Genomic DNA, 50644 nt, shown 5'->3' on the forward strand with positions numbered 1-50644 from the left:
TTCCCCTTCCCGGCAGCCCATAACACCCTCCAGGGCAGGGTATTTAAGGGTGATGCGCTTGAGACACTTCCTAGGCTTCTGAGCTGAGCTTAACTTTGAAGGAAAGGAAAGGAAGGAAGGAAGGAAATGAAGGAAAAGGAAGGACAGCAAGGAAAGAGAAAAGGAAAGAAAGGCAGGAATGACAGGCACAAAGGCAGGAAGGGAAGAAAGGAAGGAAAATAAAGGAGGAAAGGGAGGAAAAGAAGGAAAGGGACGGAAGAAAGGAAAGGAATTTTGCCATGGCACAGCTGGGCGCAGGTGCTGTAAGAAAACCACTGTGAGAGGCCACGGCAGTGCCTGCAGTGACCGGCACGGGGCTCAGGAGGTCACTCTGCCTTTGCACAGGACATTTCCGAAGGGAACCTGCCCGCAGGTGCTTCGGGAGGGACCGGGACACAAACCCCGGGCAGCCCCGAGCCCCGGGGAGCCCTGCCCAAGCTCAGCTGCGCCCAGAGCAGGGCCGAGCTCAGAGCAGGGCAGGGATCCTCTCTCCTCTGCCTCCCATCCCTGCCGCTCAGCCTTCCCGGGGATGCATCTCCCGGAGGGTTTCAGGGTGCGATGCCTCCTTGGCTCCTGTTCCCTCTTGCCTTCAACCACAGGCTCACTCCAGCTCTCCAGCCCGGTCACTCCTGCCCAGCTGCAGGGCACGGAGCAGATGGCAGCCCAGAAAAGTCAGGTGGCATTTGCCTTCTGCAAGCTCTCCTGCTTCCCCGTTTAGAGCAGAAAGAAATCCGATCAGTGCAATCCAATTGGGGCCGGGCCCTAAGTCTGGCGATGGGATTATGCAAATGCTGACATCAACAGCCCGGGGAGCGCCGGTGGGGCTGCGAGAGATCAGGGCCTTTGCAGCCGGGGCTTCAAAATAGCACCGTGCCGATTCTTGACCAAAGATTACACAATTGATAAGAGGAACGATTTTCCACGGGTTCTGCCAGCTCTGACACGAACGCACCTCCCGGCCCCAGGGCTCAGAAGCGGCTCCTGGGCTGCTCCAGCCCCGCCAGGGTCGCACCGGGGGCATCTGACTGCAGCGCTGGGCTCACTTCAGTTTGAACTCCTGCTCCCAGTTCCATTGAGAAACGCTGTTTTCTTACTCCTGCTCTCATGGGTTTTGCTGTCATCACACGAGGTCAAGCACGAGAGGCTCCTTCCCAACTCTGCACCAGCATCGTCATCCCTGCCTTATCTCTGTCCTACCCAGCTGCTCCAGCAGCTCCTCCCCTAAATTCAATATCTCACACTCACAGGCTACAGTTTCACTCAGGTGCTTGCACAGCTCTTCACCTAATTAACAAACAGATACTACAAAACCAAGGGGTTTAATAAATATTTCTTTATTCAATTCGTGTTTTACAAAACTTCTACCAGCATCTGTACAGGTGCTCCCCAGGGAGGGCTGCTGGCCTGGGGTCCCCAGACAGCCCCTGCAGAGCCTGGGCCGACCAGGGGAGCAGAATTGCAGAATTTGGAGCATTTCAGTGAAGCAGCAAAATGCAATTCTATGAACTAAACAGCTTCCCTAAATCCATGCAAGGAGCAGGTGTTACCTTGGTTGAGGTGATGAAATGTAAGGAATTCTTAGAGATTTGTACCCTCCAATGAAAACATTTTTTTCACAAGCTGGAAAATCAATGAATGTGAATGTTTTCATCCAGGCCCTCAAGTCAGAAGTCAGATTTTTCTCTCAGATCTTGAGCTGACAAACCATTGACCAGAGAGAGCTTTGTCCAGCTGCCTCAGGGCAGCAGAAAGCACAAGTCTAATCAGCCCTGATAAGTCAGCACAGCACAAACTGCTCAGTATTTACAGAGAACTCATAGAAAGGCTACTTCAAAGTGGAAATGTGCACAATCTGAGCTCTAGCACTGATTGTGTCTAATCCTGAGCACTTCCCCGTGGAATTTAAACACTGGGTAAACTGACAAGACCACAAACCAGCACACTAATCAGCTAATGGCAGCTACTGCAGTCCTAATTAAAGGCCACAAAAAAGGGGTTGTAAATCTTTTCATTGGTATGACCTGGCCCACTGATCCCATAGGAAAATTCAAATGGAACAGACAAGATCCTGTTATTTTCCTGGGGGGGTTTCTTCTTTCAAATGAACCAGTAAATCCAATAAAGGTGAACCAAGATATTGGTTCAACCCAAATTCTTTTGCCACACAAATCTATGTAGAAACATGGGTTAGAACAGCAGAGCTCAGCCTGCAACTTGTGTAAATTCTGTATCTGCAGTCTGGGGATAAATTAAGTCCAGTGTAAAACCACTGTACTGGAATTTTTGTCACTTTTCAAGGCCAGCTTGGACAGGGTTTGGAGAAACCTGTTGTGGCATCCCTGCCCAGGGCAGGGGGCTTGGAAATCGAGGAGTTTTAAGGTTCCTCCCAACCCAAACCATCCATGGTTTCTGATTCTGTGGTCCTGCCAACGGAGCAGCACAAATCCCCCCCTTGCAGAGACACTGCCAAGCACAACCCTGCTCTGCCCTCACCTCTGCTCCCACACTGAACCTCTCCCACTGCAGTGAAAATCCCCCAGCTCCTGGCCTCACCCACTCTTCCCAGGGCAGGAGAAGCTGTTCCAGTGAAGATTCCTCAGAGCCAGGGGCTCAAGGGAGCTGAGTCACACCTGGGCTGTTCTGTGCTCCCAGTGGGGCTGGGAGATGCCAGCGTTTGGAGCCAGCATCCCTCAGCTCCTCGGGCCTCTGGGCAGGCAGAAGGAGCAGCCTCTGGTCCCCAGGAGGGGGAGGAAGGAGCTGCTGCTCCTCCTGCCCAGCCCTGACATTGTTTCCCTCAGCTCTGTGCTGTCCTGGCCACTGCTCAGAGCCAATTCTCATTTCTGGTGGTTTTATGTTGGACACGAGCAGCAGTGAAGGCTGCAAAACACACACAGAGACCCCCTGAGCATCCCACAGCTGCCTGTGCTGCTCTGAGGTGCTGTGAGTGCAGGAGTGAGCCACGGCAGCACCAGTCTGCTCTGAGACAGCACCAGTCTGCTCTGAGACAGCACCAGTCTGCTCTGAGACAGCACCAGCTCCGTCCCCACTGCCCAGCCCCAAGCCCTGCTCAGGTATGCTGCAGGAAGCCACCAGAGTTTGTTCCTCGGGGTGTAACCAAAGAGCAGAGCTGGCAAACACAGGGCTGTGTACACAGCAAGACTTATTCATGGGCCAGAAATAGTCCCTGGGTACCAGCGGTGCTCAGCACGGGGTTTGACATCGAGATGACTCCTTAAACCACATCTGGATGCTGAGATGGAATTAAAAAGGAGAGTCGTTACCAGGCTAGGGGAAGGGTCACACCTGGCACTCAGCACCTCCATTCCAGCTGCCAGAGCCGCATTCTCTCAGAACAAAGCACTCTTTCTCCTCTGCTCCGTGATCCATCCCCCGGGGTTCACATCCATTTGCAGCATCTTCATCACCCACTTGTCCTTCCTGGCTCCGTCAATGAACTCATCAAGGGACAGCTGCCCTGTGGGGGAGAGCGGGGACGGCAGATGAGAGAGGAGGAGGAGGAGGAGGAGGCAGGGATCCACCCAGGGTCAGATGAAATGCCGATCAGATCGCAGGGGATCCCCCAGCTCTGCAGGGGCTGTGACCCAGCGTGTGGCCCCTGCCCCATCCCAACGGGACACTCACCCTCACTGGGCTCTCCCAGGCCCCTCCAGGACCCAGCCAGGTCCTGCAAGGCCCAGCCCGACTGGAACCAGGGTCCTCACCTGGCTCTTGGTGCTGGGACCTGCCCTGGGCCTGCTGGGGCTGTCAGAGGGTGGGATCTGAGTGACCAAAACCGCCCCAGCAGTGACTTCTCCGAGTTTTACATTAAAATAACAAGGAAAAGGATCTCACCCTGCTCTGCCAAGACACTTTGGGCTCTGTGGAACAGGGCAGAACCGAGCCCAGCTGCCCATGGCGAGAACACCAGGGAGCCAAGGGATCTCTGGCCAGCCCAGCTCAGGGGAGCTCTCAGCGGGCAGGAATGCAGCCTGGGCATCACTCACCATCCCCGTTCTCATCCACCAGCTGGAATATCCTGTCCACCACCTCCTCGGGCGTCAGCAGCGGGGTCCTGTCCTCCACGTCCGACCAGCACACCTTCTTCAGCCTGTAGATGGACTGAAGGGAGCTCCCAAATCAGGGACAGGCTGGGAGAGGAAAGCACTGAGCTCTCTGTCACCCCACAGCTGTGACGGTCTTTCTCAAAGGCTGGGGGTTTCACCTTTCTGGAAAGATCTGCCCCTCAGCAGCTCAGATCTGCAATGGAACCTGGTGCCTGCACATTAATTACCCCATTTGCTCTGTGGAGCTGCTGCCCTCCTGCTCTCCTCACACCCTCTGGGCACAGCTCAGGGCTCCTCTGCAGAGAGCAAAGTGAGAATGTCACTGGTGGGAGAAATCCCAGGCCGTGAGTGGGAGGTTTTGCTGACATCCAAAGCCAGGCACATCTGGACTAAGGCAGCCCTGGGGAAGCTGTGCCCAGGCTGCAGATCAAACCTGGCTCAGCTCACGTTCTGAGCCACAGTTTCTGCTCCCTTTGCCACGGGAAGGGGTCAGGCTGTATCTGCTCCTGCCATGGCACCACCTGTCCGTGGTTACCTCTGCTGCTCAGGTTGAAGGGTTTTGTCTCAAGCCTTCCCAGAGAGAGGATTAGCAGTGGCCTCACAGTTCTGGGCGCTTCTTGGCTGACCTCAAAACTGCAATGGGAGGTGGCCCAGACAGGCTGCCCTGCTTTCCCAGTGCCAGCTGCTCACCTTGCTGGCCAGAGGCCCTGCTGCCCCCAGCCAGGGGCACTGCACAGCCCTGAGGTGCTCAGGGGGGGAAGCAGGGCTCCTCAGGCTCACCTCAGGCAGGAGCACAGGCACCTGTGCCCGGCTGTCTGCTCAGCCCCACAGCATCCCCGGGACACGATTGCCACGAGCCCCACACAGCTGAGAGCGCTGGCACGGAGCAGGGATTGCTGCAAGAAGGGATTGGGCAATGCCCACCTACCTCCACGATCTCCAGCAGCTCGGGTTTGTCTATGCAGCCGTTGCCATCCTTGTCGTACACCTTGAACGTCCACCTCAGCTTGTGCTCCAGCTTCCCCCTCAGAACCAGGTTCAGGGCAGCCACATACTCCAGGAAATCAATGGTGTTGTCCTGCTCAACACAGAGGCAGCAGCTGGGTGACTCTTAGCTAGGGAGCTGATGGAAAAGTGCTTTGCAGCTCCCAGAAAACCTGCTCGGAGCTGCCAGGACAGGGCAGGGACAGGGGCTACTTGGCACTCTGGGGAAGGTTTGTGGCAGTGCAGGACCTGCAGCAGGCACAGCCACAGCCCTGCAGCCAGGCTGGGCTCCTCCTCCCCATCCTGCATGCTCCAGCAGCCCTCAGAGTCTCTGACCTGTTAGGAAAACCCCTGTAAATTAGGAATGGGACCTCATCTTTTATGGAGTTTGCTCTGCTACCTTTTCCCCACAGCTTTCATAATGGAATTTGGGACCTGAACCTTTATTTTTTTGCAGGAATTTGGTTTTTCACAACTTTGAATTCTCAGACAAGCCCGACCTGCCAACATCTTCCACGGCCTTTTAAATCCTTTCCCACAAACTGACTTTTGCTGCCACTTCAATGAGATTTTGGCCCTATTTTCCAAGGGAGCTTAAAGGAGATGAGTTGATCAGGGATGAACAGCCTGAGCCCCCTTTTCCTGCACTGATACAAGGAACAAACATCCCCACAGCTGGAACATGATCAGGAGCTTCAGGAAAAGAAAGGTTGAGCCATTTGGCAAGGGCTGCTCAGCCAAGGCAGCCGAGAACCCAAAGCATGCCAGGCTGCCCCTGCAGCAGGGCAGGGATGCAGGAACTGTGCTAAACCACAAATCCCACTTTCCCCAGGTGTCCCGTGACAAATACAGCAAAGAGAATCAAAATCAGAATGTCTGAATTGTTCAGCATTCCTCTGCTTTTGGATAGCAAGCTAAAATCAATATTTTATTAAAAACCCACCTGCTTGTACCTGCTACAGACACTTCCTGCAGCACAGAACAAGCCGGGGTAGGATTTTCCTGCACTGAAATTTCCCCTCTATCTCAACAGAGAAATATTTTTGCCAAGTGGGAGCCTTGGCTGTTTGAGGGTCTCAAAGTGTGGCTGTCTAAGTTTCAACTTTTTAATCCACCCTTAGTCCCTTAAGGGGACATTCTGACCTTAATTTAGGTGGAGATTTGAGGAGATAAATCCAGGCCAGGCTGTACTCCCCCTCCTGCCCTCGCTGGTGCCCTGTTACATAGATAACATTTAGAAATAAATGGCTGTAAAACCCTCTCAGCACTCACCCCATTCTTGTCAAAAGCCCTGAACATGTTCTCCACGTACTCTGCCGCTTCCTGGTTGTCCTGGACCCCGAAGAACCGCTTGAACTCGTGCATGAAGAGGGTCCCACTGGGGCATTCCACCACAAACTTCTTGTACCATTCCTGCAGCTCAGCAACATCGATCTCTCCTTGCTCCCCTTCAGCGTTGGTGAACTGCTGCCCCATTTTCCCCCGGAGAGCAGGATTAAAAACGGAAGGAACAGAAGAAGAACCTGCCAAAGTGCTTTGTTCTTTTTCTTCTCGCTGTCCTGTGCCTTCCTCTGATGTTAGTGCTGTGTCTTGCTGCGTCCCCTTCCCTTTTTTGTGCTTTATTTTCTGTTCCTCCTCCCTGCCCAGCTCCTGGCAGCTCCGTGCACTCCCCAGGAGATCTCAGAGTGGCTCCTGTGCCCCGGAGCACTGAGCACTGGGCACGGATAAAAATAACTAAAGATCATTAGGAGATTCCCACCCATGAGCCCCAGAGACCTTCAGATGTTCTGAGCTGTGCCCTATTTAGAAGCAAACTCCAGGGGCTCAGGGTCTTTCTACACATGAATACCTCCCTGTCAAAGAATTTGGGAGCAGAGGTTCCCTGTACACACAACACACAGCCCCGATCTCTGTCCTGCAGAGTTTTCTAGGGGAAAAAAGGGATTATAGGGGAAGGAATATTAATCTTTGCAGTGCTGGCTTGTGCTACCTGCCTGTGGGGGCTGCTCAGTGCTTCAGTGAGATGGGGCACAGGAAAAACAACAGCTACAGAGAGGGCATCCTGAGAAAACAAACGCTTCCACAGGAAAACCTGCTGGTGGATTCAGTTAATGGAATGCCTGCTGTAGGCTGTGAGACAATTGGTGAAGGCACACACACACACATTCCTCTTACTGTCACATCTCCATCTTTAAGATTTAGGCTAAAAAGGGCAGGAGTTGTTTATTTCCATATTTTTAGAGCATATTCTCCTTATTCCCTTCCCCTCTCCGTGTCCATGGAAATTCTCCTGCTTGCCCCTTCCCCCTGAAGCTCATTTATGGCCCTGATGACAAAGTGCAGCTCTTCCTGGGTCACTCCTTCTGTTCAGCCCCGCTCAGAGCCCTCCTCAGCACGCACAGAGCCCTCTCCTCTTCCTCAGCAGCCACCAGCTTCTCTGCACACCAGCCCCATTGTTCTGAACCCCACCATTATCTGTGTCAGTGGAAAGAATGACCTGAGCTATAAATGTGCCCAAGCCAGCCCAATATCTTCATTAAGAGGATTGGAGCAGCATTAATAGGAAACCATAGATTCTCTTATCCTACATGCCAAGGCCCAGATGGATTTAAGCTGCTCATTTTTTGGAACTTTTTTTGGTGTTGGTTAGGTAAGAAGAGCCTCTCTCATGGAAGAATACTGGTTAAGAACCCGGCTGAAATTTGAATTTGATATTGCAGAACAGTAGAGCAATTCATGCTGCACTGTCAGAATGGGGTTTGGTCTGAACCCACTCACACCTGCAAGTGACCCAGCAGAGGTACTGTGTGTGGATATATATTTATACATTTATATTTATATATATTTGTGTATACACACAGAGATTTGCAGGAATATAACACAAGCTTACACCCTTACATGTAAGGACACCCAGGCAAGGTTTGGTTTCACTTAAAAGAGGAGCAAAGAGAGGCCAGAGACAACACAGCAGAAGCCTGGAGGTGGGTGGGAAGGGCCAGGGAAGTTGCCAGAAAATTTAAGACTGTTCTATTTCAGTTAAAGCATTTTTATTTAATGGTATTCTTGTCTATCCTCGTGCCTAGAAGAAGGCAACACAATAATGAGCTCAGCCCTTCCTTTTGGGAGTGCTTCAGCCCCCGACTCGGAGCTGCCTCGTCCACAGCAGAGCAGCTGTGGGGCTGCCCACCAGAAAAATAACAATAAATCCATCCCCCCGTCTTCCCCTTCACTAGAGCTACTGGAAAGAAGTATTTGATAACCACAGTCATGTTTGTAGATGATTTTATATAATTGTTGGGATTATCTTGGCTGGTGAGGCCAGGAGAGCCCTGGGGCCACAAAGAGCCCCAGGCCACAGAGGGGCTGCCAGGACAGGGTGGGAAGGATTCATTCCTTTTTCCTGCAGCACAGCTGGGGAGTTTGGGATGTGCTGGGGTGAAGCCTCCACCATTTTGTGCTGCTCTCCTGCACGGAGCTGCCTGCTGGAATGTGAATGCTGAGAGCACACAGCAAGACTCCACATGCCCAGGACATTGTCTTGATTCATTGCATAATTTTGTTTTGCCTTATGGGAACTTGGTGATCTGTTCCCAGGAGAGAAAATGGTTCCTTTTTGTTTTGATGACTGCAATCTTCTCCAGCTGGGAACAAAGGGTGCAAGAGACCTGGAGTACAAAGCCCAGCAGCTGCTGTTGCAGGTATCATGACATACAATCGTGTTGATAAAATAGTGATATTAATTTGGCACTGAAATAAAGTAAATCCCATAGCTCCTGGTACGAAAATTCCTCTGCACACCCTCTGTGTGCTCTGCAGACTGCCCTAGAAGAGGCAGCAGGATGTCACTTCATAAGGTACAGTTTATCAGCCAAAAGATCTCTTCATTTATTTTGAAATTTATGCAGATAGAGGTACATACAGGCAGAGAGAAGTAAAAATGAAAAGAATAATTTCTAGAAACGCCAGAGTGCAGAGGCTGGGGCTGTTTTTGTGCCTGAAGGAGCAGGATCAACGCTCTGTGTGTGTCAGAGTGAACACTTTGGGTGATGAGTTACGGACAGGTAACACCTGGCTGCACATCCTGCCTCATGAGCTATCCCTGCATTATCTCCGCTGCAGCTCCAGAGCCGTGGAGTTTCCCAGCCAAGAGCATGGAAAAAGATGTGCGGCTGCTTTCCCGTCAGCTGCCTACCCCAACGTGCTGCCACACGCCTCAGCACGGGCTGGGAGAAACTCAAGAGGAAAAAAAACCACCAAACCCTGCAGAGGGCTGGGCAGACTCATTTGTTTGGCATCTGTGTCGGCGCTGGGGAGGCAGCAGGGGCTGTGCAGAGGCAGCAGGGCGCTGGCAGGCACAGCTGCCTGCCCTGACCACTGCAGGGACCCTGCAGGCGGGACTGGACCCTGCTCCCAGGCTGGAGCTCCCAAGCTCAGCAGTCCTCACCCAGCTGCTTTGCCACATTGCTCCATTTTTAAAATCCCCCAGCCCTGACCTGCCCCAGGACCCCTCCTGCCGCTTGGGCATCTGAGTGTCCTTCCAGGGCCTGGGAAGGGCAAACCCCTGGCCAGGCCCTGCCAGCCCTGCCGGGCAGCCGGGGCAGCAGCAGTGTGAGCAGCAGCAGTGTGAGCAGCAGCAGTGTGAGCAGCAGCAGTGTGAGCAGCAGCACTGGGGTCCCCCTGCACAGCTCCCCAGCAGCCCCCCAGGAGCACAGCCAGCCCCGAGCATCCTGCCCTCTCCCTGTGGGACAGAGGCGTGGACAGCAGGAATGCGGGAGCTTTTGTGCTGGCCTGCCTGAGGAGAGATCAAAGGTCCTGCAGAGCCTGCCCTGGAGCTCAGCCCGATGTCTGCCTGCGTCTCTTCCTGGCTGCTCCCAGAACTGTCCTACCACTGCACGCTTTATCCAGCAGGAACAACAGCGGTGTTTGACTCCGGGAGCAGCTGTGCCCTGATTTACATGTCAGGAACGCTCAGGTGCCACCAAGGGAGCCCATCTCACCCAGCACAGAGAGCACTGACTCGGAGTGTCACATCTGGTACTCTGCTCATTGCCAGGAAGATTTTCTCATGTGCTGACAAACTCCTGCATGTTTCCTCTGAGTGGAATTCCATGCTGAAGGAAGCCTGAAATATTTACCTTGCACTTGGTATCCAGCAAGGCAAACTTGCTCAGAAAAACAGTGAATTGTTTTGTCTCTGTGTGAATATCTCTAAGATTTTGTCCAGTCCCAGCCTCTTGGCTTGGGACTGAGCTGTGGGTGTAAGTCAGCCTTCCCAAAGCCAGGGCTCAGTATTTTCCATAGTGTTCATGGTGAGAAGGAGAAGGGAAATTCCCACTTTTTTTCTGGTTCATTGAAACTGAAAGGTGAAGCATTGTATGATCCTTGAAACCAAGATTCACCACTGAGTCACGGTTCTCCACCTAGGAGGAAAATAAATACGACGCGAGGCTGGAGGGCAGGAGCCTGCAGAGGGACCAGGGAGAAGCTGCTGAGCCCCTTCCCAGGGGTAGGTGTGACCCAGAGCAGGGATGGAGCTGGGGAAGAGGGACGTTTTTATGCTTTTCAGAGAAAAAACTGTGTGCCTGCGGCTTTCATCAGAGCTGACTTTAGGGTTTGGCTTCATCCTTTCCTATCGTTGCCTGGATATGGATTTATATGGATGGACGGATGTGGGACAAGAGCAAATGCACTTAGGTTGTGCTAGGGGAGGTATAGATTGGATATTTGGGAGAATTTCTTCACTGGAAGGATGGACAAGCATTGGAAGAGGCTGCCCGGGGAAGCAGGGAGCCAGCGGCCCTGGAAGTGTTCAGAACTCTGTGGATGTGGTGCTGAGGGACACGCTTTAGGGGTGGGCCCGGCAGTGCTGGGTTAATGTTTGGACTCGATGATCTTCGAGGTCTTTTCCAGCCTTAATCATGACGTGATTCCATGACTCAGCTGAGTATGCTCTGAACTGAGAAAAAGCCCAGGAACTTAATGCTTTCTTCCCAAAATATTCCATTTAAGAGGCAAAGATATCCCGCTTAAAAGCAAACTTCCTCTCCTAAACACTCCCTTTACCAGGGAAAAAACAATATCCCGTTGGGAAGTTTCCTAAAGATTCCGTTTGACAGGAGAAGGGCCGCGGCAGAAGGGCGGAGGTGCGGGGAGCTCCGCTCGGCCCGGCTCGGCGGAGCGGGGCGGAGCGGGGCGGGCGGCGCGGCTGCGCCGAGCGCACCTGGGCAGGTGAGGGGCGGGCCGGGCCAGGTGAGGCGGGGCAGGGGAGGAGCGGGCCGGGCCAGGTGAGGCGGGGCAGGGGAGGGGCGGGCCGGGCCAGGTGAGGCGGGGCGGGCGCTGGGCGAGCGCGGCCGCCGCTGCCCGAGCGCCGCTGCCCCACGCGCGGGCCCCGCGGGGCGGCCCCGAGCCCCCGCGGGACGGACCCGCCCCAGCCCCACGGACGGACGGACGGACAAACAGACGGACGGACGGACGGGGTGAGCTGCGCGGGGCGCGGGGATCGGACGGCATCGGCCCCAGAGCCGCCCGGCCCGGGAGCCGCCGGGCGCGGCCCCGTCCCGCGTGGGGCTCCCGGGCGGAGCGGGGCCGGTGCGGAGCGGGGCTCGGGGCACTGCGGGGCTCCGGAGGCTGCAGCGCCCGGCCCCGGGGCAAGGGCGGCGGTGCGGGGGCGCCGTGCGGGTCCGGGCGCAGCCGCGAGGGCAGAGCCCGCTGGAAATGCCCATTTAGCGCTCCTTGCCCCCGGCCCCGCGGGCAGCGCCGGGCTCGCCCCGGGCTACGCCTTCCTATCGGTGTAAAGCGAGGCCTAAAGTTAGGGCGAGGCTGGTGTGTTCCCCCCACCCCCTGCAGTCTTCGGATGGCAGCTGTTACACCCCAAATCCCCACAGTTTGTGTAACAACTCGTGCCCCTTCCAATTTCAGTGGCTGCCCGGCCGTGGCGAGGGCTGAGGTGACCAGATTGGGGAAACTGGGAATTCGAAGAGTTGATCATGTTCGAGTGTGCTGGGGAGATGTACAGAGGTGGGAGATGTACAGAGGTAGGAGATGTACAGAGCTCCGAAATGCGGGAGCCCCGGATTCCCGGTGCAGGGAGGTGATTCAGCGTCGGATGGCAATTCAGCCTGTTTGGAAGGTTTGCCTTTGAAAAAATGAATACGGGTCCATGAAATCCAGGATAATATAGTCAAATAAAGGTAATGAGCAAGGAGAGGGGTCTGGGGGTTTGCAGGAGTGTACCCTGAGAAAACCCTTCCATCTTTAGAGGCTTTAATGGATGAGGTGGAGCAGGAACACTGAGTATATTTGGATCTGCAGGTGAGGAGCGAAACCATCTGCGCAGCAAAGCTGAATTGGGCTGCAGGATGGTTTTCCTGGTGCTCTGTCTGCTGTTGGACTGTCTGGGACCTCACCAGGGCCCTGAGTGTCACCACAGCTGACCGGGGCTGTCCCTGACCTTGGTCACTCCTCTGCAGCCCTCCGGGGAGTGGCTGCAGGCTGTCTGCTCCTTCCTGACTTTGAGTGGCTCTTGTTGGGCTGAATTTCTCCAAGGAGAAATACTAATAATTAGGGTACAGGCAGTAATTACATCACTGACCAGAGATGCATTAGCAGCACAGGGATGTGCTAATTATCCCTACCCAGCACCCAAACTGAGTGGGAATAAAGGGAGCTGGACAGTCCCTGGGTTTGTGCACCGAGGAGCCTCTGCCTTGGCAGAGCCATAAATGTGCCCAGCCATTCCCCAGGTGTCTGGCATTAGTGGAACCCACCGGATCGAAGTTGAAGGCTGTGAGAGGCTGACTCACCGTCTGAGCCCAGCAATGGGATTCAAGTTGATTTGCTCTCAGTTATTGTGTCAACAAGTGATTGGTGATAAAAGGTCATAAAGCATTGTCGTGCTGAGCGCTGACAGACGCTGTCTGCGGGCCCAGGGACAATCCCTGCCGGCACCCACCTTGTCACCCGACTCCTCTGCTGTGAGAGGGACACAAATCTCCTGCTCTGGGGGTTTGAATTTACTCTGTGTCTTGCAAACGTGGGTGCACAGCACACGTTATTGGCAGGGACTGCTTGTAACCTTAAGGGAGATGTAATGTTAAAAGAGATGGTGGAAAGTAGCCGCGCTAAGGATTCTTCAAAATGTCACTTTTTTCTTTTCCCTTTTCAAGAGGAATCAGTACCTGATTTTGGTCTCAATTCCAAGTCCAGGATTAACCTGGACTTTGTGTCTTTGCAAGCACGCTTCTGAAGGTTTAATTCTGACAGCATTTTCAACATGGAGAACCAACACAGCAGAGTTTCAGGAACACTAAAATAATTTTGATGATTGCTTCCTGATGAGCTGATCCTTTGCAGCTCCTGGGAAGCAGTCTGGTAATGTGCCCACACATTTTCAAACTATTATTTAAAAATGGTTTGCAGTTGAAGCTGAACATTTTCTTTGCAGAAAAGATTAACAGATAAACTGAGTTGTGTTTGGATTAATTTTGTGTGAGCGCTTGCCTCTGAATGGGATCTGCAGGTATTTGAACAAATAAAACCTGTTCCTGGACTAGTTCTTGGATAGGATTTTTTTTTAATCTTCTCCATCTCTGCTACCAGACACATTTTGCAATTCCTCCAGCAATATTCAGGGCTTATGGCAAAGGTTTTACTTGTCCTGTAACTGCTTTATTAAGGGGAATATTTGTAATTTATCACCTCTGTTTCAGGATTTACAAAGGAATATGGGAGATGCAGCCTCCGAGCACACGCGTAGTGCAGAAATCCCCTCCCAAAACCTAAAGATACTGAATGTGGCCTCTTCTTAGAGAGAGACACACGTTTATTTTGTTTGTTTGGCTTTGTTCTACACAAGGAAAATATTGTTAGCTGGCTGCAATTGTATGAGCAGCACAGGGCTACTTAACAAAAACATTAAGTAAACAGCAGTCGATTTTTAGCAGCAGTGCAGGCAGACCTGCAGTTCATGTCCTTCTGGATAAACATCCTGGTTATTACAGGTCACTGCTGTTTGCCAGTGATTATGCTGCATTCAGGGCATTCATGGAAAAGTCATTTTACGACTTTCAGAGTCTGTGGCTGTGGTAGAACAGCCCCTGTGCCTCACCCTGGCCCCTGCACCTCGGCTAAAGCCTCCCAGTCGGGGTGAGCCTTCCTCCTCCTCGCTGAGAGTCTGACAGGACTGCAGGAGCAGAGATCAGATCAGCCCCTTCTGCAAGGTGTTCGTGGAGGCTTTGGAAACTCTGCTGCCTGTTCTTGCTGTGGCTTGTTGGTGCCTTTATCTCCTGTTCAGGGTTTTCAGCCCAGCTCTGCTCAGGGCTCGCGCTCCGTGTGCTGTTGAGCACAAGTAACACGGAATGTGTACCCTGGCACACTGACTGTGAGCTGCTGTCCCTGTAACAGCTCTGAGCCCCCTGGGAGGTGTGTGTGACTCTCCCCAGCAGAGGGGTCACCCAGCTGAACCCGAATTGGTGCTTTCAGGGGGCAGTGCCATAAGAACAACAGCAGTTCTACAGCACAGGGCCCTTTCTCGTTACATGAGTTCAGTTTCTTTGCAGCAGATGAGGCTCGAGTAACCTCCAGCAGTGGCTCTGCTGTCCCCCCTTGCAGAGCATGGCCCTCCACCCGCGCAGGGTGCGCCTGAAGCCGTGGCTGGTGGCCCAGGTGGACAGTGGGATGTACCCCGGGCTGATCTGGCTGAACCGCGAGGCCAAGCGCTTCCAGATCCCCTGGAAGCACGCGACCCGGCACAGCCCCCAGCACGAGGAGGAGAACACCATCTTCAAGGTGAGCTCGGGCATCCCACGGCTCTGGGACACAGACAGAGGGCTGGATTGTTGGCCCAGGAGCTGCACAGGCATCTCAGGAGCTGTTTGCAGGCACATTTTATTTGTCTGACCTCAGAAAAGCCACTTTGTGCACCTGGATGCCAAGCTTGGCGCTGCCTGGGATGGTGTTGAGTTCTTTAACCCTTTCCCACCACCAAAGGCCAGGTGCTGTGTGATCCTTGGTCTCTGGAAGATGCCTGCTGTTGGCTTCATCTGCTCGGGCTGGGATGTGGTCACTGGCTTGTTCTTGGCAGCAAACCACGAAATGCTGTTACATAAGTCTTAAGAGGTCCACCACAAGCTCATCACAAGCACTCATCGCTGCTGTCCCTAATATTCTTATCCCAAGGGATTCACTGTAACTCCCTGCACTCCTTTGAGGAATTTCTGACCTTTGTCTTGGAGGCATCTTGGACCAGTAATCAGATTTTGGGGTGAGAGAGGGAGAGGCCAGCCGGATGTCTGTGGCTGTCCTTCCACTCCATTTTAACTGAGTCCATTCCTCCTGCACAGGCTCCTTGTCAAAAATCACTTCTGGTGTTGAATCTGAGACCCACAAAAACTCTAACCCAGAATTGTGAACAGTCTTTTGGAATTTGGATTTACATCTTTTTTTCTCCACCTTCCTTCAATAGAAAATCTATTAAAGTAGGAATTTCCTTTTTTGTTATCACAAGAGCTCTAACTAAGACTTCTGCAAGAGAAGGATTTTACAGTGGATTTGTTTGGAGGTTTGGTTTCTGATAAAAGCTGCTCTGTGGGGAGGGCTGGACTGAGCTGGCTGTACTTTGTCCCCAGGCATGGGCTGTGGAAACGGGAAAGTACCAGGAAGGAGTGGACGAGCCAGACCCTGCAAAGTGGAAAGCCCAGCTGCGATGTGCACTTAACAAGAGCCGGGAGTTTAATCTGATGTACGATGGCACCAAGGAGGTGCCCATGAACCCAATTAAAATTTATGAAGTGTGCGACATCCCGCAGTCGCAGGGATCAATCATTAATCCAGGTGAGGGCCTTGCTGACACGGGCTGGCTCCCAGGCTGGCTCCTGGGCAGGCATTGCTCCAAGGGAGCTCCTTCCCTCTCTGCATTAACTCTGCAGCTGCCCTTGTGCAGCAGGAGCAGCTGCCAGGTGAAGCCTGTACTTAAACTGCAAGGACTTTGAGCTGTCCTTTAGTCCTAAAATTAAAAAAGCTGCACACAGCTGTATGTTTTCCTGCTAAACAGTCTAATATTGGCAATACAGTGTCTTACTTCATCGATACTTTAACCTTTGCTTTCTAGAATTATATATTAAACTGAACTTAGTGTGCTGTATGGATCAGATTTGTCCTTTTTTACTGGAATTTGAAAAATACACAAATTAATATCCGACATGAAGATGATCTTTTTCCAGTGTTTCATGCTGATCATCCACCCACAAGAATGTGCTTGTTTGCAGGTTCCACTGGCTCAGCTCCGTGGGATGAAAAGGATAATGATCTTGATGATGAAGAGGAAGAAGAATTGAATCAATCTCAGCATGTCCCAATTCAAGAGACATTTCCATTTCTTAATATCAATGGTTGGTGGCACAGACTAATGTATTAGTGAGGGAATTTCTTTGTAAATTGCTGCATACTTGAAATAAAATTGATTTATTGAGGAGTTGTTGCCTTTTTGTAGATTCTCCGATGGCTCCAGCCAGTGCAGAAAACTGCAGCCCTGAAACTGTGTGGCCAAAGAATGAACCTCTGGATATGGAAATGCCCCCAACGGCGCTGCAGCACGACTTCTTCAGCAGCCCCGAACTCTGGATCAGCTCCCTGCCAAGTACGTGTGTGGGCTTGTAACAGTGCTTCTGCTTTTGTGCTTTAAAACTCCACAGAAAACAGTGATTTGTGTTTTTTCCTGTGGCTGTTTGTGAGTGAGTGAGTGAGTGAGTGAGTGAGTGAGTGAGTGAGTGAGTGAGTGAGGAGAACTTGTGTATTTAAATAGAATTGCGTGTGGTTTAAACATCCCTGTGAGGGCAGCGGGGCTTGCGTGGTGTCCCTGCTGCTGGTGCTCGAGGAAAAGGCACACTGATGGTTTCTCCCTCAGTGACAGACCTAGAAATCAAGTTTGAGTATCGAGGAAAGGAGACCGGACCCACAACGACCGTGAGCAACCCGCAGGGCTGCAGACTTTTCTACGGAGAGCTGGGTCCTATGCCAGATCAGGAGGAGCTCTTTGGGCCCATCAGCTTGGAGCAAGTCAAGTTTCCAGGGACGGAGCAGATCACCAACGAAAGGCAGAAGGTCTTCACGAGCCGGCTGCTGGATGTTATGGACAGGGGACTGATCCTGGAGGTCAGCGGCCACGCCATCTACGCCGTGCGGCTCTGCCAGTGCAAGGTGTACTGGTCTGGGCCCTGTGCCCCCTCCTCCACCACCCCAAACCTCATCGAGAGGCAAAAGAAGGTCAAGCTCTTCTGTCTGGAAACCTTCCTAAGCGGTAGGTAACTTCTGCTTCTGGAGGAGAGCTTTGGACACCGGGCACTGTTGGAAAGGGTGGTCTGCACTGGGCTCTGCCTGGGTGTGGACAGTGGGTCAGGCCCGCTGCTCCCCTGACTTCAGGGGAGTTTGGAGTTAGTGTGTGGCAGGAGAGGGGCACTGTACACTCATTTAATGCTCTGAGAGACATCAGAGGGCCTTGCCTTTAAAGAAAGCACTTCACGTGCAAGGGGTGAGCTGTAACTGTGTGAGAGGTGGCTGAGGACTGCAGGTAAGACCGGGGTGATGCAATGAGGTGGGATGTCATGGGTGTTTCCTGCCTAAAGAGGACAACTCTGGAGCACTCTGCTTTTCTTCTTAGAGCTGATTGCCCATCAGAAGGGACAAATTGAGAAACAGCCACCATACGAGATCTACTTCTGCTTTGGAGAAGAGTGGCCCGATGGAAAACCCAGGGAGAGGAAGCTGATCGTGGTGCAGGTAGGGCACTGGGGCTCTGGGCTGACGTGTGCCAGCCTGGCTTGGCTTGGGATCAGTTCCCATGGATACTGAGACCTGTTATTTTCTGCTGTGGCTTCTGACACCAGGAAACCTCCAGTAAGTCTGGTGGTTTGGGAGAGCAAACACAAATGTGACATGTGCTGAATGGAATTGGTTTGTGAGTGTGTTTTAGGGCACTGTGGAAACCATCTCCACATGCAGGACAGGGGCTCCTGCAGAGGAGCAGGGATATTCCACGTGCCTTTAGGCTAAAAAAGGGACTTTTTCCCCAGGTCATCCCCGTTGTGGCACGGATGATCTACGAGATGTTCTCCGGGGACTTCACGCGCTCCTTCGACAGCGGCAGCGTGCGGCTGCAGATCTCCACGCCCGACATCAAGGACAACATCGTGGCGCACCTGAAGCAGCTCTACCGGCTGCTGCAGAACCACCAGGAGGGCTGGCCCATGCAGGCCCCGGCCATGCACATGGCTCAGCCCCTCCCAGCACAGTGACCCGCCCTGCCTTCTGGCCTTGTACATATACAGGAGTGTTTCTTAACCTGTGCCTTTCCTCAGTAAGAATAAATAACATCTGTACATCTTGTCATCTTCTACAATTTCAGCAATTGGTGGTGCTTTTGTTTTGGAAGTGGCTCAAAACAGAGGGGATTACAGGAATGCTTCTAACTCCTTCACCCTTTTCAGCTGTTTGCTTAAACAAACCCTCTGTATACATCAGATTTCAATTCTGTAATATTTTTTAATCTGCTATAATACAATGTATATAAACATTTGATCATTAGAAGTGGAAAAAGAAAATAACCTGTGCTCTATTAAATCTGCCTGGACAATATCACCTTGTCTCATTTTTCTTCTTTTTAATGGGGCTGTAGCAGCAACCTCAAAGGCTGATACTCCTTTCGGGGGGGAGGGTGGGTTTATTAGGGATGCCCATATGCCAGCATTGTAAATGCAAATATAACAAGGGGGTTGGAAGGGAGCTCTGGAGTTTCTCTAGTCTGCTGGGGGCTGATTGTTCAGATCTGTACAACCCTGAGCACTCGGTGATGGCACAGAGCTGTCAGCGGCTCCCAGCACGGCTTGGCACTGTCCCTGTGCCCTGCTTTGTGCCAGGCTCCTGCACTGTCCCTGTGCCCCGCTGTGTGCCCAGGCTCCTGCACTGTCCCTCTGCCTCGCTTTGTGCCCAGGCTGCCGCACTGTCCTGTGCCCCGCTTTGTGCCCAGGCAGGGGCACTGTGCCTGTGCCCCGCTTTGTGCCCAAGCTGGGGCACTGTCCCTGTGCCCCGCTTTGTGCCCAAGCTGGGGCACTGTCCCTGTGCCCCGATTTGTGCCCAGGCTGCCGCACTGTCCTGTGCCCCGCTGTGTGCCCAGGCTGGGGCACTGTCCTGTGCCCCGATTTGTGCCCAGGCTGCGGGTACTGTCCTGTGCCCCGCTTTGTGCCCAGGCTGGGGCACTGTCCCTGTGCCCCGCTTTGGGCTGCCCCGGTCGTTCCCCCGGCCACAGCGCTGCCCCCGCCCGGCTCCCGGCCCTTCCGCCGGTCCTCCCCGGGCCGTGGCGATGCGGCCCCGCCCGCAGGAGGCGGCTCCGCCGGGGCCGGGCCGAGCTCGGGCCCGCCCCGGAACCGCGGCGGGTTCCGCTGATGGCGCCGGGCCCCGCGGCGCTGCCGGTGCCGCTGCTGGTGGCGGCGGCCCGGGAGGCGCAGGGGCCGGGCCGGCGGCGGCGGCTGCCCGCGGCCCGAGCGCTGCAGGCGGCCGGGGAGGTGCTGGCGGTGGCGGCCGGGCTGAAGCCGGCGCTGCTGTGGGACTGCGGCCCCGCGGGCCCGGCCGAGCTGCGGCGCTACCTGGGCCGGCTGCGGGAGGCCGGGCTGGCCGCGGGCCGCCTGCACGTGCTGGCCATGGGCGGCTCGGCGCTGGTGCTGGGGCCGGGGCTGGCCCGGGGCCGGCTCCGCGCCCGCCCCGCTCCGCTCGTGGACGTGTCGGCGGCGCGGCCGGGCCCGGCGCTCTGCGGCCCCGGCGAGGCCCGCGCCCTGCGCCGCCACCTCGCCGCCCTCCTGGGCCGCCTGCCGGACGCCGAGGCCGCCGGCGCCGAGCCGGTGACCGCCAGCGAGGTCGTCCCCAGCGGCTGGAACCTGTGCACCGTGGCCGGGGTGCTGCTGGGCTACCCCGCCGTGTACACCTTCGCCGAGGGCGCCGAGAACTGCCTGGCGCTGACCCCGCTGAGGGTGTTCACGGCCCAGGCCTCCTGCCCCCGCATAAAGGACGGGCTCAGGGTCCGGATCTCCTCCTTCAGCGTCCCGGAGAGCCTGTGCGCCGAGCTCGGGGACGCGCTGGATGCCTGGTGCCAGGAGCTCAAGGAGGCTTTCCGTGCTCAGAGCGATTTTGTAGATCTCTGCATTTCCAGCGAGGTCGTGTCTCTTCCAGCGGTTGCCTTGTAAAACACGAGCGTACTCAGACTTGTCAGCCTTCTTCACTGCATCAGAGACCAAGGCAGAAGACCCACTTTCCTGTGTGTGTCGTCCCCTGTGGCTCTCGTGGTCCTTGATCACTGAAGGCTGAATTGTGACAGTCACTGCAGGCCGGTGGCAAAACCAAATGCATTTTCTTTAAAAAAAAAACGAGCGTGCTCCCAGATGCTCTGCTGCCTCGGTCCTGCCTGCCTGCGCATCGCACCCGGCAAAGTCCGTGTGTATTCATTTGCAGGGGGCAGCTGAAGATGAATAAATGATTTGAACACCTTGGTGCTTTGAAGTAGTGAAGTTTATTGTAGGCTCCATGTGTGTTTACTACGTGTATGTTTTGTGTATGTTTCAGTATATTAACTTCCATGGGAGTTCCATGACCTGCATTGTGTCTGAGCCTGCCCACGAATGATGGGCAAGTGCTGCTGTAAAACTTGCATGGTGCAGCTGCAAAAGGGACTTTAAACCCCTGTCCCTGGTGAATTCATGTGGTGCTGGCAGTGAAGGCGGAGCAGGTGTGGCCATGGGGATGCTCGGCCACAAGGGAGGCTGGAGCAGTGGGACGGAGCAGTGGGTGTGAGGGGACTGTGCTGAGGAGCCCCCCTGAGCTGAGTGCCTTTGTCAGGTAAGAGTAGGGATGGCCCAGGATCGAGTACCTCCCATTTAGGGCGGCAATAAATACAGGAGGAGAACTCGGGGGGGTATAAACCCCAGGCAGGCTGGATGCCAAGGGCACAGGATGCCCTGTCCCTCTCACCCTGTGCCAGCCACAGCAGCGGCGGGCACAGGGGCTCTGTCCCTCGGTGCCTCAGGGCTGGGCAGGGCAGCCTTTGGCAGGAACAGAGTAACCCCAGCAGCTGAGGGAACGGGGTGTGTTCACAGGAGCTGCCTGGAGTGACCCCAGCAGCCGAGGGAAGGGGTGATGTCCCTGTGTTCACAGGAGCTGGCTGCAGTGGCACCAGCTCGGGATACAAACCCAATGTGCACACACAAAACAGCAGGAGGTGAGGTGAGGTGAGGCCAGGTTGCTTTTGGTGAAGCAGAGGTCAGTTCCTGCAGTGAAGTCAGTCATCAAGGAGCCCCTTCACAGCCTGTAAGTTGCCAGGAAGGCGGCGATGGCCACTGCTGCCACTGCCACCAGGAGAGGGATCCAGGGACAGCGCTGTCTCTGCCAGAGAAGCTTGTGTTACTAGGGGTACGCTGGGGGTGCCACTTCCCGCGGCAGCCCTAGCAAACGTGCCCTCTGCAGGCACAGAGGAGGGGATGTGTCCCAGCCGGTGTGCAGCCCTGGGGTCGGGCAGGAGCTCCCACCTGAGCCTGGCTGCCGTGGGAGCGGTTGAGCTCGTCGCGGCACTGGCGCAGCCGGGTCAGGCAGGACTGGTACTCCTGGCTCAGCGCCTCCAGCTCCGAGCGCAGCTCCGAGCACTGCAAGCACAGCGAGGGGCTCTCAGCAGGAGGGGTCCCCTGAGCTCCGTGTGCCCCCAGAGCAGCTGGGCTGCTGCAGTGGCTGCAGCGCTTTGCCCGCAGCTGGGCACGGCTCTGCCGAGCATCCTCGGGTACCTGCAGGGACAGGGCAGAGCTCAGAGTTACTGCAGAGTGCTGCTGGGGACCTGCAGGGACAGGGCAGAGCTCAGAGTTACTGCAGAGTGCTGCTGGGGACCTGCAGGGACAGGGCAGAGCTCAGAGTTACTGCAGAGTGCTGCTGGGTACCTGGGGTACCTGCAGGGACAGGGCAGAGTTCAGAGTTACTGCAGAGTGCTGCTGGGTACCTGGGGTACCTGCAGGGACAGGGCAGAGCTCAGCGTTACTGCAGAGTGCTGCTGGGGACCTGCAGGGACAGGGCAGAGCTCAGAGTTACTGCAGAGTGCTGCTGGGGACCTGCAGGGACAGGGCAGAGCTCAGCATTACTGCTGGGGCACTGCCACCTTCCCACACCTGCCTGCTTTGCTGCCAGCAGTCACAGCACAAGCTCTCTTCCTGCGTGGCTCTCAGCTCTGCTACACTAAGCTATAAGTTATTCTTTTATAAGTCCTTTTTAATAGATCCTTGCTGGCTGCATACTGCTATAAGAATTGAAGGGCTGTTGGCTGGCAGAAGGCTGGTTTGATGGCAAAGTGTGCGTAAAAGGCTTTGGTTTTTTGTTTTTTTTTTTTTTTTTTGCAGCCCACTTGTACCGGCATTGCTTCTGTTAGCAGACCCTTCCTGTTATTTTTATTGTTGTTATTATTGCAAGTGTTTTCTTTTCCTCCTCTCCTTCCTTTATGCTCAGGGGCTTGGTGCTTAAAGCATGGCTTTGGCTTTTCCCTGTGAGGCTGCTGAGGCTCTCCTGTCTGTGAGAGCAGGGAGGTTTGTACAGAGAGAGCTCTGCTCCTGCAGCCAGGGCTGCTGCAGCCCTGCCCTTGTGTGCAGGTGCTTCATCGGGGGTTTGGGCAGGATAAAACTTAGGGCAGGTAATCCTTACAGGAACCAAGCCTGGGCTACCTGCAGGAGCTTTGGTGCGTGGTGTTTCTGCTGAGTGACTTCCTCACCTCGTTCTCCTTTGCTGTGAGCTGGGATGTCCTTTTCTGCATCTCATCCTTCAGACTCTCTGTTCCCTCCTCCTCCTCCTTCTCCTCCTCGGGGTGCTCTGACAGAGTGTTTTGTTTTTCCTTGGCAGGAGTGAGAGGTGGGGTCTGTGTGGTGACAACCTGGTCTAGAAAAGAGTCAGGCTTCTGATGAGAAACAGCTCCAGGCTCTGGGCTGGCTTTAGCTCTTGTTTACTCAGCACACTTTAGGGATAATATTTGTGTGCTATGCACAAAGCAGAAGACACAGCAGCTGAGTTTGTTATCACAGGCCTGTCTCTGCTGTAGCTACAAGTTCATCGTCTTAAGAGCAATATTTCTAACCAGTTGCCAGAAAAGGAGAGGAGGGAGAGTTAAAATGCCTTTTTTATTGCTTTCTTTGTCAAGTACAGCTGTAATTGCAATTATAAACTGGAATGTGTTTTGTTTGGAAAAAATATGGCAGAGCCACTGAAGTAGAATTTGCAGTGAAATCCATTTATTTTTTTAAGTGTTTACCATCATAAATATGTTTATGCTTTAACGTTAGCTAGCAAAACAACTCATTCTGTGTTTATTCTAGACCATTGCAGGCTTTTCCTAGAGTCAGGGCTAGTGTTCCTGTGTCCAGGGAGTGCTACGTGGGGGTTACAAAGTTTGCTGACCTGTCCTTTGCACTGTCACCTCCTGGCTCTTCTGTTGGTTGTTCTGGTTGTGGATCAAGTCTGGGAACACAAAAAGCATCATTATTGTCTACAGCACTAAAAGAGGTCTCTAACTTTGTGCATTTCTGTGTTACTTACTCTGCAAATGGCTGATTGTTGCCTCCAATGTTACTTTCTGCTCCCGTTCTTTTTGCAATTTATCTGAAATAAGGATAGAAGATCAAGGTTTGTATAAATGTGTATCTTTATGCAAGGGTGGTACTTTTCTGTTCTCCACAAGTGTAGAGTGGAGCAGATATTGGCTGCCCTGGACTTTCTTCTCTGAAGGGATGTGATTTTTAGCTGTTTGTTGCCCTTTCTTTCTTGGCAGATTTTTCTCTCGTGCCTCATGTTCAAGTCATTTATGGTTTATTTGAAAGCTATTCATGCAAGACCCGTTATGAGATTAGAACTGCAACCCGCTTTCTCTTCCCTAATTATGTTTTAAAATAGCCATGTGTGAGTTTAAAATAACGTGTGTGAGTTTCCCTGCTGTGTCTGAAGTGGTGCTTTAGGACATTACCAGCTCCTCTGCGCCCAGCACCGGGGCTGTGTCTGATCCCTGCCAAGGGTGGAAAGTCCTGCCTCAAGCTGAGGACACATCTTAGGTGTTTCTTTCTTTTCAGGTCTCCCATGACATCCTTTCCTCTAGCAAAACCACTTCTCTGAACTCTTTAATCTGGCCAGGAGCACCTTTTGTGGGGCTTTGGCGATCAGCAGCCTTTGGGGCGCGCTGAGATGCGCAGCGCGCTGGATGAGCCCGGTGTGCGCGCTGCCCCGAGCCCCGCGGAGCGCTCCGGGAGCGCTTTCCCGGTGCCGGCCGTGCTCCGGGAGGGCACGGCCCGCCCTTGCGGCCCCGGTACCTTGGATGTGGCGGATGTGGCCGGCCTGGCGGTCGTTGTCGCTGCGCAGGGCGCTGGCTCGCTGCAGCAGCTCCGTGCGCTCGTCCCGCAGCTCCCGCAGCTCCCGGCTCAGCCGCTCGCTCTGCGCGTCCGCTCGCTGCGCCGGGACAGACAGACAGACACACAGACACACAGCGGGCCGGCTTGGCAGGGCATCACAGCGCACCTCGCCCTGCTCCCGCACCGCCTGCCGCCGGCCCAGGCTGCTCCCAGCCACAGTGTCCAGCCGGGCCCTGGCACTGCCAGGGATGCAGGGACAGCCACGGCTGCTCTGGGCAGCAGCAAACCCCAGAGCGAGCTGCTCCTGCCGGAGCTGGCGTACCTGGAGCTCACTCTGTAAGGCCTGGAAGCTGTTCCTGAGCTCGGCGTGTGCTGCGGTCTCCTTGGTCAGCTCGGCTTTGAGCGTGGCGTGGTGCTCCTTCCAGAGGGCGAGGTCCTCTCGTGTCTCTGCCAGGCTTCTCTGGGGAGCAGAGAGGGACCCAGGGCTGGCTGTGACCCCGGGGTGGCTGTGACCCCGGGGTCGGTGTGACCCAGCCCCCGGGGGACCCTGCCAGCCTGCCCTGGTGACCCCGGCCGGGCTGTGCGGGGCAGCGCGGGCTCCCCGAGCAGCAGCGCACAAAAAGCCGTGTGGGGCTGATGCCATCTGATGGACAGAGCCAAGCAGGGCAGTGCTCCCTCTGGAACACGTCCCTGTGCTGCCAGCAGGCTTGAGGGGCCTGCTGGTACTTGGGATAAAGCTCACTTGTCTTTCTGCAGATGTGTTATCCTGTGGGGCAAAGCAACTTGCTGCCTCTTCGGGAAATCCTATTTTCATATAATGAGCAACTCCAGAAAAAACAGCTCTGGAGACTCGTGCCCTGGTGTCTGTTGGTGTGAGCGGGGCAGGGAATGGCCCAGAGGGATGGTGGGGGGGAAGGGATTGCAATTCCAGCTGACAAACCCGAGCACATTTCCCCAGCTGTCTGTAACCTGATGTGCAGCTCGTGCAGTGAGCACAGGTTGCATTAAAGCTGCTTTGGGCTTTGCTGAGTAGCTAAAACTTCTTTTTTTTTTTTTTTTTTTTTGTCTTTGCTTTGCTGATGGCAAGCCGGTCATCACCTTTCCCTGACATGTGGGTTTTCTTTGTCACAGTTGAGCTAAATTAAAGCCAAGCCAGGTGTAAGGCATACTGCTCACCTGAGAGTTCTGCAGCTGCTGCTCTGTTAGGAGTTTGTCCTCCAGCATCTTCTGAAGAGCCTCTTTTGCCTTCTGCTCATAGGTCTGCTTCTGGTCCTCCATCTCTATCAAGATCTTCTTCACACACTCCTTTGAGTAACTCTTTAAAGAAAGAAAGAGCTTGAGGTGCTCATCTGTCAGATTCCCACCTTGTTAAACCTGAGTGTTAGCAGACCCAGAGTGTGTAAATGCTGTTAATGTGCTGCGAAGCATTGCTTCAGCAAAGAGTTAAAGTCCTTTTTGGATAGGTATCTCATCAGATTGATGTAGAAACTGAGGCCAGGCCCAGTGACAAGGCTTGGTTTTTGTTTTCCTGCCTTTCCTCACCCGTGTTTGTCAGTGAATCAGACATTACCTGGGTGCAGGCCTGCAGCTGATTTTCCAGCACCCGTAGTTTACACCTCAGTTTGTCCTCGTTCAGCTGACCCTGGGGAAAAGCAGTTGAAGTGAGATGTGAAATCATGAACTGCACAATGTGCCCCAATGCTTTGTTGGGTTGTGTTCTGATTCACGTTCTCCCTGCATCTGTGATCAGATTAAAGTGTCTTCAGTGCTGAGAGCTCAAGTAAACCTTCCCAGCCTCAGAATAAATGGGATGTGGGGGAAGTGAAACTTTTATGGATTGAAAACTTGTCCTGAGGCAGTTTCTCTGGTTACTGAGTGCAGGTGCTGGCAGTGACATGACAAGTTAGGAGCGAGGGGATTTTGGGCTGTTCTGGCTGGCTTTGGCAGAAATGCAGCTGCTGCCTGTCCCCACGGATACCCCTGTTCTCCGCCTGTGCTCCCTGCCTGCCTCAAGCTCCAGCTGCTGGAACGGTCTTGTCTGGCTGTTTTCCTTAGAAAATGGGTTGGGTCTGTGTTGCAACATCTGCAGTTGGGCAGGGGGATCGAGGGCACGGCGATGATTCATTCTCCTCGCTGTCATCAGCTCCTCTCGGTGTTAGTCAGGCTGCTCAGGCTTTGTGGAAGCAGACTGCATGCAAATTCACATAACATTTCTAGCAGAGTTCACGTGGGCTGTTTTCCCCCACCAATACTGAGAACACCAATATCCTCTCTGCCCACTGCTGTCTGATGTCACGGCTCTGAAAAGAAACTCCTCGGTGTTACAGGAATAGCTGACAGACCCCAGCAAAGCCAGACTCCCCGGTGTCTCAGCACTGGTTACATTTGCACAGAAGCACATTGACAGTCCCAAAGACTCAATCTGCCCAGTTCCCTTGTTGGTGCAAAGAACTAAAGGCTCTTAGTACGTAGGTGGAATTTTCAAAAGCAATTTTAGATGTGCACTATTCTGCCTGGTTTTCCTCAGCTCTCCTCCTCTGCTGTCTGCATAGATTCCAGCTGTGCACAGATGTGGCTGTGCCATCATCCATCCATCCATCCATCCATCCATCCATCCATCCATCCATCCATCCATCCATCCATCCATCCCTTATCCATCCATCCCTTATCCATCCATCCCTTCCTCCCTCCCTCCCTTTGCCAGCCCCACCTGCCTCACAGAATCCCCTCCCAGCAGCAGCATCTGCCTGTTGGCTCCAGCACCGAGGGGATTGGCAGGCTGATGAAAAGCTGGTTTTTAGGCTGATGAAAAGCTGGTTTTTAGGCTGCAGAACAGCACCATGCAAGAGGCAGCAGCAAAGTCTCTCCTGTCCTGCAGCAGGGGCAGCGAGCAGTGAGGAGCACCCACCTGTTGGCAACCTGAGGTTTCGTGGCCACTTCCTGCACCTGTGGCTGGGTGTTTTTTCCCGCTCACGTTATATTGGAGGAGCGAGCGAAGGCGGAAGTTTCTTACCACAGGATGTCTAACACAAGTTTTTGTCCCCCCTCACCCAATCACTCACTTCTCTGCCCCAACAGAACTTTCAAACCACTTTTTTTTAAATGCCACAACAGCATGAATTGTTTGATTTAAGGATCCTATAAGAAAGCCTCGTATATTACATAAAATGTATCATCTTAATTTTGCATCCTCATAGAAGACAAAAAGGGCCTTTCCTGCTGATTTGGTCCCACCCTCCCTGAGCAGAGAGGCAGGGGAGGCAGGGGAGGTGATGGGGGGTCCTGCAGCTCTCTGGTACCTGCCAGGATTTCTCTGAAGCCTGGAGCAGAGTGGACAGGAGCTCCTGTAAAATCACCATCTTCTGCTTGAGCAGCAGCTCACGGTGCAGGGCCTCCTGTGGGACAGGGACTTGGTCAGTGGGGCCAGAGCTGGGGGCACAGCCCAGAGCCCCCGGCCCAGGGCTGGCCCTGCCTCGGGGCTCCAGGTCTTTCAGGTCTGTTGGCTTTTTTGGCCGTGTTAAAATTGAGCTTTTAACACCCTGTCATGGTTTGGCTACAGCATCCCAAAAAAACCTACTTCCTCTCAAACCACGACACACCCCTTCATTTAGCAATATTAAAATTTTTAAAGTATTATCCTTGATGAAAACCAGCTGTCCCAGTGGGTGCTGAGCACTGTTTGGTACCTACCTTCAGGTAGTTGGAGAGCTGCACCATTTCCTGAAAGGGAAAGGGCAGATGTTTAAAAATAGGACTGTTTCAGTTTATAAACATGGCATGAACTTGCTACAAAAAACTAAATATTTTTAAATAAAAGTGAATTAGCAGCCTATATTTGGGTGGAGAAGGAGAGCCTGCTGGGGTCCATTGGGTTAGTTTTTCCAGGGAAGTGGAAATATTCCCACAGCAGTTTAACTTTCAGGAGTTCCAGGCTGGTCATTACCTGTGCTTTGCTTACCTTATTTAAAACTGCAATTCCCCAGCTGAAATGAAAAACAAAGTGCGTTACTGGGGTGTCAGGGAGGGTCTTCAGCTGGACACCCCCTCCCCAGCTGAGCTGGGAGTGTGTGTGCCCCAAACCTTTGTGGGGAGCGCTTTGGGCTCGGGGAGCTGCTGGCACAGCCGGGAGGGCAGAGCCCTTTTCTTACTCTGTCTGCTGGCTGGAGTCGGTCAGGGCTGCGCGGGGGCTCGGCGGGGTCTGCGTTCCCGCGGAGGCAGAGGGCCAGCCTGGGCAGGATGGGGAGGATCCCCCTGGGGTGTCCTTCCCCGAGGGTGCCCATGGCTGTCCCGGCGGGCTCTCGCCAGCCTCGGCCGCCAGGTTTCTCCTGCGGAGGAACTCGGCCTGGCGGGGGCTGCCGGCGGGCGGGGGGCGGCCGGGGACGGTGGCCCTGCAGCAGGTGACATTGACCCTGGCCCGCAGCCGCTCCCGCGCCTCCTGCCAGCGCTCGCTCCGCTCCTCGTCGCTCTCGCCCGGGCGCGGCCGTGCCCTCCTGGGCATGGTGGCCCCGTCCCCTCGGGGGCTCTGCCCTGTGGAAGCAGCACCAAACACGGGGGATCAGCGACAATCAGCCGGTTCCAGGGCTGATTGTGGGGCTGGGCTGTCGGGCAGTGCTTCTGGAGTGCCAGTTACTTCTAGAATGCTTCTGTGCTTTTTAGTTTGTGTAAAATCTGCTCTGTAATTCTTTTTACTGTCCTGGTGGTGGCTGTGGGGTGCTCAAAGCTCATTCCTGGTGCTGTCTTTTACTGTAGGGGACTTCTTGAGGGTGAGCAGCATTTTGGGGTGGTGCCTGGGTGGGAGGGTGCCCACAAGCCCCAGCCAGGACACCACTCCAAAAGCTGAGCGTTTTTCAACTCATTTTGCTCCATTTTCGTGTGTTCTGCTCAGCCTCCACTCATCCATCTCTTCCTACCAGGAAAAGCTCATTCCTCTCCCACCTGTGCTGCCTCTGGCTTGCCCAGCCCGTCCCAGGGCTGCAAAAACCTCAGTTCATCAAAAATGCACTGAAAATCGGGATAAAGCTTAAAGAAACACAGCCCATTACTCACCCTGGGCTGAGCAAACCCTGGAGGCTTTCTTGACAAGCTAATGCTCTATTTCCTCCTTCTGTTACCCCAAATTACCCTCTCTAATTAAACATGTCCTCTATCTTTGCTTTCCAAGCTGTTACACCTCTTGCTTCAAGGGAAACCAGGAAAAACCCCCTCTGCTTCTTGCTGGTTCACGTTCCAGTTGCCCAGTGCAGGTTGTGTAGGCTGAAATTGGGGTGAAAAAGGAGGGAAAAGGTGCCTGGTGCCGCCCTCGGCCTCTGCTCCCCCGCAGCCCAGAGCCCGGCGCGGTGGGTGCTCCGGCTCTTACCTGGTGCCAGGTCCTGTGCTGCCCCTGGGGAGCCGTGCCCAGCCGGCTGTCACGGGGCAGGAGCACGCCCCAGCCGCCCTCCTCATGCCAAGCAGCTCATCCTGGGCTCTCCTGCTCTCTCTGTGCAACAGGAAACGCTGCAGCTGCGGCCGAGCCCCGGTTCCTGTCTGTGCCCGCAGCCCGGCTCGGCGGGGTCGGGCTTATCTCAGGAGCCCCGGGTGTCCAGGCCGGCCCCGCTGAGCCTGCAGCTCGGTTATCTTCTGGGGCATCTCCCGGTGCTGCTCTGCGACACAGAGCGTGAGCTGGAGCTGCCCGTGGCACTCGGGGACGGAGTTTCCCTGAGCGGCTTGGGCAAGTACAGTAATGCTATTATTTAAGGGCTTCCCGCAGATTGGAAAGAGGAAAAAAAGTGTGTTTTGGCAGCTGAGGAGAGGTCAGGAATGGCAGAAATTCATTAAGGTCTTTAGAGAAGTGAAAGCTTCGTTAATGCAAATCGGGAGGAGGTCGGTTCAGCCAGCTGGGCACTGATAAGGGCGTTGTGCCCTGATAAGGGCTCCCACGTGGGGAAGGAAGACCCGGAAAAGCAGAGATCTCAAAGTAACATTGGATTTATTTTTACAAAGACCGGCATGGAAGGGATGTGTGACAGAAAATCTCCAGATTCAGAGACTCTCTCGTGACTTTGGGTGCTTTGTGCTGCTCGGCCCAAAGCCTGGTCCTGGGCCAGGGCTCAGCTCAGCTGCCTCAGTGGCTCTGCAGAGGGAGCAGTTCCTGCAGGTTGAGCAGAACCCTGCTGGTGGGCAGGCACTGGCAGCAGACACTGCTGCAGCACCTCTCTCAAGTGCTGCCTGCTTGCAGGAAGCCCTTTACAAGAGCCCTCTTCTAAAAAGGGCATTTTTGTGCTGCCTTACAGACTCCTGGAGTGTCCTGCTCCAGGCTGCCAGGCCGTCAGCACAGGGATGCCCCAGGCTGTGGAGAGGGCACCCAGCAGCTGGGTTCACAGGCAGACCCATCCTGCACAGACCCAGGTGTGCCATGACGGCCCCGGGTGTGCCATGATGGCACCGGGTGTGCCTGCACGGCCCCAGGTGTGCCATGACGGCCCCAGGCGTGCCTGCACGACCCCAGGTGTGCCAGCATGGCCCTGGGTGTGCCATGATGGCCCCAGGTGTGCCATGATGGCACCGGGTGTGCCTGCACGGCCCCAGGTGTGCCATGATGGCCCTGGGTGTGCCTGCACGGTCCCAGGTGTGCCATGATGGCCCCGGGTGTGCCAACCCGGCCCCAGGTGTGCCATGATGGCCCCGGGTGTGCCAGCCCGGCCCCAGGTGTGGCAGCCCAGCCCCAGGTGTCCCAGCCCGGCCCCAGGTGTCCCAGCCCGGCCCCAGGTGTGCCAGCCCGGCCCCAGGTGTGCCAGCCCGGCCCCAGGTGTGCCAGCCCGGCGCAGGGCTATGTTCTCCGGACGTTCTCCAGGCGGTAGCTGCCGCGGACCAGCGAGTCGAGGAGCTCGGGGGCGAGGCTGCGGAGCAGCAGCATGCTGCCGATGGTCCGGGCGGGGTAGTGCAGCTCCCGGCGGCGCAGCGCCCCGGCCCGGATGATCTCCAGGGCACACTCCTCCTTGGGGGCCGGCGTGTCCGGGATCACCTGGGACACGGCCCGCACGGCGCTCTCTGCAACGGTACGGGCATGGGTCAGGGGGACGCACAGGGCACCCTCTGCTCCCTGCGGCGGCTGGGGCACCCCAACCCACGGACCGGGGACCGGACCTGTGTAACGAGGCTTAGGACAGTGGCAATGACAATTATAAGATGTCCTTTCCTTTCCTTTGCTTTCCACCTCTTGGGAGGCCACAGGACCTGCCCTGAGTTCACTGCGAGCCTGGCAGAGTCCAAGGCCTCAGGCCGCACTTTTTGGAGGGTTGGGGTCCCGTTTCCACAGCTGCAGAGGCAGGGGAGGCTCCAGCAGCAGTGGCAGAGCAGGCTGGCCCCAGGGACGGGGGTGGGCTCAGCTGGGCTGTGCTGGAATGGGCTGAGCCACGGGGTCCTGGCAGGGCTGAGCTCACCTGTGTTGATGTAGCCCAGGATGCAGAGTGTGATGGAAACGTTGACCTTGTCTATGATGAGCTCCTGCCTCAAGGAGCTGAAAAATCCATCTAAGGCGAACTTGGTTGCGGAATAGGGAGCAGTAAAAGGGCCAGCAATTTTACCTGGAGCAGAGACACAGGGCTGGGGCTCAGGTGCAGGGCAGGCACCAGGCTGCACAGCTCTCCCTTCCCCTTGCCCTGCCAGTAGCTCCAGCGTTGGGATTTAGGGTGTTGGAATAAACTGTCATGGAGGCCTGAGATAAAGCACACTCAGGAATGTCCAAAATATGACACATGGCACAAAGGGCCTTCCAGAGCAGCTGATACTGCTTCTGTATCCCTGCATGTACTGCAAATGTGTGTTCAGTGTGCGGCCTTGCCTGTGAAATCACCTGCACTGCAGCGTGTGGAGGTGATCAGAGGGTGCCAAGAGCCTGACAGGACAGAAGATAAATTTCCCAGAGGATTTGAATTGTGCACCAAAGAGCTAAATCACGTGCTGCCCCTGAGTGCCAGCTCTGCTTGCGGTGCTTCCTCTGCCTTTTGGAGCAGAGCCTCAGCAGGATCCGGGGCGGGCAGAGGAAGGGCTGTGGGCAGGAGCTCACCTGCTATGGATGAAACCACCACGATGCTGCCCTCGCTCTCCTTCAGCATGGGCAGGGCAGCCGTGGCCAAGGCCACGTAGCTGATGAAGTTGGTCTCCATGAGGCTGCGGACGTGCCCCACGTCCCCGCTGAAGTAGGTGAAGCCGCTCTGGCCGATGTGGTTCAGGATGAGCATGTCCAGGCCGCCTGGGGGCAGAGAGCCGTGCCACCAGCCACGAGCCGGCACCTCCGCCAGCCTGGGCTGCGCTGGGGGAGGAGGGAGCACCTACCCCAGGTGTTCTCAGCCTCCCTGAGCACCTCCTCGGGCAGGGCGGGGTTGTCCATGGAGCCGCTGATGTAGCGGGCGGAGGCAGCGCCGAGCTCCAGGCACCGCTCCACAACCTGGGACAGAACGGGCTCCCATGGGCTCCCCTGCAGGGAACCCCAGCCCAGGCTGCTCCGGTCCTGGCCCAGGCAGGGCTGGTGCTGGGGGAGCCCGGGGGGGGTCTGCAGGGTACCCAGTGTGCCCAGGGTGGTGCCCTGGGGTGGGTCTGCAGGGTACCAGGTGTGCCCAGGGTGGTGCTGGGGAGCCCTGGGGTGGGTCTGCAGGGTACCCGCTGTGCCCAGGGTGGTGCTGGGGAGCCCTGGGGTGGGTCTGCAGGGTACCCAGTGTGCCCAGGGTGGTGCCCTGGGGTGGGTCTGCAGGGTACCCGCTGTGCCCGTGTGCCCAGGGTGGTGCTGGGGAGCCCTGGGGTGGGTCTGCAGGGTACCCGCTGTGCCCGTGTGCCCAGGGTGGTGCTGGGGAGCCTGGGGTGGGTCTGCAGGGTACCCGCTGTGCCCAGGGTGGTGCTGGGGAGCCCTGGGGGGGTCTGCAGGGTACCCGCTGTGCCCGTGTGCCCGGGCTGGGGTGAATATCACATCCAGCCCAGCACGCCTCCCTCGCCATTTACTTTCTGCAGCCTGGCCTCCGTGCGTGCCGTGAGCAGCAGGTGTGCCTCCATCCGTGCCAGGTGATATGCCATCTGCTCCCCGATGCCGCTGCTGGCTCCCGTCACGATCACCCGCTTCCCCCGGAGCAGCTCTGCCGAGGAGGGAGCAGAGCTCAGCGCTGGCACAGCCCTCGCTGCCCCTGTGTTCGTGGGCACGCGGCTCCTCCCCGTCCCTGCCAGCCTCGTCAGACCCTGCTGGAGCCTGGCCCCAATCCCAGCGGGGTGGGAAGGCTTGAGCTCTGCACCTCTGGCCAGGGAGAGCTGGCCAACAAAAGGATTGAATGTTTGAGGTGGGAAAGCTGCTTGTTTCCTGAATAAGTCATTTACAGGGGTCAGACACTGTGTCCCAGCAGAGCCAGTGTCGCCCTGTGAGTTTTGCCCGTGCTCTGACCCCTTGCCTGGAGCAGTCTGACCTCCCCTCCCGGCCCTCAGCCCTCCCTGCCTCTGCCAGGCCCGTCCAGGTCCCTGGCCCACGCTGCCCCTCTGGTGGCTCTTGTGGAGTCTCCCAAGACTTACCTTCGCTGAAGTTCTCGGGTGCTGAGTAAAAATAAAAGGCCAGTGCTGCTCCCAGCAAAGGGATGAGAATCTTCAGCAGCAATCCCATCCCTTTGCAGAGGTAAAGCAGGAACGAGACGAGCCCCACGGGGAGGTGAAGGTGGCTGGAACTTGCAAACGGGGCTGGGAGGTTTTGAGCTGCTTCTTATCTCACACAAGTTTGCTGTTGGACCTTTTCTTTGCCCTGCCAGTGATTTAGCAAACATTAACCTAATGAAGCGTGTGGCGTTGGACTTTAGGCTGTCCCTTTGCACCCTTGGCCTGCCAGGAGTGCCAGGTGTGCTTTTGGAGAGAGCTGAAGGGACGGCACTGAGCACCGCAGAGGGTCGTGGTCTGGGGGCTGGGACAGCAGTGTCCCCTCCGAGCAGACATCCCTGGGGCCAGTGGACATCCCTCTCTCCCCACCCCACATCTAAACCAGGAGCAGCCCTTCCCTTCCTCGCTGGCTGCACGAGGATTTGCTGAGCAGCACTCTTGTGAGGTTCATAGCCAGATCTGGGGAGAGCAGGGCTGGCAAAGGCTCCATTCTCCAACCACTGCTGATGATTCTGGTTTATCCTCTGGGATATCACCATGGGTGCAACACTGGCAGTTTATGGGGTGGCTCTAACCCCTAAAAAATATCCCTGTTGAGGAATCCATGGGTTGCAAGAGGCAGCTAAAGAGCCAAATGGATGAATAGGAAAGACCTTCAGCTTTCCCAGGGTTGTGATACTGCTCAGTGTCTGCTGGCAGGCGGCATTAAATGGCTTTGAGGCTGATTTTCTGAAAGTTTAAAGGGCAGAATCCACTCTGTGTGTGCTGGTTTGTGGGTGATCTTGGGGTAAGGAGAAATTAGGAAGGAATTGTTCCCTGTGAGGGTGGCAGGCCCTGGCACAGGGTACCCAGAGCAGCTGGGGCTGCCCTGGATCCCTGGCAGCGCCCAGAGGAGCTGTGCCCATGAACAGCTGAGAAAGGCCACAAAGCCCCGCCAGCACGTGCAGAGCTGTCCGGTTAATACACTTTATTCAATAATTAGCTCAATAATTAGCGTTCCGCGGCCGGGCGGGGCGAGCAGGGCACGGAGCCGCCGCCGCGGGCCCCGCTCTGGCCCTGCGGGTGCCGCCAGCGCATCGCGAACCGGGCGGTGGCGGTGGCGGCCGGGAACGGGGCTGGCCGGGACCCTGCCGGTGACAAGGGACCCTCCCGGTGACACGGGACCCTGCCGGGGGTCGGGACCCTCCCGGGCCGGGGCTCAGTGCGGCGGGCGGGGGGCGGCGGGGGCCGCGGGCAGGCGGTAGCGGCTCCGCACCAGGTAATCGAGCAGCTCGGCGGCGCAGTCCCGCAGCAGCAGCGGCAGCCGCGTGGAGCTGTAGCGGTAGTAGAGCTCCCTCCGGCGCAGCGCCGCGCCCTTGAGGATCTCCAGCGCGCACTCGTCCCGCGGCGCCGGCCGCTCCTGCAGCACCTCCGCGGCAGCGCGCACTGCGCGCTCTGCGCGCCCCCGTCAGCGCCGGCACCCCGCGACGGGGGAGAGCGGGGACCCCGGGGATGGGGGAGAGCGGGGACCCCCGGGGATGGGGGAGAGCGGGGACCCCCGGGGATGGGGGAGTGTGGGGACCCCCGGGGGATGCAGAGAGAGCGGGGACCCCTGGGGAATGGGGGAGTGTGGGGAGCCCCGGGGATGGGGGAGAGCGGGGACCCCCGGGGAATGGGGGAGTGTGGGGAGCCCCGGGGGATGGGGGAGAGCGGGGACCTCCGGGGATGGGGGAGAGCGGGGACCCCCGGGGATGAGGGGACAGCGGGGACCCCTGGGGATGAGGGGACAGCGGGCACCAAAGGGGTGTTGGGCTGTGCCAAGCCTGTAAGCAGTGCCCAGATTTACATGGCACGGGGAAGGAAATGGCTTTTGGGGCTGTTCTTTGGGGGCAGACAGGTGGGATCCCCCAGAGAGGCTGCGGCAGGGGTGAAAGGCTGAGGTGGTGGCAGAGGGGAGCAGGAGAAGGAGATGGGGTGGGGATGCTCAGCCCTGAGCAGGGCTGGCACAGCTCTGCTCTCACCTGTATCGATGAAGCCGAGGATGCAGAGCGTGATGGAAACATTAATGCTCTGAATGGTGAACTCCTGCCTCAGGGAGCTGAAAAATCCATCCAGGGCAAACTTAGTCGCAGAGTAGGGGACGGTAAAGGGGAACCCGACTTTACCTGGCACAGAGCAAAATTCTGTGTTAGGACACGAGGCTGCTCTGCCTGAGCTGCTCTTCTGCTCTTCCTTAGAGACAGGATTTTACCAGTGAAGTGTCACACTGGTGCCTGAAGGCCAAAGTCATGGCTCACATCTCTGCTCAGGGCATGGGCAGCCCACAGGAACCACAAAACCCTCAGAGGGGAGAGATGGAGCAAAGCTGAAACTCTTGTCCCTGGCCTGAGCTGCTCACCAGAGCCCTGACCAGCACAGCAGCTGTGGGGTTTAGCTGCAGTGCTGGTCAAAAACCAAAATGGGGAGATTGGATTGAGCAGAAAACAAATTAAGAGAAAACTGAAGAGGTCCCCAGACCCATCTGGATTTGGGTGTTGGGGCTGGTTTTGGTGGGGTTTTAGTGTTAAGGACTTATGGCTCCTGGAGGGTCCTGGTGTCTCTGTGTGCTGCCTCTGGCAGTCAGCCCAGGTGCCTTTTGGGTGAGTCCCATGTCAGCAGCCTGGTGACACTGCCCACTCACCTGCCATGGATGAAACCACCACGATGCTGCCCTCGCTGTCCTTCAGCATGGGCAGGGCAGCCGTGGCCATGGCCACGTAGCTGAGGAAGTTGATTTCCAGGAGCTTCCGGACGTGCTCAACGTCCCCATCGAAAAAGCCAAAGTAGGACGCACCAACGTGGTTCAGAATCAGCATGTCAAGGCCTCCTGCAAGCAGAAAAATGGGCATTAGTGCTGGGGGAGAGGGCTGCAACCAGCAAAACAACATTTTCTGGGAGCAGAATAAGTGTAATCCAAGGAAATCGGGTTTTTGGGTCAGAGCCGTGGCCCGTTATCTCCGGAGCAGGGATACAGCCTGGATGGTCGCTGCCAGTAAATATTTTGTTGTGATATATTTTTTTAGTTCGAAACACAAATGCCATGGCCCAAGGGAGATCACCCCTGAGCTGTCTGTGGGCCGGGGAGGGAGAGGGAGCGCTCCCCACGGAGCCGATGCATTTCTGAGCCGTGACCCTTGGCCGCAGTGGCCAGGGCTGCCGGATCCCCCGGACCCTGGCACTGGGCTGATGAAATCCAGGGCTGTGGCACTGCAACAGGATGCCAGGGGGCCACGGAGCTGAAATCGAGAGCGCAGTTCCGTTTGAGAGGCAGCAGTGCAGGCAGAGGAGCAGGGCTGCAAAGGGCAGAGTTAGGGGAGACTTTTTCCCGTCTCTCCCTTTTTGCACGTGGCAAGCGGCCGTGCCGGGATGCTGGCCCTGTGCAGAGCGGGCTCAGACGTACCCAGTGCCTTCTGAGCCTCCCTCACCACGTGCTGGGCGAAGGCCGTGTCCTCCATGGAGCCGCTGACGAAGCGCGCCGAGGCTGCTCCCAGCTCCAGGCAGCGCCGCACCACCTGCACGACAGCGGGATCAGCAGCCTCCCTGCCTGCCTGGGAACCCCCTCCCTGCCTGCCTGGGAACCCCCTCCCTCCCTGCCCTGGGAACCCCCTCCCTGCCCAGGAGCCCCCTCCCTGCCCCAGAGAGCCCCCTCCCTGCCCTGGAGCCCCCTCCCTGCCCCAGAGAGCCCCCTCCCTGCCCAGGAGCCCCCTCCCTGCCCCAGAGAGCCCCCTCCCTGCCCTGGAGCCCCCTCCCTTCCCCAGAGAGCCCCCTCCCTGCCCCGGAGCCCCCTCCCTGCCCTGGAGCCCCCTCCCTGCCCTGGAGCCCCCTCCCTGCCCCCGAGCCCGCTGGCTCTCAGGTGTGGGTGTTGGAGCTCCCTGTGATGTGTCCCCACCTAAAACCAGCGGTTTGCACTTTTGGGAGTGTGTTTGGGGCCTTGTGAGCTTCAAAGGGAGCCTGGAAAATGATTCCTTGGGTGAGCGCGTTACCCGAGGCGGTCTGGCTCCTCCTGAGTGCGGGCTGGGCTGGAATTGCAGGAGCAGGGGCAGGGGCAGGGACAGGGACAGGAGCAGGGGCAGGGGCAGGGACAGGAGCAGGGGCAGGGACAGGGACAGGAGCAGGGACAGGGGCAGGGACAGGAGCAGGGGCAGGAACAGGAGCAGGAGCCTGCAGTGTGTGGGGATGTGCGTGCAGCTCAGACACTGGCGTGGAGTGCAGGGAGCTGTGTGTGAAGGAGGGACTGTTAGCTGTGTGTGCAGGAGTTCCCAGAGCACAGGGGTCTGTCCCCCTGCCCGGGTGGGACCTGTGCCGTGGGTGTGGCTGTGGCTGTGCTGGGAGGTCCTGGCCCCGTGTCTGGGTGAGCCCTGCCGTGACCACGAGCGCTGCCCATTTACACTCTGCAGCCTGGCCTCTGTGCGTGCCGTGAGGAGGACGTGGGCGCCCATCCGTGCCAGGTGATACGCCATCTGCTCCCCGATGCCCGTGCTGGCTCCCGTCACGATCACCCGCTTCCCGCGCAGCATCTCTGTGACACAGGCACAGCCCTGGCAGTTAGCCTCGTGCTATTAGAGAAACTTCAAACTAAGAAATAATAAACCCCTGAGTGCCCTTCACATCAGCAGTTCATTGGAACGAGCCTGTGAGTGCAAAGCATCCAGCACCAGCAGGGCTCTCCCATCTCATGGAAAAAGCTGTGGAGCTGCTGCAGCTCCCCGGGGAATGCAGTGACACGGGGACACCTCTGGGCTCTTCCAGCAGCTTTTTCCACAAGCCAGGGCACAATTTATCAACGCCCCAACCGTTCTGTAATAAAAGCAACCCACTGAGTGCGTGCTCCAAACTTTAGCACTTACAAGCCCCGTTTGTAAACTCTTGCTGCCCGCAGGAAAATGGAGCACTCAGTGCCCTCTCCCTCTCGCCCCTGCCTCACCTGCTCCCTCAGGAGGTTTTTCTGCACGGTCCTCGTTCAGTTTGGTTTTAAATCTTTGTTAAAGCCACTTTCCAGTATCTGCCACCACACAAAGGCTCGGCCGTGCCTTGGTCCGAGCTCTGACCGGTTTCTATGCAAAACACCCAAATGCGGCTTTTGGTCGTTTTTTCCTTAAAGTCAGAGTGCCTTTGGATACTTACCCGGTTTGAAGGTGTCCCTCGCAGAATAGAACCAGAAGGCCAAAACCAATCCCAGGAAGGGAATGAGAATCTTTTGCAACCGACCCATCCCACTGTGGAGTCAGGAAATACAGCACGAGAGAGAAGGAAGGAACAAAAAGCCCTCTGCAGAGCTGCTCCTGAGGGAAGCAGCAGTGTGACCCTTTAAAAACCCATCAGCTGAGGAGCTGCAGCTTCCAAAGGCCTGGAAAATCACGGGTGGGTGGATGGATAAGCCAAGCAAAGCCTTTGGTTTGCTCCCTGCTGCTCGGCCTGGCCAGCGGCGCTGTTTGGGTCCTGCCCGGCTCTTTTCATATTTCCTGTCCTACATTAAAATGCAGAATTTTGCACAACACCCTGGAAGAGGTGTGTCTTTGCTGAGCAGCATCAAGTTTCACTTGGAGAACATCAGAGGGAGCCCAGTGCAGGTGGTTGAACACTGTCCTTTATTCCTGCAGGCCCTGGGCAGGGATGTGGCCAGGCTCCGGCACGGGGACACCCCCAGCTGGTCCTGGGCTCCCTGGGCAGGGCTGCTCCGTGCCCCAAGGCAGCTCCTGCCCCTGGGGGCTGGCAGCAGGGACTCAGCAGCACACTGCACCCCAAACAGCCCCAGGAAGGGTGACAGGGAAGGGTTTTCTGCGAGCCTTGGAGGGGCAGAGCCCAGAGCCGTGCCCAGAGCCGTGCCCAGAGCTGTGCCCTCTGTGACAGAGCCCCGCTGCTCCTGGATCACCTCTCTGGGATGGCCCCTGGTGGATTCCCCTGCCGCAGGTCCCTGCTGTGCCCTGGAGCTGGGCTGTGCTCCCGGGGATGCTCCTGCCCTGCTGCCCACTCTGGGCTGGAACTTGTCCTGCCAGACACGGCGGAGGGGCGAGGGGAGCTGGGAGAGCCCTGCAGGGAGCGCGTTCCAGGGCACGGCTGGGCTCGGGCAGGTTTGTGCAGGCAGCTCCAAGGCTCAAAACACTTGGCAGGAATTTGGATTCTGCTTTTTTTTTTTTTCCCCTTTTTTGAGTGATATTTGGTTTTTTTCAAATCATTATCAAATCTTGGTCAAATGCAGATGATTTTCCTTTTTCTTTCTTTTTTTTTTCCCTTTCCCCTCTTGCTTTCCTTTCTCTCATAGGCATTAAAATATTATTTTCCCTACCCAGCTGTCGCAGTGCCCTTTGCCATGAACGCAGCTCCAATTCCTTTCTCTACAGGCAGGGCCATCACAGTATCAGGGGCTGCCCTCAGTTTCTTTTCTCCTTGCACATCCTGCAGCCCCCATGGCTGTCAGGCTGCACCACTGGAAATGCACTCCCAATCCCAAGGGAGATGAGAGGATTGTGGGATGGCTTTGGTTTGGTTTGACAGCACATTTCTGCACACTGCTGGTTTAGAGAGAATACTGTGATGTTTAAGTGATTTCCAAGCCCTAAATTTGTGTTTTTTCCTCTGTGTGACCAAATTGGGAATTGCTGCCTTGAAATTTCATTGTTGGAACAGTGGCTGCTCGGAGCCTTGGCCACTGTCCACGTTCCCAGTGCCCTTGGAGCTGGGTGGCTGAGGCTGATATTCTTATCTGCACCCCTAAATTTAGCCTGGCAGCCCCTGGAGTACCCAGTGTCCACGCTGCAAATAGCAGTGAGGGCTCTCTGAAGACATCCAGCCCCTGCCTTTGGAGTGGCTGAGCTGGGAGGGGAGGGCTGCTGCTCAGAGTGGCCTCCAGCTCCAGGGGATGAGGGCTGGCTGCCAGCTCCAGGCTGAAATCAGATCTTTGAAGGATGGCTACAGACAGAGACTCACCAGACTTTGTACGGGCTGAGCCCGGGCTGGCCTGGAGGGGTGAGCTGGGTGCGGCGCCCAGCGCGGGGGCAGCAGCAGGGCAGGAGCAGGGCAGCAGCAGGGCTGTGCTTTAGCTGTCTAATCCCCTTAGCTGTCTTAGGAGCGGCTATTTTCACTGTTCCCAACCCTCTTTGCTTTAAGCTCATCACCGCGGGGCTGGAGCACTGGGGAGAGGAGGAGTGGGCAGCAACCCCGGGAGTTTTGGGGGGCAGCCTGGCCGGGCTCACCTGGAGCCCCCCGGGCACCCCAGGAGCTCCCTGTCCTCCCTTCCCCAGCGCCCCTTCCTGCGGGGCAGGGTGAGACACCCGGGACTGGCAGGGGAGAGGTGATCCTGGGGACCGAGGGTGATGGACACAGCCCCGGGCTGCCCGGGTGGGGCTGGGACTGTCACCTCGGTGAGATTGATCCGTGTGAGCTGGCAGGACACGGCTCCGGGCTGCCCAGGACTGTCACCTGGCTGTGATCCGTGTGAGCTGGCAGGACACAGCGGCCCTGGGAGCGCCTCCATCCACCTCTGCCACAGCCACGGGCCCCCAGCTCCCTGCACCAGGTGTGCCCAGGAATTCCAGCCCTGCTGGAAATGTAAAACCTCTTTAAAAGCCGGGATGGGCAGGGCCATGGGGCTCCTCAGCTGATGGATTCCCTCAGGCCCGAATTCCCGAGTTTTCCATCGGTATCAGTGAGGGGCGGGATTGTTCAGCCTTGCCAGACACCAAAGGGCATTTAGTTACAGACTAAAGTCATTTCGTTCCAGACTAGATGAAGTAATTCTCAAACTCTATTTTAAATTAATCTATCATTTTAATTGAGGAAAAAGTACTTTAAATTTGAAAGCTTGAGCAGATTTTTTGGGCAGATACTGGGTAGGATTCTTTCTCCACTCTGTGCTGCTGGGTTTGTTTTGGTAACAGAAATAATTGTCAACAAAATGAATTGTGGGTTGTGAATGATGAAAATGAAATAGCAAACTTCAGCTGTATTCTGATATTTTCAGGTCCTGATCTTACGTTGTGCAGCTCTGGGAGGAGCTGTGCCTTGGGCACTGAGGTCTGGCAGGGCTTTTTCACTTTCCATGATCCGGTGTTTGGCTCAATTGCTGTTAGCTGGAGAGTGGAGCACTGCTGGTGCATCTCCCTGTTCCTTCGAGGTGTGCATCCTGCTGCACCTGCCCCTGAGGGTGTCTTTGAGCTGGTAAAGAGGATTTTCTGCCCTGGTCAGGACTGGCAGGGCCTGCTTGCCTGCCCTCCCTCTGCAGTGTGGTCAGGATCACTCAGCTGTGGCTGCCTGGAGACTTTGACTGACATGACATAGTCCCAAATGCAACAGATTCCTGCTAAGCCCCAGAACATTTTTTAAATAGGTGAAAGTCCTCTAATGATCCTGGCAGCGCTCTGAGTGGAGCCTGAAGCCTGGAGCAGTTTCCACACCCTCCAGGCTGCCTGTGCCATCTCCGTGTTTTTCCATGTGTGACACCCTGTGACTCTGGAGTCCAGCATCACCCTGCACACTCAGGTGTGTGCGGTGGCTTTGTGAAAGATCCCAGAAAGGTGGAAGGGTTTTGGTTTTAAGATTTTTAGCTGTGCGGCAGCGAGCCTGTTGGAGGGCTGCCAGGGCAAGAGTGGAGTTCTGATTTATTTAAAACCAGTTCTGTGCACACGTGGCCACGGCAGAGACAAATCTGTGCCATTGAACCCAGATAACCCCTGAAGTCCAACCCCACCTCCAGCTCGGGGCATGCGGCACCCGTGTGACACAAATGCCACCTCCTCCCCAGCTGGCCCCTGGGGAAGGAGCAGAGGGACAGACAGACAGACAGACAGAACAGCCCCCAGAGCAGCCTCTCTGGGTTTGTCTCCTCCACTGTCCCCCACGTCCCCCCTGCCCTGCAAAAGCAGCCAGAGGTGTGAGCAAAACCTCTGCAAAGCAGCACCAGAAAGCTTTGAAAATAAAAGCAGCAAGAGAGAGCACTGGTACCATATAAAATATTTATTGATCTTGCAAAATGGTGTAAAACGCGTCCGTAAGAAAAATAAGAAACCACGCTGTGCATGGTGCACAGGTTTATACCAACAAAAGGTATTTTTCCCCACTGCTGCACAGCAGCAAATATAACCCTTCACTTGTGGCGAGTCTCACGGTGCAGCCTCCTTGGGGCGAGCCTTCCCTCGGTGCTGGAACCCCCCGGGCGGGCGGAGTCTCTGAGCCGTGCCTAGGACGCGTGGTGCCGGGTCACCAGAGCCCTCTGCAGCGCGGGCGGCGCCTTGCCCTTGGCCAGCACCAAATCCTCCCTTTTCGGCGGCGCCCGCTGCTCCCGGGCCGCCGCGGGCTTGCTCTTCTCCTCCTCCTCCTCCAGGCTGGCCTGGGAGCTGAAGGGGCTGCACACGGCCTCCACCAGCCCGATGACCACCCCAAAGAAGGCCAGCACGCTGCCCAGCATGTACAGCTTGACCATCTTCCTGTTGGGCTTCTGGCTGAGCATTTCCTTGGCGAAGGGGATCAGCTCGTGCATGGTTTCCATTTCAGTTCGGCGGCAGCGGGTTCAGATGTGGCTTCTGGAAGAGAAGGGAGAGGGACGTGAGCTAAAGCCAGCTGCGGTGGTGGCAGAGCTCTCCGGGCTCCCCGAGCTCCCCGCAGACCCGCGGCTGCGCTTTAAATGGGGAGCAGGGGGTTTTGCTGAGGGTTTGCTTCAGGAAAACGCAGCCACCCTGTCCCCGCGGTGCCCCAGGACAGAGCCAGAGCCCCCCTGCCCAGGACAGAGCCCCCCTGCCCAGGACAGAGCCCCCCTGCCCAGGCTGCCGTGGGGGACACACGCTGCTGGTCCCACGCGTTTTGCGCAGCGCTCTGTCCCGTCCTGTCCCGTCCCGTCCTGTCCCATCCTGTCCCGTCCCGTCCCGTCCCATGGCATCCCATGGCATCCGTGCCCTCGCAGCCCTTACCGGCGCTGTTCTGCGGGCCGTGCGCTGCGGCGGGCGCTGCGGTGTTGCTGCAGGGCTGTGCTGAGCTGGGCGCTGCGGTGAGCGGTGCGGTGAGCGGTGCGGTGAGCGGTGCGGTGAGCGGTGCAGTGAGCGCTGCGGTGAGCGGTGCGGTGAGCGCTGCGGTGAGCGCTGCGGTGTCGCTGCGGGGCTGTGCTGCTGTCGCTGTCGCAGCCGCTCCGCTGCAGCCGCTGCCCGGGGCCGCCGCCGCCGCCTTTTATCGCCGGCGGGGCGGGCGGGGCGGGGGCCGGGCCGGGAGCGGGGCCCGGAGCTCGGGCCAGCCTGGCCCCCCCGCGCCTGGCAGCTCCTGCCCCTAATCCGGCCAGACGGGGGAAAAAAACTTTTAATTTTTTTTTAAACCCTTTCCTCCCCCACTTGGTAATTTTTTTTTTTATTCTTTCTTTTCTCCATTCAATTTCTTTGTCCTTCCATTTCTCCTTGTGTTTTCCCATCCCTCCTTCCATTTCTCCTTTTTCTCTTAAAAACTTATTTTTTTCCTTCCTCCAAAAAACCCCCCAAGACTGCCTCAGTCTAATTTCCAAACCAGAGATCCCATGCCTGACTTGCTGCTCCTGCTTCTGCAATAAATATTTCATATATTCACAGAAGCTTTGCTGGTTGCCTGGGAGGCAGGGAGAGGGTCTGCGTCCCCAGCTCCCAAAGCAGGGCAGCGTTTGGGTCAGGGCTTGGGGCTGCGTGTGGCCAGTTCAGCAAAATGTCCCTGCCTGGCCGCCCCTCTGTGGGGAAGGGGGCGAGAAAACGCCCCGGGGATGCTGAAGGGTGACAGTGTCACTGGGCTGGGGTGTGACAGTGTCACCGGGCCCAGGTGTGACAGTGTCACCGGGCCCAGGTGTGACAGTGTCACCGGGCTGAGGTGTGACAGTGTCACCGGGCCGAGGTGTGACAGTGTCACCGGGCCCAGGTGTGACAGTGTCACCTGGGCTAAGGTAGCTAAGGTATGCCAGTGTCACCAGGCCAAGGTGTGACAGTGTCACCTGGGCTGCGGTGTGACATGCTTCTGGAAGGTTTCTCCAGGTGCCTCACGCGAAGGGAACCATGAGCAGGTGATTCTGCAGGTGTGACAGCCCCTGACCTCCTGGGAGCGAGAGAACTCTGGGAAACTCCAAAGATGGAGAAGTTACATCAACTTCAGATCCGCTCTTGACTTTTCCTGCACTTGGTGCTGAATCTGTGCCACCCCCTTTGTGTCCCCCTTTGTGTCCCCCCCTTTGTGCCACCTGCAGGACGGTGCTGCTCCCATCCTGGGCTGCAGCCAGGCAGTGTTGCACCAATAACCCCCGGCATTACTGATGATGCAAGAACGATTGCATCATCATCATCATCATCACCCCCATCATCTGCTCTGGCGGCAGCTCCATCGGAGCAGACATTGCTCTGGCTGCCGGGATCCTCTGGGTTCCACGCACACCTCAGCTGAGCCCAGAGAGCTGCTAAAGCCACGAGAAGTTGCTGGGATTTCCGGGAGGTGACGGACTCTGGGACAGACTCCTGGGCAGATCCCTGTGGCTGAGAATTGCTCTGCTAGGCAGCGTGCAGAAATTAAAACACCAGCTGATGTTGTAGCAGCAGTTTTAGGGAGAGGTTGGTGCGTGTGGAAGGAGGTAAAGCTCATGTCCTTCCTCCCTTCCTCCCCTCCTCCTCCTCAGCTTTGATGCCCCCACACTGCTCGGTTCCCTGCCCAGGAGATTGTGGGCGCTGCTGGCCACCCCAAAAAGGAGCAGGGCCCTCGAATGAGTGGGGTTTTATTAGCGGGGTTTCCCCTGTCCCTGAGCCGTGCCGGGTGTGGGGCAGTGACTCAGCCCTGGCTCCTCACATCCCGCACGTCCCTCCCGGCCGGGGCTGCCCCTGCCCCCGCAGCGCTCCAGGGAAACGCTCCTGGTGAAAACTCGGGGGTTTTGGGGCTTTTTTTGCAAGTTTTGAGTCTGCTTAGGAAATTGTATTGCAAGACTGGCTGTAAAAGTTGCTAAAGACTCGTCTATCGCTCCGCAGTGTCTGGGGTTTTCTACTTTAAATAAAGGGTCCTTATCTTCTCTGCCAACTTGGCAGCCGAGGTTGCCGCTGATCCCTGAGTTCGGGCTGTGTTTTTTCTCTTCTGCAACACTCAAAAAGAATCTTTTGGAGAAAAGATAGCTGGAGGAGACAGCGGCCAGACAGGGGAAGTTCAAGGTCACGGCTCCTGCCGTGGCTCTTTGGGGGTCATCGTGCTGCCCCCTCCAGCTCCAGGGAGCGGTGGGGGCTGCCCCGGCCCTGCCCAGCCCCGGCAGCAGCGGCTGAGCTGCTCCCTGCCCCTGACACAAAGGGCACTGTCATCGTGACTTTTCACCTACAAAAGGGATTTTCGGGTGGTTTTGGTTTTTTCGGGCCGGGTTTTTGTTGCCTGCTTATGTTATGTTTGCAAGTCTTTTCCTGAGGGCTGGGAAGGGCATTTTTGTTGGTAGAATACTGACGGAGATGTCCATGTGTTCCCAAAGCACCGAGAGCTGGAGCTTTTGGGCTGACACAGAGCTCAGGATAACTTTGAGCATTAACCAATCAGCTGATAACCATCTCTGGCAAACACTTCTCATGGCAGCACTCAGATTGCGTTGATCTAATTTAACAACATTTAATTCAATTTTGGTTTAGATTTCAGTAACAAAGTCTATGCAAGCTCGTTGTGTGGACATTTAAATTGAATTAAGTGTGGATAAAACGATTAATGATTAACACTAAATTAGACTAATTTTAGCTGTTCTAAATCTTACTTAGGAGAGTCTGCAGGAGGATGTTGTCAGGTTTAATCGCAACTTTGATTAAACCGGGCTTTGTGGCCGGGGGAGCCGCAGGAGTTTAACGTCATCGGGGGGAAGAGCTGGGCCTGAACTTCCCGAGCAGCGTCAGCAGCCGCGGCTTGACCTGAATCGGCTGGGAGGGGAGGCTGGGCTGCGGCAGCGCGGGGATGCTGCTCCGGCAGGGCGGGGATGCTGCTCCGGCGGGGCGGGGGATGCTGCTCCGGCAGGGAGGGGGATGCTGCTCCGGCAGGGAGGGGATGCTGCTCCGGCAGGGAGGGGGATGCTGCTCCGGCAGGGCGGGGATGCTGCTCCGGCAGGGAGGGGGATGCTGCTCCGGCAGGGAGGGGATGCTCTCGGGCAGGGCGGGGATGCTCTCGGGCAGGGCGGGGATGCTGCTCCGGAGCCGCCGGCCGGGAGATCTGCCTGGAATCGCTCTGGAGGAGGGTACAGGGGATGCTGAGCTGCCACACCGGGCTGCCTCTGCCAGAGCTGAGCATCCTCCTGGCACAGCTGGCTGGGCACGGGTGCCCTCGGTGCCAGGGGTGCCCTTGGCGATGCTCTCGGGACGGGAGCTCTGCCCGGGCCGGGCTGGGCACAGTTTGAGCCCCGCTCCCAGCCCCGCGGAGGCTTCCAGGGGCTCCGGTTTCAGGGCCCGGGGCCGGCACACTCCCTGCTGGCCGGGGCAGGGGCACGGCTCCGGTTTCACGGCCCGGGGCCGGCACACTCCCTGCTGGCCGGGGCAGGGGCAGGGGCACGGCTCCGGTTTCACGGCCCGGGGCTGGCACACTCCCTGCTGGCCGGGGCAGGGGCACGGCTCCGGTTTCAGGGCCCGGGGCTGGCACACTCCCTGCTGGCCGGGGCAGGGGCAGGGGCACGGCAGGCGCTGGCCATGCCGCGGGTGCGTGCTGGAGGATCCGGGACGAGCAGAGCTGCCCTGAAAGGGCCTGGGAGGGAAGGGGAGCTGCCCCTCCTGCAGAACAGCCCCACAGCAGGCCCAGGACATTTCCAGGGTGTCTGATCTGCCCGGGCACAAGCTGCTGTAGGTGGTGTCACCCTGAAACACTCAAGGGAATTAGGACAGAAAAAGGAAAGGAAACCCTAAAGCCCAGCAAGGCGTGTTAAGGACCTGTCCTATTGAAAATGAATAAAATAATGCAGGTTTGGTTCCATAGCCCAGCTGTGCCTGCTGGGCTGGGCCCAGAGGAGCCTCCCCCAGGCTGTGATGGACACAGGGTGCAGACAGCTCTGGCCACGTGGCCGGGCCGTGGTGACCTGGTCCCTGTGGTGACCTGCAGGGCCTGGGGAGCATCACTGCCCTGGGCAGGTCACAGAGGCACAGGGACTGCTGCTGGTGCCCAGCACTGCCCTGTCCCTCTCTCCCTGGTGCCAGCACTGCCCTGTGCTGTGCCCCTGGTGCCAGCACTGCCCTGTCCCTGTGCCCCTGGTGCCAGCACTGCCCTGTCCTGTGCCCCTGGTGCCCAGCACTGCCCTGTGCTGTGCCCCTGGTGCCAGCACTGCCCTGTCCCTGTGCCCCTGGTGCCAGCACTGCCCTGTGCTGTGCCCCTGGTGCCAGCACTGCCCTGTCCTGTGCCCCTGGTGCCAGCTCCTCAAGTGTGGCACAGCCAAGGAGGGCTCAGCAGCTGCACGAGGACTGCACAGAGCTGTTGCCTCATCTCCCACATGTCCGTGAGTGGGGAAGGGTCGGGCACTGCTGGATTTTTCTGCTCCATGGGCTGTGCCCACCCTTCAGCCCAGCCAGGGAGGGCAGCACAGGTGGGACCAGCCTCTGTTCTACCTGGGCAGCTCCAAGCTGGCAGGCAGGAGCAGCAAACAGCGTGTCCTTGGTGTCACACAGGGGGAATCTGTGCCTTAAAGGGGGCTCCTAAATGTCCCTAAATGTTGATTTAAACTTCTGCCCTGGATGTTGCAGGGAGAGGCTTTTGGGGGATTTGCTGGCTGGCACCAGGGGTGCAGAGACCCCCTCATTCCACTGCCTGGAAAAGCCAAAACCCTCCAGAGGGGAGCTGGACACTTTCCTAATGGAATATTTTCCTGTTTAGAAAATGAGGACGTGACAAAAATAACGCTGTTCCCTGCAAGGATCATTTTATCAAGGTCCTGGTGGGAAGTGGGCACAGTGCCAGCCTGTGCCCTGCCAGCTCTGCAGCGTGTCCCTCGTGCCTGGGGGGCTGTGCAGCCCAGCCCACTGGGGACACTGGGAACACTGGGGATATTGGGAACACTGGGGATATTGGGGACACTGGGAACACTGGGGACACTGGGGATATTGGGGACGCTGGGGACACTGGGGGTACTGCGGTTATTTGGGACACTGGGGACACTGGGGACACAGGATATTTGGGATGCTGGGGACACTGGGGCATTCTGTGTCCACCCATCATGGGTCAGGCCAGAGGGAATTCCATGGGGTGGGGAAAGGAGCTGGGGGGAAAAGGACAGCCCAATTTCAGGGCAGATCCTGAGCCTTTGCTGCGCTGCCAAGTGCTGCAGAAGGGATTGGGGACGAGCACTGTGCCCCTGGGCTGGGCTGGGCTGGGCTGGGTGAGGAGGGCTCCTGAGCCCTGGGCTGGCCACAGCTGTCCCCTCCAGGGCAGCACGGCCCTGTCCCAGCTGTGCCCACAGCTGGCACTGCTGCCCAGGGAGGCTGGGCTCACAGGCTTTGCTGCACTTTGGAGCCAGCTCCCAGAGTTATTGGAATTTAAACCTAAAGTAGGTCAGTGGCGTTTTGGTTCAAAGTGTTATTTGCTTACAGAGCAGGTTTTCAGAACAGGAACTGGAATTTTGTCAGGAATTCCTGAAATGCTTTTAAAGGAGATCATGGTAATTAGCAAAGCCAGTGATTTAAATCATCTCTGCTGGAATAAAGGGGGGGTTTGCTGGTCAGGTTTGAATTAAAATGGGAAACGAAAAGATTAGGTGGAGGAAAACCTCTTTTATTACTGATATCATTAATCTTCCAACCAAGAGGGTTATCAGAAAGTTACAACAGGAGACATAATTTCTCACCCCTGACAAAACCCTCCCAAGTTTTCCTCTTCCCAAGCAGCTTCAGTGCTTCCAGCTCCACGTCCTGTGACTCTTCCAGGCTTTTCCCACAGAGGTTGCAGGGGCCTGACAGGACTCAGGCTGTGATGGGAGGTTTCATCCCAGCTCTGGGAAGTCGGAGGCTGGAGGGGGCTGGGAGTCTGGACTCTGCCCTCCCCTGTGCCAAGATCCTGCTCAGCATAAGCAAATTACCCCGGGCCTGGCTTTTTCCATTGTAAAGCAGCTGCTCGTGTGCTTTCAGGAATTGTGCTTCAGACATTGGTAATCCTCCAATGAAAAATGTAACAGCAGCATTAAGGATTGTTCCATTTCTGTGTGCTTGAACTATAAAATCATCCTTTTCCTTAGCGCAGGTTTATGCATTTCAAGGGATTAAATGTTCTTTATGCAGTGCTGTGTCCCTGATTTCGGTTCCTTTTGTGTTTCTGTCAGACGGGGAGCAGCAGGCGGTGCTGATCCGCTCCTGGAGAAGATCTCACTGCTTTCCTCGGCGGTGTCCCCTGCTGCCCCCGGGCAGGGATGTCCCGTGACTCAGAGCGCGCCTTCCTGCAGGAGTTAATGGTGTTTGTTTTCCAGGGAATGTCTCGCCCAGCCCTCGGAGGGCTGTGGGCACAGCCTGGCACGGGTTAGCACAGGCTGGAGAGGAACTCGAGCCCTGTGAGCATCCCCCCGTCTGTCCCACCCACCCCAGATTGCTCCAGCGCTCGCATTTTATTTGCTGTGGTGCATTTTCACCA

At 56.6% G+C, this 50644-nt stretch overlaps 6 protein-coding genes across 6 annotated transcripts; 2 read left to right on the forward strand and 4 right to left on the reverse strand.

Moving 5' to 3' along the window:
• Nucleotides 1-3386: 3386 nt before the first annotated feature.
• Nucleotides 3387-6563, reverse strand: GUCA1B (guanylate cyclase activator 1B; the record flags this gene model as incomplete). The annotated part of the gene is made up of 4 exons (XM_084220463.1): nt 3387-3514; nt 4044-4158; nt 5032-5181; nt 6360-6563. 4 exons carry the CDS (start codon nt 6561-6563, stop codon nt 3387-3389), a joined length of 597 nt encoding a protein of 198 aa, XP_084076589.1.
• An 8136-nt stretch (nt 6564-14699) lies between these two features.
• Nucleotides 14700-18376, forward strand: IRF6 (interferon regulatory factor 6; the record flags this gene model as incomplete). The annotated part of the gene is made up of 7 exons (XM_084220720.1): nt 14700-14873; nt 15713-15917; nt 16352-16474; nt 16576-16722; nt 16990-17382; nt 17743-17861; nt 18155-18376. 7 exons carry the CDS (start codon nt 14700-14702, stop codon nt 18374-18376), a joined length of 1383 nt encoding a protein of 460 aa, XP_084076846.1.
• A 1146-nt stretch (nt 18377-19522) lies between these two features.
• LOC311162351 (UPF0739 protein C1orf74 homolog) lies at nt 19523-20608 on the forward strand (the record flags this gene model as incomplete). The annotated part of the gene is made up of 1 exon (XM_084220648.1): nt 19523-20608. The coding sequence occupies one exon, from the start codon at nt 19523-19525 to the stop codon at nt 20315-20317; it is 795 nt and encodes a 264-aa protein (XP_084076774.1). The 3' UTR covers nt 20318-20608.
• Nucleotides 20609-20768: 160 nt separating this feature from the next.
• Nucleotides 20769-29969, reverse strand: TRAF3IP3 (TRAF3 interacting protein 3). The gene is made up of 14 exons (XM_084220844.1): nt 29847-29969; nt 28639-29017; nt 28449-28473; nt 28181-28210; nt 27790-27885; nt 26061-26132; nt 25667-25807; nt 24813-24950; nt 24452-24587; nt 23688-23750; nt 23550-23609; nt 22870-23033; nt 21653-21901; nt 20769-21509 (listed from the first exon to the last, which is right to left on the reverse strand). The coding sequence occupies exons 2-14, from the start codon at nt 28986-28988 to the stop codon at nt 21426-21428; spliced, it is 1608 nt and encodes a 535-aa protein (XP_084076970.1). The 5' UTR covers nt 28989-29017; nt 29847-29969; the 3' UTR covers nt 20769-21425.
• A 1326-nt stretch (nt 29970-31295) lies between these two features.
• HSD11B1 (hydroxysteroid 11-beta dehydrogenase 1) lies at nt 31296-39323 on the reverse strand (the record flags this gene model as incomplete). Its single annotated transcript, XM_084220845.1, has 13 exons — nt 31296-31516; nt 31909-32052; nt 32535-32720; nt 32804-32915; nt 33464-33594; nt 34019-34108; nt 35089-35220; nt 35306-35527; nt 36094-36237; nt 36753-36938; nt 37512-37623; nt 38500-38630; nt 39236-39323. 13 exons carry the CDS (start codon nt 39321-39323, stop codon nt 31296-31298), a joined length of 1899 nt encoding a protein of 632 aa, XP_084076971.1.
• Nucleotides 39324-43048: 3725 nt separating this feature from the next.
• On the reverse strand, nt 43049-44253 carry G0S2 (G0/G1 switch 2). The gene is made up of 2 exons (XM_084220826.1): nt 44014-44253; nt 43049-43629 (listed from the first exon to the last, which is right to left on the reverse strand). Exon 2 carries the CDS (start codon nt 43593-43595, stop codon nt 43287-43289), a length of 309 nt encoding a protein of 102 aa, XP_084076952.1. The 5' UTR covers nt 43596-43629; nt 44014-44253; the 3' UTR covers nt 43049-43286.
• Nucleotides 44254-50644: the final 6391 nt, after the last annotated feature.

The sequence above is a fragment of the Fringilla coelebs genome (assembly GCF_963513975.1).
Source record: "Fringilla coelebs genome assembly, chromosome: 23".
In the NCBI taxonomy this organism is placed as follows: domain Eukaryota; kingdom Metazoa; phylum Chordata; class Aves; order Passeriformes; family Fringillidae; genus Fringilla; species Fringilla coelebs.

Coding starts and splice junctions, on each gene's coding strand:
- TRAF3IP3 (XM_084220844.1), bottom strand. CDS start 28,988: ATGCCCAGGAGGGCACGGCCGCGCCCGGGCGAGAGCGACGAGGAGCGG. Junction 26,133..27,789: donor CTTCAGAGAAATCCTGGCAG/GTACCAGAGAGC, acceptor GCTTTTCCCCAG/GGTCAGCTGAACGAGGACAA. Junction 23,751..24,451: donor CCACATCCGCCACATCCAAG/GTACCGGGGCCG, acceptor TCCTTATTTCAG/ATAAATTGCAAAAAGAACGG.
- G0S2 (XM_084220826.1), bottom strand. CDS start 43,595: ATGGAAACCATGCACGAGCTGATCCCCTTCGCCAAGGAAATGCTCAGC.